At 36.4% G+C, this 72,089-nt stretch overlaps 3 protein-coding genes and 1 pseudogene across 4 annotated transcripts; 3 read left to right on the top strand and 1 right to left on the bottom strand.

The window, feature by feature from the left end:
• Positions 1–16,442: 16,442 nt before the first annotated feature.
• LOC138305479 (uncharacterized) lies at positions 16,443–26,157 on the top strand. Of its 2 annotated transcripts, none has more exons than XM_069245716.1 (5): positions 16,443–16,619; positions 17,961–18,611; positions 19,966–19,998; positions 23,747–23,776; positions 24,455–26,157. In XM_069245716.1, exons 2-5 carry the CDS (start codon positions 17,996–17,998, stop codon positions 25,993–25,995), a joined length of 2,220 nt encoding a protein of 739 aa, XP_069101817.1. In that variant the 5' UTR covers positions 16,443–16,619; positions 17,961–17,995; the 3' UTR covers positions 25,996–26,157. The 2 variants fall into 2 exon arrangements, with proteins under 2 accessions (XP_069101817.1, XP_069101816.1); XM_069245715.1 differs by having other exon boundaries at positions 16,444–16,619; positions 19,957–19,998; positions 24,455–26,155.
• Positions 26,158–26,439: 282 nt separating this feature from the next.
• LOC138305824 (uncharacterized) lies at positions 26,440–33,543 on the top strand (annotated as a pseudogene).
• Positions 33,544–38,133: 4,590 nt separating this feature from the next.
• On the top strand, positions 38,134–55,095 carry LOC138306772 (uncharacterized). The gene is made up of 4 exons (XM_069247249.1): positions 38,134–38,254; positions 41,640–41,790; positions 52,281–52,386; positions 54,878–55,095. Exons 1-4 carry the CDS (start codon positions 38,235–38,237, stop codon positions 54,979–54,981), a joined length of 381 nt encoding a protein of 126 aa, XP_069103350.1. The 5' UTR covers positions 38,134–38,234; the 3' UTR covers positions 54,982–55,095.
• LOC138306545 (E3 SUMO-protein ligase ZBED1-like) lies at positions 42,984–46,033 on the bottom strand. Its single transcript, XM_069246994.1, has 3 exons — positions 45,645–46,033; positions 45,006–45,276; positions 42,984–44,637 (listed from the first exon to the last, which is right to left on the bottom strand). The coding sequence occupies exons 1-3, from the start codon at positions 45,844–45,846 to the stop codon at positions 42,984–42,986; spliced, it is 2,127 nt and encodes a 708-aa protein (XP_069103095.1). The 5' UTR covers positions 45,847–46,033.
• Positions 55,096–72,089: the final 16,994 nt, after the last annotated feature.

Below are 72,089 nucleotides of genomic sequence, written 5' to 3'. Positions count from 1 at the left end.
GGTAACAGGCCTATACTTGGGACGAAATAGTTTGAAAAAAGCTGCCCCGAATCATTTCGTTTATCGTCGTTGCATCACGGTCCACATGTGCCATACAAAAACCCCTTAAAAAAAATCTTGAATGTGTTACTGTGACGAAATGGCTCACCAATTGAAAAACTAGTCAATGTGTAGAAAATAGTATTTTGAGCTGACGGACTTCGTGGTCACAGTTCATCCGGGACGATGACCCCTTATGGGAAAGTTGTCAGAAACCTTTATTGAACGGAGTGGTTATAAGGATCTGTAATTTTAATCAGATTAGGTCCATGCCAATGTGTTAGAGCATGATGTTAAAGCATCCTCAATACTCCAGGGGTTCGGATCACTATTACCTGTACGATCTCTATAACCCTGGACTATATCTCGTAGTAAAAACTGAAGGCGAACAGAACAGAACAGGTAATATTGTCATTTAGATTCAAAACAGCCCGGGTTTTATAACAGTACAGTGTGGTTGACTGCGTGGCTTTGAAGTTTGTGCGTCGTTCTCTCTGTAGTCTTCAAAGGAAATATTTGCTGGCCTGTGATTGGTTCATATTTTTTTCCTCTAAGCTGCCTTCAGTTTTACTATGAGATACTCTATTGGTGTAGGGAACGTAAGTGGTCGGAACCCCGGAGTATCGAGGATGGTTGTAAAGAGTTACCTGGCAAGTTCAATCGGATGAGACTACTTGTGTCAAAAGTGAACACAAAAACCATTTCACATGGTTTTTACGTGGGGTACCCACGCACTAACACACTAACACGCATCAAATCGAGGTGATTGGACGGGAATAGGAAGCTAAGCTTTCGAACTCATTGGGACCTGTTGTTTTCAATAACGACGTAGACATTATTGAAATTTACACACAATTCTACTCAATTTTTTTGTTATTGATGCAGATATACAAATAATTGGAAGGTGTAGAAAACAAATCTTTCAACACATCAACACGTCGCGTAGTGAAACACACGCACACAGAACCAACACATAGTGTACTGAAACACACCGCACACAGAACCAACACGTCGCGTAGTGAAACACACGCACACAGAACCAACACATCGCGTAGTGAAACACACGCACACAGAACCAACACGTCGCGTAGTGAAACACACGCACACAGAACCAACACATCGCGTAGTGAAACACACACACCCTGAACCAACACGTCGCGTACGTAGTGAAACACACGCACACAGAACCAACACGTCGCGTAGTGAAACACACGCACACAGAACCAACACGTCGCGTAGTGAAACACACGCACACAGAACCAACACGTCGCGTAGTGAAACACACGCACACAGAACCAACACGTCGCGTAGTGAAACACACGCACACAGAACCAACACGTCGCGTAGTGAAACACACGCACACAGAACCAACACATCGCGTAGTGAAACACACACACCTGAACAAACACGTCGCGTACGTAGTGAAACACACGCACACAGAACCAACACGTCGCGTAGTGAAACACACGCACACAGAACCAACACATCGCGTAGTGAAACACACGCACACAGAACCAACACGTCGCGTAGTGAAACACACGAACAGCACGCAGAAACCCACGAACCAACACGTCGCGTAGTGAAACATTCGAGGGAATTCGTTATATACCCACCGAGTTGATATCTGTAGTAGACAAGTCCAGCGCTTTTACATATATCCGATTTCACTTTGAAAACATGGCTACGTGAAAGTAGGAATGTCCTTAAATGTCTTAAATTTGAGGAAACAAGTGATTATATTTATAGCCCGCCTGTACGTTCAATATGAGCGAAATCAACTGAACATCAATAAGCTTCAAGCTGGTCTTATATATGTGAAAGTTTTTATGAGGTACATGTACTTCCAAGTTAAATTCAAAATGAATTTATTCAAGGATTGAAGTCAGTATTGTTTTTTTTTACTTTGATCGGGATATGAAAGAAATTTTGTCTGCAAACTGTTTGAATAAAAGATTCTCAAAAACATTTGCTAGAAAGCCAGATTTAGTATAAAAACAAACAAAAACTAATTAAAGAGGTATGAAAAAAGAATTGACCAATCAAAGAGCCAGATTTAGTATGAAAACAAAGAAAACAGAATTATTGTCCAATAAATATTCTTCAAACATCCCTTTAAAATATATTATTACCGAGAATGTAAAGATAATCTTAAGTTTTCCTGTTATATACAGTAAAAAGTAAAAACCATTTAACATGAACTGCAAGGGACCAGGTCGACAGTTCAAATTAGAAGTAGGCATATGTACAGGTCACAAGATTTGACAAACCTTGCATGTCAATAATGTTTTAATTATTGTTTTCAAACATTAAATATATATGAGGATGATGTTCATTCGTTTTGTTTAAATGTGTGTTCTACAAAATTGCACATCGTAAAAATTAATTGATTTAAATAGATTTTTATTTTAATTAGATATACTGAGTAATGATTACATATACACAACGGAGCCCGAAATGGATTTTTGAATATTGAAGAGATTGTATTTAGTGAATTGATAAGATAGTTGTTTTATGCTATGGAGATATAACAGAAGATTCTGAGTGTACTAAAATCACAAACTGTTTGACGGTTTATTTAGAATACATGTGTTATTTTTGTGTTTGTTTCTCCATATCATTGATAATATAATTTAAGTTAATCCTTAATTATTGTACAGAATCGGTTATAAACCGGAATGCGAAATGAGCACAACTAGACCGAGATTACCTGCCTTAGAACCATTTCTCTCCGCTAGGGTGAATTTATCAATTCGGAGCGAAGCCTAGCGGGGGAATAGAAAAACCTAGAAAAAAAAGCAGGCAATCCAGGGGATACGATAAGTTCCGCCAGTGCTAGATACTGAGTTTCGGAACAACATCTAGCAAGCAGAACGACCGGATTTAGGCTACATTGGACGAACAGAAATCAAAGTTAAAACAATCGCCCGTTTTGTCAAACTGAGAAAATGAAGGTAAATGAAGTTAATTTCACGATTCACTATTCATTTATATATGTTGAAAAGCAGTTATAGATGTGAGTTCAAGAAGCAATATTTCAAATCTAGAATGTCTTGAAATACGGTGAAGGTAAGGGTGCGCGCCTAGACTCACCAGAATAGTGCTCGGACTTGGACAGTGCTCGAACACTTCTTTTGTTTTTTACTTATCATTTCTAAAATTATTCTATTGTTTTGTTCATAATGCAAGATGATTGTGATTTGTATTGACACTTTTCTTCCGCCAATAAGAAAAATTCTCTAACCTGTTCCGTAATTTGAATATGAGCAGACGACATCTCTGACAGCAAATCACATTCACTTTGTTTTTGTCGAATATGGATAGGTTGTGGATTTAGAAAATATTGTTTTGAGAAATAGAATCTAAAAAGATCAAAATAGGAAGAAAACTTTTTAGAAATACAACATTTATTTTTTATTTGGAGTGTTCGAGGACTGGTCGCTTCTTACACAGTTTCCGTCATTTTGACAGTGGTCTTTGACTCGCTGTCGTAAACAAGCCAACACGTGAACTTGATTTTAATTTTGTTGAATATATTCGCCTTAAGTCTTTAAGTTAAAATAACGCAAACTTCAATCATTGCTTACTATTTTAATTAAACAGTATAAAGCCGTTTTTTAGTCTAAGAAATTGGCTGGTAGCCTGTAGTATCAATTCAGTAAAAAAAAACCTGGAGAATATGGTTACTAAATTAAACTGCTTAAAGGCACACTATACGTAACGTTTCAGTTTTTTTGTAATCACAAATATTTACAAGAAAATTACCACGTTCTCTCTGCATAAAATAATGACTAAAGCAAGGAAAAATGTTACTGAGACCAACTGTGAAGTTTTCGGGAAAAACAGAAACAAACATATTAGCGTTAAAATAAACTACGAATCTATCGACTATATTAACCTGATTTACTCTAAATATTTTAAAGTAGGCCGAAAGATTGCGAGAAATTCTTCTGGAGAAGTAAGTTACAATTAAAGATAAAATAATGTTAAAATAAGTGTTATTTGGCTTCACTATTATGTACATTTTGTAGTGGGATTGGACTGGGTCGATCATCGGTGACCAGCTTCATGTAGCTCAGCAGTAGAACATTCGGCTTGATTAGTTTATATATTAGAATTGACAAGGAAATGTAAATATTAAGCTTTAATTTCATCGGGGTATGAAAGAAACGAGATTTATTTCATAACCCGATGAAATTAAATAATAGTAATATGCATGCTGATACAATTTATTTTCCAGACAGCTTGATAAAATAAAATACTTTTAAACGTCGGATTTCTTTGATTTTCCAAGGGATCATCCCAGATGATTTGTTTTTCCAAATCAATACGCAACGTCAATGTTTCTATTGTGACGTCACGATTACGTCGGGTTTTCGTGCCATTCTCGGTTTTTTTCATTATGGTATGCAAAAAAGGTATTGGCCAATCGGAAAGCCAGATTTGGTATGAAAAGAAAAAAACATATTTTGTGGACCTAATAACGCTTCGGTAATTGTCGGTGCGGCAAAGACGACTGTTCGAAAGATGGCAGGTTTATTTACAAGACGATTTTCGACTGCTCAATATCAAAGGTTTATCTGCACGGACTAATGTTAAAATATACGTCTATCATATTTATTCTAGGTGATTGGTACAATGTTCGATCATTGTATATGTTTGTGATTACAAAAAAAAACTGAAAAGTTAGGTATAATGTGCCTTTAATGCCTTCATAAAAAGTAATTATAATTGGCACAGCATATCTTTCTAATTATCATAACAATATTCAATTTTGGGATGTCCTGAGATTATCCTTAGATAATGCCAAGAACATTTCAAGTAATGCTATTTTATTGGGAGATCTTAATGTAGATATGCTTAGTGTTCCTCAAAATCATGTATTTGTGGATATCATAAACACTCATGATATGAAAAATGTTATTAGTGAACCTACACGAATAGGTGAAACTAGATCAAGTTTGTTAGACCCTATTTTGTTATCAGATTCCTTACACTGCATAGATTCGTCTGTTATTGAATCGGACAAATTGTATACTGATCATGAAGCCTGTATTGCTTATGTCTCAATTCCGTTTAAAACAAAACCCGTATTCAAAAGAAAAGTGTGGTTATACAATAAAGGTAATTTTCAACTATTCAATAACTTGATTAGGGATTATGATTGGAACGCTCTTTTTGAAAACTGTAATTCAGTACATTTTGCTTGTGATAATTTTACAAAAGTTTTTCTTGAATTTGCAAATACATGTATACCCAGTAAAGAAGTAACTGTCAGGCCTTATGATAAACCTTGGATGAACTCTGAGTTAAGAAAAAACATGAGATTAAGAGACAGGTTAAGGAAATTAGCAATAGCGTCTAAGAGTCCTAGAGATATAGCAAATTTCAAAACTCAGCGAAACAAGGTAAATAATATGAAAAAGATATGCAAAAATGACAATTTACGATATTGTAGGTGAAGTAATTGATCACGATTATAAAGGAGACCCCGGAAATTATTGGAAATTGGTAAAGAAACTTCTAGGTAGTTCAGGAACTACTAAGTCTATCCCCACTCTTATAGATCCAAACACTGGTCAGTTATCTGCTGATGATAAAGATAAAGCAGATTTACTAAATAATTATTTCTGTAGTATTACCCATATAAATGATAATAATGCCGAACCTCCACTCTTAGAAACAAAAACTAATGGTAATTTTAATTCTTTGATTATAGATGCTAATGAGGTTTGTGATGTTTTAAAAAATCTAAAACTTGGTAAAGCATCAGGTGATGATGGAATCAGTCATCATATGCTTAAATACACTGCTGACACTGTTTGCAAACCTTTAGAAATTCTCTTTAATCTATCCCTATCGTCTTGTGTTTTCCCTGATATGTGGAAACTTGCTAAAGTAATGCCACTTTTTAAAAAGGGAGATAAACACTCCATTTCTAACTATCGACCTATATCTCTTCTTTCAACTGTTGGAAAAGTATTTGAAAGGGTAGTTTATAAGCATATTTATAATTATTTCCTTGAAAATTCGTTATTTTTCATGTTCCAATCGGGCTTTATGCAGGGACATTCAACAGTATACCAATTGATAGAAATTTTTCATAACATTTGTATGAATCTGGAAGAAAAAAAACACACTTGTATGGTTTTTTGTGATATCTCAAAAGCTTTTGACCGGGTATGGCACAAAGGTCTACTTATAAAATTACAATCATATGGTATTTCAGGAAATTTCTTGTTATGGTTAGAAAATTATCTTAGTAATCGACAACAAAAAGTATTTATTAATAATTCATTTTCCGAAATTGGTAGGATTATGGCTGGAGTCCCTCAAGGCTCAATACTTGGTCCACTTCTTTTTGTTATCTTCATAAACGATATTGCTGATGAGCTTGAATCTTCTACTCGTCTTTTTGCGGACGATACAGATTTATTAAAATCCTCATCATCATGTAGAGACATTGAACATGCACTTAACAGCGATTTAGAAAAGATAAATAGGTGGGCAAAAAGATGGCTGGTTTCTTTTAATCCCAATAAGACTGAAGTGCTCTTCATTTCAAACTTGAATGACATTGATGCAGATTTAGATTTGATTTTCGATGGTAACTTTCTAGATTTTAGTCAATTTCATAGACACCTTGGGGTAACTCTTAATTCAAATGCCAATTGGTCTGATCATGTCAATGAAATCTACAAATCTGTTATGAAGAAAATATGCTAAAGCGTGATACCCTTTTACAGATTTATAAGTCATTTATACTACCGATTTTAGAATATGGTTGTGAAGTTTGGGATGGTTGTTTCACAATTGATTCAGATAAGTTAGAAAGGGCACAAAGGGAAGCAGCAAGAATAATTACGGGTTTGCCATCATTTGCAAAAAACGAATCTCTTTATAGTGAATCAGGTTTGGAATTACTGAGTGATAGGAGAGCTAAAAGAAAACTTAAATTATTACATAAGATGAAAACTCATGATACTCCTAACTTTCTTTCGAATCTATTACCTCCCACAGTTGGTGAAAATAATCAATATGCTCTAAGAAACAATAACGACTTTTGTATTCCAAACTTGCGACCCTCCTCCACTCTCAGGTCTTTCTTACCTTCTACGTTAAGAAACTGGAATAATTTAGATAATGATATTAAGTCATTACCCATTTCTTCTTTTAAGATTGCACTTTCCCAACAAATAGTCTCTCATCGACCAATTTATTTTAGCCATGGTGACAGAAATTAAATATTTTTCACACCAGATTGAGGCACAAATGTAGCACTCTAAATGACGATCTTTTCCGTTCAAATATAGTCGAACATTCTCGTTGTACAAACTGTGGAAATCATTGTGAAAATGCTTATCATTATTTCTTAGAATGTCCAAATTATATAGATGCCCGTACAAAGTTAATTAGCGAAATTAATGAGCAAAATCTGGAAATACACCTTAATTTGCTGCTTTTTGGTGATGAAAATTTGGCTTTGGAGGTAAATTGTAAAATTTTTGAACATGTGCAATCGTATATTAGGTCCAGTGGAAGATTCTGAACATACATATAAGCTTTAAACATACAACAGCTTTTACTACACAATTATTATTAAATTTATTTAAAGTAATATTATTTGATTTGTTTAATCTGTATAAGATATCTAAGTCATCATGTATAATATGTTAATTGTGTTATAATGATAGGAGACGGCTGTTTAAGTTGGAATAACTTGTGCCTGATCCTTTTGTGTTTTACAATAAAATATGTTTAAAGTAAGTAAAGTATAAAAGTTCGTAGTATAACTTTCGCGCTACATCGGATCTCATGACGTCACGGAAAAAGAGCAATTTAAAATAGAGAACGTTTGCACCAAAATCCATCACTCGGTGCTTTACTTCAGTGTATCCACCTTTTACAGTATGCATTAGGTAACGTAAATACGGATATTCATTGAAAGTTACTTTTATATTTTATATATGTTTATTACAGAAATATGACGTTATATTCATAAGAAAATCTGTGAACGGTAATAACACGTGTTAGGATAATACGATTTTACACGTTTTAGATACTACATAAATGGGTTTTTAAAAACAACACTGAAAATACACACAGCAAATCCGTTTTATTACACTTATGATGGATCTGAGTTGTCTACAAAAAAAAGAGAGCAATTTCAAATGAGCGAGTACCTAAAAGCTGACAGTCGGAAGTGACCCGATTTGTTGATGCGCAGACTTACAGGGCGCACACAATTACATTTTTTGTACCGACACACGTTAAAGCCGCATAATCCGTATCTTTCAGGGTCCATAAAACAAAAAATGACAAGATATGGTGTAATAGCCCTAAAAAGTTATGAACTTTCCCCAAATTACAAGTCTAGAAAGTTAAGAGGTCCTAAGATATAAATGGGCGGTCCGACAGAAAATCAAAAGTTAACGCCTCCAAAGCTTAGAAATGCTACTTTGCGCATGTCCGGAAATAAAAGTTGTTTACCGCAATGGAGCGAGCTCTGCAGTGAAAGCTCACCGGCTTAGAATCAACTACTGATTCGAAGGGAATAAGGAGATTACTTAAACTAAACAATGTTGTGAATTGCTGAGAATATTATATGGAAACGAATTCGAGCTGTGACAACAACTATGATTTGTGAATGATCTACCGAAACCACATAAACTGACTTCTCTTCGTCTCTATAAGGTGAGTGGGGCCCCGAAGGGGTAACAGTTATATTCTATAAGTGTTTGGTCGCTTTTTTAAATTGGTACCATAGCAAAATAGAGATTAGAAATCAGGAAAAGTGTTGATAAATTGGGGAACATATAACAGATTTAATCTTGGATTACAACAGAAGCATACATAGAGTCGTATTATACGCGTTTCCTTAAAGATGATCACTTTCTTCAGCGTTATACTTCGATATACATGTAGCTACTGTTACAGCGTCAGGAGTGTGGTATCTTTTCCTATATCTATTTGTGTATTTAGATAGGATAACGAGTACGTGACTAAGTAACTGTAAGTCAAAAAATACAATCTTACACACACAGGCACTGGCGAAGTAAGTTTGAAAGTGGCTTCTTTAATACAGTAACATCCATAGCATCCTTTATGCTATGGATATTACTGTATTAAAGAAGCCACTTTCAAACTTACCTCGCCAGTGCTATCTGCTGGTCTTAATTATATAAAATTCACACCAATACATCAAAAGTGGTGTAAGTAAAGAATAGTAATTGACATTTTACAAGATATATTTTATGTCCAATACATTAAGGCTATTCTGGCACTAATTAGTACCATTATTCTTCACATGAAAATGCCTAGACCCCTGTAATTCAAGAAATGACTAACTTAGTATCTAGTGAGGTTTGATTTTGATAAACCTGTGTTCAAAAGATGTGTAATTGTTATAAATTTGTGTTTGACAGAAAACAATTGGAACTACATGTAGTTTGTTTAACGTATAGGCTTACACTGAAAGATTATGTACATGCATGTATACAGTATTTATCTCTGTACATAACTGAAATTTACTCCATATTTTCTTTATAGAATGTATGGGACATTCAACCAGATGACAGAAGTGCAAGATGTGATGGCAGCTCGGCCACGTTAAAGCCGCATAATCCGTATCTTTCAGGGTCCATAAAACAAAAAATGACAAGATATGGTGTAATAGCCCTAAAAAGTTATGAACTTTCCCCAAATTACAAGTCTAGAAAGTTAAGAGGTCCTAAGATATAAATGGGCGGTCCGACAGAAAATCAAAAGTTAACGCCTCCAAAGCTTAGAAATGCTACTTTGCGCATGTCCGGAAATAAAAGTTGTTTACCGCAATGGCGCGAGCTCTGCAGTGAAAGCTCACCGGCTTAGAATCAACTACTGATTCGAAGGGAATAAGGAGATTACTTAAACTAAACAATGTTGTGAATTGCTGAGAATATTATATGGAAACGAATTCGAGCTGTGACAACAACTATGATTTGTGAATGATCTACCGAAACCACATAAACTGACTTCTCTTCGTCTCTATAAGGTGAGTGGGGCCCCGAAGGGGTAACAGTTATATTCTATAAGTGTTTGGTCGCTTTTTTAAATTGGTACCATAGCAAAATAGAGATTAGAAATCAGGAAAAGTGTTGATAAATTGGGGAACATATAACAGATTTAATCTTGGATTACAACAGAAGCATACATAGAGTCGTATTATACGCGTTTCCTTAAAGATGATCACTTTCTTCAGCGTTATACTTCGATATACATGTAGCTACTGTTACAGCGTCAGGAGTGTGGTGTCTTTTCCTATATCTATTTGTGTATTTAGATAGGATAACGAGTACGTGACTAAGTAACTGTAAGTCAAAAAATACAATCTTACACACACAGGCACTGGCGAAGTAAGTTTGAAAGTGGCTTCTTTAATACAGTAACATCCATAGCATCCTTTATGCTATGGATATTACTGTATTAAAGAAGCCACTTTCAAACTTACCTCGCCAGTGCTATCTGCTGGTCTTAATTATATAAAATTCACACCAATACATCAAAAGTGGTGTAAGTAAAGAATAGTAATTGACATTTTACAAGATATTTTATGTCCAATACATTAAGGCTATTCTGGCACTAATTAGTACCATTATTCTTCACATGAAAATGCCTAGACCCCTGTAATTCAAGAAATGACTAACTTAGTATCTAGTGAGGTTTGATTTTGATAAACCTGTGTTCAAAAGATGTGTAATTGTTATAAATTTGTGTTTGACAGAAAACAATTGGAACTACATGTAGTTTGTTTAACGTATAGGCTTACACTGAAAGATTATGTACATGCATGTATACAGTATTTATCTCTGTACATAACTGAAATTTACTCCATATTTTCTTTATAGAATGTATGGGACATTCAACCAGATGACAGAAGTGCAAGATGTGATGGCAGCTCGGCCAGAAATAAAAGGGCAAAACAACTACATGCATCTATGAGATCAAAACTGACAGTAAAAAAATAAAGTCTGTTTGTAATGTACCCATTATGAACCAGAAAGAAATTATTTTCAAGAAGGAAGGACAGATTCAGACTTGAAGTACAGACCTCGAATAATTCTTTACTATTATCACCAGGATATTTTTAAATAATTTATTTCTTCTTCAATCTTCACACAAACGAAAAAAGGAATAATAATGATTATTGCATGTTTACATACTTAGTATGTATAACTTTTGAATAATTTATGAACAATAAACCAATTAAAATAATATATGTCATTTGTCTGAGTTGTTTAATTATGTAGTGTTCATTTTAGAAATGTTCAAATACAGAAAATAAATAGCAAACAAGACTGGAGCTAGATCAAAGGTTATTTGGGTGAAAAGTCAGTGTCAAATCTTAAGATTTAGGCTCCATAGATATACATATAAATATTGTCTATTTCATTATTTATCAATACCATTATTTATATATCTGGTATATTTTGTACAATTTATTATCTTATCTAGTACGATGTATGGTATCACAACACTTATTTTATACGAAGTTTAAATACCGTTTCCACAAAAATCCCTCCGGTGGCCCCCGGAAATTAGGCAAAGCATACAATGTAGTCAACCGATCGCCGTATTGTAAATACTCAAAATGAGCGAATGGAAGTATTGTGTACACGACGATAATGTATATATATTGTTCTGAGGGACTCTTTAACTTCATCACATAACAAAACATTCACTTGTTCATGATAAGTAACAAGCTCTTCCGTAGAAGTTTCTGCTAACATGAACGACACACTTTTGACTGGGCACGCCATTTCGTTTGGTCTGGAAAGTCATGTGATCGTCTACGCATTGAAAATGCATATTCAAACACTCTGGATATCGAATTTTTAATCATTAATTTCTTTTGAACTCGGGACTTTTTGGGTGTGTAATTAGGGGAAAGTTGATAACTTTTTGTAATATATGTACCCTAATTTTCTTTTGCTTATTTACGGACCCTGAAAGATACGGATTATGCGGCTTTAAAGTTGAACTGTAACTTAACTGCCTAAATTGTGGAACAACTATACATAAGTATAACTGCTTATGTTAGCAGTTCACTTTGACATGGAAGACTTTTTATGAGGTTTAGTATTAAGGATGTACTCCTCTGAGAAGTCAAAATTTTCTTGTATTAAACTTTTTTTCTCATATAAATTTTTGGAAAGAGGAGTTCATACCATGAAAGAAAATGGAAGAAAAAACATATGTCCGTGTGCTCGTTTTTGAGTTATTGTCACTCAAAGATACCAAAATGACAAAATAGTGGATTTTATTGGAATTTCGCCGTTTTGACCACATACACTAGAATTTAAAGCCATAATTTCCTAATGAGGTGTTTGATATGTATGGATGTTTGTAGAATTTATTTTCCAATAGTCTTCATTAAAAATATATCAGTTATGATTAATAAGAGTCATATTTTTTCTCAAAATAACAACATATGCTACCCCTACCCCTTAATTTTGAGCTCCAAAATGCACCATTTTCAGCCATTTTTGTCAAATTTAATACTTTATAGAAAAAGTTCTAGTATTAAACTTTTGTCAATAGTTTGCATATCAATAGGGAAAGGGTTGTTTTTTTTTTAAATCAGGCAGAAAAATGGGGGGTCCGTGTGCTTACTTTTTTGCCCCATTTAAATATATGTTATTTTTCAATATTTTTGACTAAAAAATAAAAGTGCTCAAATTACCATTAAATGTAAAAATAAAGTGACAAAAGTGTATCATTTCACACATTAATGTTCAATATTTTAATTAACATGAACCCAGTGAAGATTTACAGCAAAAATTAACTCGATACAACTGAAAATGCTGACGCGGTGATGATTTAAGTAAAAACAATTTAAGTAAAAAATGGGAAAACAATGGCTCTTCTCAAAGCCAAAAAAGACACAATTTCAAAATGGCCGCCAAATGAGCCATTTCTAAAAATCGCTGTGTAAAAAAATCTACTAAAAATAGAAATGTAATTTTTTGACAAAATTTGCTACAGACCAAATGCTACAGATATTGATAAATCGTATTTGAAAATCTCATAACGTTTATGATCTATGTCGAAACGAGACTTTAACGGGACTGAAACCACAGAGGAATACATCCTTAAATCCTTTAACAACAGGCGTTTGACTCTATATATTTTTTTTTCTATAGAGCCAAACGCCTGTGCTTGAACAATGTATTTCTGCCAGTCACTGCTGCCTTGATGTTCTGTATCTGACGTTACGTACATTGTATGGAATACCTTTTGCTTGATTTCCGCGACCATTCGCTCATAAAAACGAGGAGTCTGATTAGAAACATTCTCTAATTCAGCTGTAATCTTATTGATAACAGAAAGCTTTGTCCGGAAAAACAGTTTTGTTTGCTGGTTAGGCTGTTTCCGTGCGAGACTTGTAGCCTGTAATTTTCAACTGGATTTTTTTTTCTTCCGTTTATGAACTTCTTCTCTTCTAACTTTGCATATAACGGATTCAATTCCTTCCGTGATGCCTATGCATCGATGTCCATCTGCCTTCCATTTTTTTTTTCTTCTAAAGGACACTCTGGACTAAACACAGATAGAATAAACGATGTTTTGTTATCGATCTGTAATGAAGCCAATACTTAGTTAGCCAAAAGAGTCGTTTTTACTGTTCTATCTCCTACATTACCAACCATTACCTACGCCAATTTTGGTAATATATATATACACAATTAACTATGACGTCATATTTGACCACCAATCGTGAACTTTCGGTATTATAAACGTTCATGTCCCGATGCCGGTGTGATATGAGAGTTTTTTTTAGTTACCCGCAGATGTACACCTTTATAAATGTGCAATGCATATTTCTTCTCAAAAATTAAATCCCGTTTTCTTTTCGATTTAATTGGTGTATATCCAATTCCGGATATTTTGTTGATATGATGTAATTTAGTGCCATTAAAAGTTTGAAATGGAAGGAAACTACTGGTTTTATGTACGTGTGGATAACTAACAATTTAAATGATTACAATATTTTATTACTGATTTACAAATGTATCTTTATCAGGAAATCATACTGTATTTATAGGCGAAGGGAGATAAATAGTAAGTTGTTGTAGATCAAAGAAAATGAAATACTTGGAAATTGTAGATTTCAGATATTTCACCTATATAAGACCTTGAAAGATAGCTTAATCAATGTTCTAGACCAAGTATCTGAATACCGGTAATTTAGGCCTTAATAACTTACATGTTCTTGAGAAGTTATTTGAAGGGCTTCATCTATTTGACCTTGTATGAAAGTCAAGGTCATTTATATAAACAATTTAGTAGCCCTTTATCCCAACGAAGTCTCCAGTACTTTGGTTATTTAGCAAGTCTTGTTTACATACGTGCACTTTAACCTTTTTGACGTCTGTGACCTTGAATTACGGTCAAGGTCATTTAACTCAAAACACTTGGAAGGCATTTATCTCAGCATGCTACACACTCAACATTAGGTCTCTAGGCCTTTTAGTTATTGACAAGAAATTGTTTATAGATTTTAGCCTTTTGACCTCTGTGACCTTGAATTCGTTTATTTGAACAAAATTTATACATTGTAGTTCTCTATTCCAATATGCTGCAATCAAATCATTACCCTCGATACTCCAGGGGTTCTGATCATTAAATATCTCTACACCCATGGGCTATCTCACAGTAAAACTTGAGGCGACAGAACAAGTAATTTATTCCTTTGATGTACATCAAAAAAGTCTTTTAACAGTACACTGTGTTTGACAAACTGTGATTGACTATGTGGCTTTGAGGTTGGGCTTCGCTCTCTCTGTGGTCTTCAAGAGGAAATTTAAATTAAGATTTTTTCTTCTGAGCTGCCTTCTTTTTTACTATGAGATAGTCCAGGGGTGTAGAGATCGTAAGTGATTGGGACCCCTAGAGTATCGAGGATGTCAAATCATTGGGTCTCTACGCATCATAGTTATTGACAAGAAGTTGTTTATAGAGTTATAGAGTTAAGCCTTTTGACCCGTGTGATCTTGAAAGATAAAAATGGACTATGGTGTCAATTTTTCTTGTATATATTTCTAATGGTTTGATCGTACAATAATGCTTAGTAGAGTATATATGATATCTGGAAAGGACCGTGAAAGATTACATTTAAACCAAATCCTATCAAAAGTCGGTTTATAAAGCTTGTATTTATAAAACTTGTAAAGTGACAGATTATTTTTATATTCTATAAAAATACAAGCAGGCAATGACAAACATTATGCATTATACAATGTTGGGTTTTACAATCTTACAACGCTAAGCGCCAATATCTTATATTACTGAGTGTCAATATCTTATATTGTTGAGTTTGAAGACCTCACAATGTTGAATGCCAAGATTTTGCCATAGTGAGTGTCAAGATCTAATAATGCCAAGTATCAAGATATTATAGTGTTGAATGTGAGATCTCACAATGTTGTGTGTTAAAATCTCACAATGCTGTGTGTTAAAATCTCACAATGCTGTGTGTTAAAATCTCACAATGCTGTGTATTAAAATCTCACAATGCTGTGTGTTAAAATCTCACAATGTTGTGTGTTAAATTCTCACAATGTTGTGTGTTAAAATCTCACAATGTTGTGTGTTAAAATCTCACAATGTTGTGTGTTAAAATCTCACAATGCTGTGTGTTAAAATCTCACAATGCTGTGTGTTAAAATCTCACTATGCTGTGTGTTAAAATCTCACAATGCTGTGTGTTAAAATCTCACAATGTTGTGTGTTAAAATCTCACAATGCTGTGTGTTAAAATCTCACAATGCTGTGTGTTAAAATCTCACAATGCTGTGTGTTAAAATCTCACAATGCTGTGTGTTAAAATCTCACAATGCTGTGTGTTAAAATCTCACAATGCTGTGTGTTAAAATCTCACAATGCTGTGTGTTAAAATCTCACAATGCTGTGTGTTAAAATCTCACAATGCTGTGTGTTAAAATCTCACAATGCTGTGTGTTAAAATCTCACAATGCTGTGTGTTAAAATCTCACAATGCTGTGTGTTAAAATCTCACAATGTTGTGTGTTAAAATCTCACAATGCCGTGTGTTAAAATCTCACAATGTTGTGTGTTAAAATCTCACAATGTTGTGTGTTAAAATCTCACAATGTTGTGTGTTAAAATCTCACAATGCTGTGTGTTAAAATCTCACAATGCTGTGTGTTAAAATTTCACAATGCTGTGTGTTAAAATCTCACAATGTTGTGTGTTAAATCTCACAATGTTGTGTGTTAAATCTCACAATGTTGTGTATTAGGGTTCTAGTTTTTAAGGTTCTTAGATTTTAGTTTATGCTCATTACAAGATCCGTATACGTTCTTGTGTTTGCTAATGTAATTTACTCTAATCGTTTCAGGTGTTGATGGAGTAAATACTACATGTATGAAGTGCATTATGATGGAGAATACGGGCCATATCTGGTCGATCATCTGTTAGACGACTATTTTTCTCCTCCGACTGTTTCCCTCCTCCGTGGTGTTTGTTGATTTAGAGTTCCTCCTATGTTACCTCCTGTACTACTGAGGTTATAAAAATAACAGGTATGTAAAACCACTGATAGCATAAATAATACGTTTTAGTTACAGAACGTGATAGCTAATAAAGCAACACAATTATCGTTATGTATGAACTTACTGAAAATAAACGCAAACAGTAATTGCATGCTCAATCACTACAGTTCTAGGTCATTACCAAAGCTCGGTCAATGCCAATGTTTGGTCAGTACAAAAACTTGGTTAAAACCACTGATAGCATCAATAATACATCTTTAGTTACGTATACGGCTAATGAAGCAACACAATTATGTATTAACTGACATAGCCGATTCTCAGTTAATTTACCAATGTGTGGTCACTACCAATGCGTGGTCACTATATTGTCACTACAAATGCGGGGTCACAACCAACGCATGGTCAATACCAATACTTGGACACTACTAATGCTTGGACACTACCAGTGCTCAGTCACTACTAATGCTTGGTCACTACCAATGCTCGGTCACTACTTATGCTTGCCCACTACCAATAATCGTTCACTACCAATGATCGGTCACTACCAATTCTTGGTCACTACCAATGCTTTGTCACTACCAATGCTCGGTCAATACTAATGCTTGGTCACTACCAATGCTCGGTCAATACTAATGCTTGGTCACTACCAATGCTCGGTCAATACTAATGCTTGGTCACTACCAATGCTCGGTCAATACTAATGCTCGGACACTACTAATGTTCAATCACTACCTCATATTTGTAACTGACATAAAACAGTTTGGATGAAGGGCTTTGTTGAATGTCACATTATTCAAACAATTATACTTCAGTATCTTCCGATATTCCGTAAGTTGATATTTAGTTTTGGTATAATAAAGTGCTTCGGTCAAAATAAAAGAGTTGAACGTAATTCAAATCTACAGAATCCAATAAAATGTATAAGCAATAAACGGAGGCCTGATACACGAGTTTGATCTTGTGCAAATAAATGAACTTAACCTTCAATGAAGGTCACGGATATCAACATATTAAAACTTTGAAAATAAATATTTATCCGGCATTTAAGAGACCTACGGACACGATACCTTGACTGACATGCTGGCAATGTATTTATTTTGTTTTAGTTTTGCTGATATAGGCTATTTTGTATGCTAGGTTATCAAATAAGGCAAAATGTCAAATATACCTGATGATATGTATTAATGTAACATGTAATAATTAGATATATCGGCATTCTTGGTTCAATTTTACTTGCATGTAAATATTTACAGACAACAAGGGCAGTTTCGTCTCAATATTCTGCAACTATTCAAAACTTATTTTATCGGAAATGAAAAGACATGTCTCCTAACAATCTCTAATCTAAAATGTTCTTCTTAATTTTTTCAGCTATGTGATATTGAAAGGCTGCACAGCTTTACAAAATGGCTAGCAGATACCCATCTCAAACCGAGACCACCAATTTTGCCCGTCTGTCTCGACTTGTGCTGGATGTCTGTAGCGATATCCTGCGAGATGTTCTGGACACCCACATTCCTCAGCCCGGACTCCATGCCATTCTCAATAGCCAAAAACATAATCTTAGACAGAAGCTTGTAAGCCGCCAGCTGTCGATTCTGTACCCACCTGGCAATGTGTTTCCTGGTACCCTTGAGGACCTTGACTTCAGTCTCCTTTACAGCCTTGTCCGTAACATACAGGGTATCAACATTTCACCTCATATAAAGGGGTGGGGTAGGGAACCAGACGCTGCAGACCGGTCACTGGCAGCCAATATTGACAGGTTGAGGGTCCAAAGGAATGAGGCTCATGGGCACCTAAAAAGAGCCTCTCTGTCCGATACAGACTTCCGTCGTATCTGGGGCATCATCCGTCAGTGTATCTCCGAAATAGAACAAGGCACACTGACAGGACATACATATGTCAGAGAAGTAGACAACCTGCTGAATGTGACTATGGACCCAGATACAGAGAAGGAGTTAATACAGAGACTTCAGGAGCAACAAGTGGAATTTGAGACAATTGTTGAGGGCCTGAAAGGTGAGTTTGTGTAGTAAGATATAATACTATAAAACGAGTACAGGTCTACTGTGCATATTTTGAATAGAATTTTATGAAACTTGGTGCTAATGTTTGATCAATTTCATCATTCAAGGGAAATTAATTAATGCATTTGATATAAACTTTCAAGGCCAGTGCTCTTGATTACATATGAATTACATTGATTGCTGTATATAACATAACCATTATGTGATAACTTAATTACAGTTACACTGGAAACAATGCATTTTCTGATTTATGTGATAATTACTTTTTTGTATGTAAATGGTTATGCAAAAGCTATGTATACAGGAAAGTTAAATGAGACTATGAAGCCATTTTATTTCATTTAAAAAAACTTGTTTGCTTTGTAAAAAATGAAGCGTGGATTCCTGATATCACTATATCCTTTTGATGGCCGTAGCGTATCTATCTATTAACCCCCTTTGCAGACATTGTGAGCTTCATTTTCAAGTTAGAAATATGCAAATGGACTCAAATCATAATGATGATTGCATTTTGTACAGAGAACAGGATATCTACTAAATTCTCTTTATTCAGTTTATCATTGTAGATGTATATATTGTAGCGGTAGTCATATTGTTGCTCATTTAGACTTATTCAAAATCAGTTGTACGCTAATATATAATTGTGCAAAATGAATGTTTTTGTAGAATTAAAGTAAGTTGATGACATGGTGCGGAGTCGGTTATCCAGCAGTCAACTTTTCCATTTAACCATCAGAAACTCAATAATTCTAATAAGGGAAGATATATAAATGAATTCCCTTCACCTACATCCAAGATTACAGGGGTCAAAAAGACTAAAATCTTTGAATGACTTCTTAGCCCTGAGACCTTATCATAGAATAGTTTTTTGCTTGTATTTAGGCCTACTTAGCATGTTCAAACGAATGACCCTGGCCAAGGTCACATGGTATTAACGACTTGTCAATATATTAGAGACCTAGATACCTGATAACGGGCCTGTACATTGTGGCATGCTGACGTCTAATGCTAGCACTTTATTAAATGAATGACCTCGACCTTTAATCAAGATCGAAGAGGGCAAATATGAATTACTTGCCTAAAGTACTAACCTTAGATAGTGGGCATGTACATGCTAGATGAAGCATTTCCAATTCACTCGAATGACTCGGGCCTACTTTCAAGGTTTTGGTTGTTAGATAGATGTCTTCTACTGAAGGATAAAATGACTTAATTGTGGTCAAAGAAATGGTGAGCTTTTTAGCTCATTTGGTCTTTTGTATGTTAAATTAGTATTGTGTTGATACTGTAAACATGATTTAATGTACAATTTCTTTATTTTGTTCTTTTCCTGGCAGCAAATCAAGAATCAATGGCGAGGGACATGAAAGAAATGAAAGGTAAAACATATTGTCAGTGAAGATATCCATAACAGGTTACAATCAAATGATGAAAATGGAGATTACAGGGATTCAAAGTTTGCTACTTTGCTAGTACTGTTTTAGCGGTATTTTTTATTTTACCGCTTTTCTCTACTTTAACGTACATATAGTAATAAATGTATACGTTGACCATTTGTGTAGGTTCCTCTAGGGCCTTTTGTTGTGCATATTGCATTTTGGAACCGATCAGTGAACAAGATGGCCGACAGACCGCCATCTTGGATTTTGATAGTTAAAGTTTGTTACTACTATTTCTCAGAAAGTACTTAAGCTATCTGTCTCAAATTCAATATTCATGCTCTTCTAGGGCCTTAGTTTTGCATATTGCATTTTTGTTTTTGGGACCAACCGGTGAACAAGATGGCCGATAGGTTGCCATCTTGGATTTTGATAATTGAAGTTTGTTACTGCTATTTCTCAGAAAGTAATGAAGGGATCTGTCTCACGTTTCATGTGCAGGTTTCCCTAGGTCCTTAGTTTTGCATTTGCATTTTTGGACAGATAGGTGAACAAGATGGCCGACAGGCCGCCATTTTTTATTAGGTCACCTGAGACGAAGTCTCAAGTGACCTATTCTAATCTCCTTTTGTCCGTCGTGCGTCGTCCGTCGTGCGTCGTGCGTCGTATGTCCGTAAACAATTTACATTTTCGACTTCTTCTCCAAAACCGCTGAAGCAATTTCAATGAAATTTTGCACAAACCTTCTAAGGCATAAGGCCAATCAAAATTGTGAATTATATGGTCCCCAACCCCCAGGGAGCTATGGGAGGGGCCAAAAGGGGTAAAATTGACTAAAATTTCAAAAATCTTCTTCTCCACTCACAGATGTGATGGAATTAAATACTCTTCATAGATAGAAAGGTCCTAAGGTCCTTTACAAAAATTGTGAATTATATGACCCTGGGGTCTCAGGTTTCCCCCTGGGGAGGGGGTTAAGTTTACTATAGTTTATATAGGGAAAACACATTTTTGAGTATTATTTGATCATTTGTAATAGGAAATGAGTCAAATATTGTCAGAATTATCAGTATGAGATGGCCATTGAATCCTATTAACCAATTTTCCATGACTGATCCCCAGGGGCCTTAGGGGCGGGGTCAAAAGGGGTCAAATAGGCTATAATTTCAAAAATCTTCTTCTGAAATTTTGGAACTGATAGAATCACATACTCTTCATAGATGGAAAGGTCTTAAGGTGTTTTATGAAAATTGTGAATTATATGACCCTGGGGTCTCACGTTTCCCCCTGGGAGGGGGTCAAGTTTACTATAGCTTATATAGAGAAAACACATTTATGAGCATTTTTTGCTCAATTTTCATAGGAAATGAGTCAAACTTGTTTAGAATTATTAGCCTGAGATGACATTTTAATATTATATCTATGTTGGTCCTAGTCAACCCCCTCGGGGCAGAGGTGTGGGGCCAAAAGGGGCAAATAGGCTAAAACTTTAAAAATCTTCTTAAATACTGGAAATGGTAGAATCAAATACTCTTCATAGATGGACAGGTCTTAAGGTGTTTTATGAAAATTGTGAATTACATCACCCTTGGGTCTCGGGTTTCCCCCGGGGAGGGGGTTAAGTTTACTGTAGTTTATGTAGGGAAAACACATTTTTGAGCATTATTTAGTCATTATAATAGGAAATTTATAGTCAATTGTTGTCAGAATTATCCCTATGTGATGGCCATTGAATCTTATTACCAAATTTTCCATGACTGATCCCCAGGGGCCTTAGCTATAGGGGCGGGGCCAAAACGGGTCAAATAGGCTAAAACTTCAAAAATCTTCTTCTGAAATTCTGGAACTGGTGGAATCAAATACTCTGCATAGATGGAAAGGTCTTTACAGTCCTTTACAAAAATTGTGAATAATATTACCCTGGGGTCTCATGTTTCCCTTCTGGGGAGGGGGTCAAGTTTACTATAGTTTATATAGGAAAAACACATTTAGGAACATTATTTGCTTAGTTTTCATAGGAAATTAGTCAATCTGGGTTAGAATTATTAGCCTGAGATAGCATTTTAACATCATATCCAAATTGGTCCTGGCTGACCCCCAGGGGCCAGAGGGATGGGGCCAAAAGGGGTCAAAATGGATAACATTTCAAAAATCTTACTTCTGAATTCACAGATTTGATGTAACCAAATAATCTTCATAGATTAAAAAGTCAAATTTATAAAATCACTGACTGACTTCAAGGGCCTGATGGGCAAATATATAGTGTTTATATGCATGTCTTTGTTTCATTCTGTATCTGATATCAGGTGACCGCTAAGGCCCATGGGCCTCTTGTTTTGATAGTTGAAATATGTTACTGCTATTTCTTAGAAAGTACTGAAAGGATCTGTCTCATATTTTTTATATGTAGGTTAATTCCCCTAAACACTAGTTGTGCATATTGCATTTTGGGACCGATCTGTGAACAAGATGGCCGACAGGCTGCCATCTTGGATTTTGTTAGTTGAAGTTTGTTACCGCTATTTCGCAGAAACAACTGAAGCGATCTGTCTCAAATTTTATCAGTATTCAGTATGTAGTCAAAGTTTGAAAAGCAGAGAAAAGATTCCTCTTTCCAATGTCAGGCATAGAAAATTCTTTGGTGTGGGCGTCAAGATCCCTCTGGGATCTCTTGTTAGTTTAGGAATCTGGTATGTTGACAAATATAGTTTATCTTACACAAAGTATTAGGTCAGTTGAGATGAAACATGGCTACCAAAGGACAATCATGAATTAATTAAGGCAAAATAGCATTGTTATTATTTATTGTACCTGTGGGTGTTTAGCTTACATGGGCCGAAGGACAACGGTTTGTTCAATGTCATGGTGTCTGGCCTCGACCAATGCCATCAGTCCTTCCGTCCATCAACCCTCCCCTCAATCTGAGGGGTAGGGGCCATGAGGGTCAATTTGGCTGTTTTCATATAAACAACTTCTTGGGCACTTGTTGTGCATATTAGAACAAGTGCATATTCATTTTATTGACAAGTTGGACAAGTCACAAGCAGCTATGTTGAATTTTGATAGTTGAAGTTTGTTGACGCAATTTCTCACACAATAGTCAATGAATATTTATCAAATGTCAAGCATTGGTTTCCTAGGACCATAGTTGTGCATTTTGAGAGAGATTGGTCATAGGGATGGCGGACAGGCAGCCATCTTGGATTTAGGTAGTTCAAGTTTGTTACAACGTTTTCACAGATAGTACTAAAGTCTCCGTCTCAAATTGCAATCATCTTGGGCACCTAGTTATGTAAATTACATTTTAATAGAACCGGTTAGACAATAAACATGGCTGACAGACAGTCATCTCTGATTTCTGATAGTTTTATATTGCATTTTCATTTAAATTGCATTAATAACACTTCCACAAAATGTACTTAAGAGAGAATCATCAAATAAAACTTGTAGGACCCGTTTGGTCCTTCAGTTTTGAGCAAATCCAATTCACATCATGACGGACAGAGGCCATATTGAATTTAACAATGGAAGTGTCTTGTTGTTATGCAGAATTTATTTCGAGCTTTAGTTTATGTAGATTTATATTTGTTCAATGAAAAGGGACAAGAAGGGAAAATCAGAGATCGTTCTTTACATTGACTGACACAGATCATTCTATGGTGGGTGCTAGGATTCTTCTGGGATCTTTTGTTTCATTGTATTGTCTCTGTTGTGCAACTATAATATATTATTTTTTTTTATTTTGTAGAAATCCCTCCTGAACTTAAACCAATGATAGGTAAGTCATCTCAACATGATTATATCCACTACCTAGACTTCTACACACCCTTGACACAACAATAAGGTCTTTATGATGTATGTCAATCTGATCAACAGTGATGAGGTGGTGTAATGGTCACTCGTCTATCACCAAGCCGGCGGGGTTCCAGCCTGCATGGAGTGAAAATCCGTATTACCTGTCTGATCGGGTGATCATACTGTCCCTCAATCCTCTCACTCTTACACGCCTTGCACACTTGGTCGTAGGTTTTCATTATCAATCGATGTAAATAAGCAAATTTCATAGTTAATATAATCAAAACTAAAACCATGCTCGATATTCCAGGGGTTGCTATCAGTATCGATATATCCACCCCTGGACTTTGTCAAAGAAAAACTGAAGACTGTGTGTTACAACAGATGCGCTGGTAGTTTGGTCCTTTAATGTACAAAATGTGCGTCAAAAGAATCAAATAACGGTACACTGTGAAGTTAGGCATTGTTCTCTGCAAATTCTGCAAAGGAAATATATACAAACATGTAATTGGTCAGGTTTTGTTCCTAGGCCGTCTTCTCAGTTCTTGACATAGTCCATGGGGGAGGTCATTACGACAGTGGTAGTAATAATATTATATATAATGGAATATTGAAAATACACATATAATAAACAAAAGCAACTGTTTTCTATTTTATACAGAAACAACTATTAACAGGATCAAAACCGAAAAAGAAAAGAAATTTCTAAAAACCAAAGCCTTCTACGATGCTGAAGAGAAGCTCCGAATGAACAGAGTTTTAGTGATCCAGGGAAACACTGGGGACGGAAAAACGTCTACAGCATTCCAACTGCTACACTCGTTAACAGAGGAGCAGCAGAGCAGAAAACCACTTCAGCTTCATAAAATTAAGAAATTGGATTTACTGGCTCCAAATTCTAATCTTGTTTGTATTATTGATGACATATTCGGACAGAAAGATATTAGTAAATCAGATGAGGGAGAGTGGAACAAAAGGCTGAAGCATGTAGAAACACTTTTTGTTGATAAACAAAACCAGACAAATATCTTACTTATTACTATTCGAAATGAAATATTTAATGCTTTGACAGAACAGTCTCTAGGGACAGTTTTTACAGAAGAAAATATTGTTGACCTGAGCTCAGACACGTACAAAATCAAAGAAGAAAAACAAGAACTATTAGCAATGTATACACCCAAAAACGTTTCATGGACAGAGAAAGAAATGACAAAAATTCTAGGTTGTGAATTGCATATTGGATTCCCACAATGTTGCCACCTTTTCTCCAAGTCTGATGAATTGCAGAAAAAAGGGGCTGAATTTTTTGAAAACCCTTTTCAATTTTTCAAAGATGCTCTGTCAAAATTACCAGAATGTTCTGCCATTTTGTTTCTCTTCCTCAATGATGGGGAAATAAAAGTAAATGATTTAGACCCAAATGGGGACAAAGTAGACAAAACATTGTTAGAACAAGCATTTAGGATTAAACTGGTTAATAGTGAGGATAGGACAAAAAGGGAGTATGAGGAGAAAGTAGATTTTGTAAGAGAGAGTTTAGATAAGCTATTAGGATTTTTGGTAAGGAAGGAGAAACATTGGTTGTCTGGTGAGGAAGTGTACAGATTTGATCATGATTCTATATATGTCACAGTAGCTCTGTTGTATGGAAATAAAACACCTGTCGGCTACATAAAACATTGTCCAAGAAAAGCACTCAGTTATCTAACAACTGTAAAAACATCTACAGACATGGTTGTCATATCACCTGGCCATTACAATGATTTGTGTGAACGTTTGCTCCGAGAGTTTGAGAGTGTGAAGAGGTATATGTATTGGTATGATACTGTGATTGGCTCTCTAGATGTGTGGAAAGAATTTGTTGAGATATTTGATAAGTATTTGAATGAGAAAAAGGTTAATAAACTCAACATATTGAATAAAGCATGTTTGTCTGGATCAGCTGAATTAGCTTTGTATCTATTGAAAAATGGTGTGAAACCTGACGAGGACACAGATTGGTGGAGATTGATTGCAGGAGGTCGATGGTCTGGTGAGAGAGATCTAGATATACTCAAGGAAATTGTTGTTTACTTGAATGATGAGATGAAACAGGAATTGTTAAATAAAGCATGTGAGTATGAATCATCAGAGTGGGGTATGTATCTGCTCAGTGTCGGGGCCAAACCTGACGAGGACACAATGTTTTTTCATATTTTATAACGTTAAGTAAAATAAGAAGCTCAAACTTTTCAATGGTGTTAATGGTGTAAAGTAAGTAACTTTTGTAACTAAAGAAAAATACTAAATCGTCTACTCCTGTTTTTGATAGTGAAAAAATACCATTTGTCAGCGGTGGAGCATCTTTAAAGAAATAAAGTATTTTTTGGAAGATAGGACAAAAAAAAGTTAAATATTATTTTCGACGTTATAGTTAATTCATTTGTTAACTAATTCACTTGAACAACTTTTCTCGCCTCAATGAATTTCAGATAACCAACCGTATGATTTCTCGATCAGATCGACGAATCAAAACAAGGGGGCGTTGCCGAATAACTAATGCACATTACATGACGCTGTGTGGGCGGGATTACTGTATGGATAAATACGGATGTATTTCGTAAATTGTCATTTCCAAGTGACTTGAAGAAGAAAGAAGATAACAAGATGCCTGTTGCTGTCATATTTGGAAGTAGCTATGTGGAGCGCCTTAGACAATACTGCGGCGGAAACTTGAGAGTACCTTTCCCTACCGTTTTTTCCGGCAAAGGAGGATTGAGAACGGACAAGATCAATCCAAGATTTCTGCAGAGGGCCCTTGATCTACAGGCAGATGTTGTTTTCCTTAACGTCGGCGGGAACGACATTACAGCTGAGTCAAGGCCAAGGGATATTTTCAACCGCATCGTTGAATTGGTTGAAGCTTTCAAGAGCCAAGGCGCAACCCGTGTTTTCATTGCCAAGATATTACCAAGAGGTTCATTTAGACCAGCAGGCCTCACCAAAGTCATATTTGAAAGGCAGAGAAACAAACTCAATAAGCTGCTGCATAAGAAGTTCCAGGGAGACTTTGTTCAGTTCCGGGATGTGAAGTTCCCAAAGGACTTCCTTCCAGACCTGGTTCATTTGAATCCAGCCAGCGGGAATTCCGGAATGAAGAAATATGCTGCCCGCATTAGGAACTGCTTATGTAGCTGCCAGTAGCTTTATAGCTCTTGTAAGCTATCAAAACGGCCCCTTTTTAGGGCCACCAAACTTCTCAAGAAGTATCCTTTAACGCTCGAAATACGCAAAACGTCCATCTCATTACACAATGTAATCCCTGTAACAATGCTCGAAATACGCACACAATATATTCCAAAACCCGTCTAAACAATGCTCCAAATTAATTTCCAAAAGTTGTGTTATAAAATTTTAATTATTATAATTCAATCTACTTTCAATAATATTTTTGTAACCTTTTTTTTCTCTATGAATTCAAACGTTAAAAACGCCGACGTATTTTTTCGTTTAGGACTGATACAGCCGAGTTATTATTATACTGCAAACTTTATGAAATATAATCGATGGTTCCTAAATGTATATGTATATATCAAAACATGTATATTCATACATAATTATCAGACTTGCTAAAATAGCCTCTACTTACCTTGTATTCAACGTCGGGTTGAATACAAGGTAAACGTCGGGTTTCCACGCCATTCTCAATTTTTTTTCATCGTGGAATGAAAAAAATGAATAGGCCAATCAGAAAGCCAGAAACAAAGAGAAAATTAATTATAAAAAGATAGATACAAATTTATATTCATGAAACTCAATGTGTTTCCCTACTTTGGAAATGAAACCACAATCCGCGAGGGTTTTCACCCAAAAAAGTACAAAACACGTTCTTTTGTAGTAAACTCCTAGTAAAACAAATCACGTGCTTATACATCATTCGTGTCATTGGCTAAAAATGGAATTGTGTTTATGGGTTACTAGTGATCACGTGATTATGTCTTTATTTCCAAATATAGTGATTTCGCTGACCTCTTGCGTGTATAGTACTATGTAAAATAGAAATTTTACCGATTTCTTATCTTGGCCCTAAAACGTCTACAAATCGACACTCTGATGGGTCCATAATAATATAAACTGTATCTAAATCTCAGATCCCTGTGTTTCGCAACAGAATATTTGCGGCATTGTAGATAATGGAACGGCAAATGAAAATTGACTGACAACACGAAAATAACTTTATGGTGACAATTATCTACATATTTATCCTAATTTAGATTGTGTATTATATACCTATATTTCAAATATGCGGATCACACCCATTTATTATTTTCATGCGATTTCGGTCAATATATTCAAATTATATAGATAACGCATATATCAGACTAAAAAGGGCCAAAACCAGAAAGCTATTCTTTAATAGCTATTAATTTCAAAAAGAAAATTTACACAAAAATAGATGCGTGCAAATGATATGCACACTGACATTCACAGTTTCAATGAGTTTATTTGTTCATGTGTGAAGAATAAACGAACGTATCTTGAAGGAAAATATTAGTCTACAAAATATATTACAGTAGTAAATGTGTCAATGCGAAAGTTGCAAATCCCCTCCTCCTTTCTCAACACGGGCTTGGGACCGGCTATGGCGGAGTTAGATATTTATCGCAATCTTAAATATAAGTAATGGAAGCATTATGTTAACACGTGCTTAGTTAAATACAATATAAAATAAAAAATGTGGAAATATGTTCGTAAATAATTTTGGCTTGACATCAATAAAAAATACTCTCGACAAAACAATATTTCCACTGTAAATGGTGAGTTCTGATTGATCAATAGTGAGTGATAATATCAAAACTTGATAATTTAACTCGGGTCGAAAAAAACGTATATTTTCACAACTAAGCCTTCCGTTTCAAAGCAAAAAATGTAATAAGCCGTCACATTGTGGACTGCTGTGTCTATAGGTTCATATTCTTTATTTTGCTTAAGTTTTACAACTTACCGCAACATATAAACAAATATATACATAATAATAATGCATAATAATTCAATTTTGCATTTTCATTAGATTAAACAATTACTTTATCAGCCCATAAAGAAACAAATCGTTGCTTCTGATTGGCTGTGATGACGGCGTAATATTACATAGACAAGAGTCCAAAAATAAATTTTGAATATTGAAGAGAAAGTAGTATATTGTGTTGTATATAGACTTGTTGTGTTACGTGATATCAGGTATTAATTGGTTTACGATATCAATGCAATCATTTATTTTACATTTACAGATTACTTAAAGTAGGCGAAATATAACTAAAATAATAATGTGAACTAGAAATTTGGCTCAAAGGAATGATGCATGATTTGTATTAAAACAAGACTGATTTTTTTTATAAAGCACTATTAAATAGAAATGTTTCATAAAATGTTTGGCGGTTTATGGGTGTTTATGGGCGATACATAAAACTCATTATTCTTAAAGACAAACTTTATTTTGTTTTAACATAAATAATTAGATTATGTCACAAAAGAATCGGAATGGTTACTAAATTATTTACATGTAAGTTGCTTCATTAGCTAGTAATGGGTAATTGCTGTGCGATATTTGGCTTTAAAACACACCTTTTTACACAAAACTCATTTTATAAGACAGACTATATTTTAATTCAACATAAATAAATCGATTATGTCATAAAAGCGTGGTTAATAAGTTATTTACATATAGTATTGGGTAGTATTGGGTATTTAGTCGTTTCGTTGGCCAGTATTGGGCGATATTTGGCTTTAAAACACACATTTTTCCACAAAATTAATTTTTAAAGACAAAATATAGTTTAATTTAATAGTATTAATTAGATTAAGTCCCAAAACAGTGGTTTATTAGATATTTACATGTAGCATTGGGTAGTATTGGGTATTTTGTCGTTTCATTAGCTAGTATTGGGTAATTTCCGGGCGTTATTTGGCTTTAAAACACACATTTTTACACAAAACTCATTTCATAAGACAAACTATATTTTAATTCAACATAAATAATTAGATTATGTCATAAAAGCGTGGTTAATAAGTTATTTACATATAGTATTGGGTAGTATTGGGTATTTAGTCGTTTCGTTGGCCAGTATTGGGCGATATTTGGCTTTAAAACACACATTTTTACACAAAAGTCATTTTATAAGACAAAATTTATTTTAATTAAACATAAATAAATAGATTATGTCATAAAAGCGTGGTTAATAAGTTATTTACATCTAGTATTGGGTAGTATTGGGTATTTAGTCGTTTCGTTGGCCAGTATTTGGCGATATTTGGCTTTAAAACATACATTTTTGCACAAAATTAATTTTTAAAGACAAAATATAGTTTAATTTAATAGTATTAATTAGATTAAGTCCCAAAACAGTGGTTTATTAGATATTTACATGTAGTATTGGGTAGTATTGGGTATTTTGTCGTTTCATTAGCTAGTATTGGGTAATTTCCGGGCGTTATTTGGCTTTAAAACACACATTTTTACACAAAAGTCATTTTATAAGACAAAATTTATTTTAATTAAACATAAATAAATAGATTATGTCATAAAAGCGTGGTTAATACGTTATTTACATCTAGTATTGGGTAGTATTGGGTATTTAGGTCGTTTCGTTGGCCAGTACTTGGCGATATTTAGCTTTAAAACACACATTTTTGCACATAAATAATTTTTAAAAGCAAAATACAGTTTAATTTTAATAGTATTAATTACGTTAAGTCCCAAAACAGTGGTTTATTAGATATTTACATGTAGTATTGGGTAGTATTGGGTAGTATTGGGTGGTATTGGGTAGTATTGGGTAGTATTGGGTATTTAGCCGCGCCCGTACGGGTACGACAGTATGGTGTCACTCCTACAGGGAGGGGTGAGTTCGGTACGAATGTCCTACATGTGGCGTGTTTGTTACAGAGAGAATCTATAGTAGCAGACTTGTGTAAAGATTACCCTGACCTCGTACATGGTACTGATGTGTTCGGACAAACACCGCTCCATGTGGCGGCGATGATAGGAAACTGTTCTATGTTCCAGACAGTAGAAAAAACTGTACTTAAATATTTGTGTAGACACCAATGTCTGAGAGTAGACGGTTCTTTGGTACATATAGATTGTGTGTGTGTAGTCAGTACATGTGTCAGTTAGTGGACGTGTGACGTGGGGAGGACTGTGTTACATCGGAGTTGTGTGAGGGGACAAAAGGATTTGTGTTTGTATATCTGTAGGTCTTACCCCGCCATGACGGCGTGTAGAGATAGTGACGGCCGTCATTGTCTACATTATATAGCTGATAATACAACAGATGTAGACTTATTTATTGAGGTGGAGAATGTTGTGAGTAAACACTTAGAATCATTACATCAACATCACAATATTAAAACGTTACTGGACGGGAGGGGAAATCTGTTTTAGACTTGGCGAAGGGAAAGACGGAGAGACTGAGACCGGGAGAGAGGAACCCTTTGTATGAGCATCTTTCTGGAGTGTTTTCTAAATAAATATGACATCATTCACACTTGTAAGTATACACAAATAATCATCACAAATCATATTAAACAATCATACATCAATTCCAGGATAAAATTAAGTATTTTCAAGAGGACAATCGATCCATTGCCGAGTTTATAATCCCGATTTCACCGAACGAATTCGAGCTGCGCCTCTAGGGGTGTCCTCGACGACGTCCGAGTACGGGTCACAAACTAGGACGTTAAGTCAGATCAATCAATCAAATAAACAGCAACAGAGTATTATGTAATATATATACATTAAAAATAATGAGTAACATTGAATGATATTTTTTTTCCTTCTTTGTACAATATTTGATATGTTACGTATAAACCAGTCATTAAAACAAAATAAAATACAATGTTTTGATAATTCAGCAGCTTGTTTTAGGGTTTTATATTTTCGATCGTTTCTTTTAAGAGCTAAACACATATATTTCACATTGGTTCAATAAAAAACTTTTTTTTTAAATTGCGAATACAAAATGAAAGACGATGTGTAAGCTATTCAGATTTTTATTTATTTATTTAGTTTTTATTATTTTTTTTTTTTATTGAATTTTTTTTTTTTTTTTTTTTTTTTGCTTTGGTTGTATGAAAAAAAAGAGTAAAAAATCCAAGATGGCGGACGTCATTTCATTAAGCATCGCTGACGGAAAACGTTATATAAACAACATTAAAATAATTGCACTTACCTAGTATTTTGTGAGGTGACCTTTGGACTTGATAACTGCCAACAAACGGCGAGGTATTGAATTATATAAAGATTTGACGTATTGCAGAGTGAATGACACCCATATATCTAATATCGCTAGAAACAACTGGTCTGCAGATCCGATGTTCCGGGAGTTGTTTTGCAAAGTTCTTTTGATTCTAAGCCACAAATTTTCAATAATATTAATGTCTGGTGATTGTGCAGGCCATATAATGGTTGGTATATTATTTTGCAGCTTAAATTCGTTTAAAAGGTGAAATCGATTATAATTCGAAGTATCAATGGATTTAATTATTTAATGACTCACCAAGGATTAAAATAAATAACTGAACACATAACACGTGCTTATCGCATAGTAAATACTTAGTAAAGGTGATCACGTGACGACATTTCATTTACTCGATTGGACGAGTTTCGCAATGCATTAATTTGAAAATATTTAGACTCCAAAATGTTATTACTATTGCATGCATATCATTTTGACTTGCACATATGTACTGTTTTACTATAAATAATGAACTAAAATGAGCTATACAACTGTCATTTCCACGTTTTGTAATTAAATGATATAATGCGATTTGACCAATTCAATAGGTCTAACCGGCTAATCTAGAATTCACCTCACAAAATACTAGGTAAGTGCAATTATATTAATGTTGTTTATATAACGTTTCCCGTCAGCGATGCTTAATGAAATTACGTTCGCCATCTTGGAAAATCGCGAATACTTTTGTCACGGCGCTGTAGCTTATAATCACAGGGACCTGGCACGAATTTTTTAACTAACAGTATATATATATATATATATTATAGTATCGATACTATAATATGTATATATGTATACTGTTGGTTAACAAAGTTTGACTAGAAGCCCTCCTTACGGGGTACTGACTGAAAATTATACACATGGTGGGGCTGATCCCCTGGGTACCTGCTATATTAACGACTTCACTGAAACTAAGCATGGAATTGCACTCATATTGCATTGGTATCAAACTTATGGGGCGAGGAATCAAAATTGTGCAAGTGTGCGATTGACCTCCAGAGACATGAAAAAGGTAGTATCCTTATGGAGAGAGAATTTAAAAGTGTTTAAATTATGGGGCTGACCCATCGGGAGTATGTGTGTGTGGGTTAAAGAGTTAATTTTGTGGATAAAAAAAGTTTGAAAATTGGCTTGGACGAGTTTGAAAATGGGCTTGGACGAGTTTAAGAATTGGGTTGGACGAGTTGAAAATTGGCTTGAGTTGGTTGTAACTGATGCAGTTTAATGCCTTTTGCATTAAGAATACTTATTATTTCATACACGATTTTCTTGTCTTGTGAACTATGTTTTGTTGACATTTTGCGTTCACAAATATTGTTTCCTTTTTCGTGAAACCTTTGTCAAAAGGAACCAAAAACATCAACTTGTTAGTAAATATATAAGTAATTTGTATCTAATGTCAGGGGCTCTTAAGCCCCTGGGTCTATAGCAGTCATTTTAGCATACAATAAAAGACGATGTTTTGACGATTCAACATATAGTTTGGGTTTTCATTTGGCCGAAGCTATTTGCCCGGCAGTTGGTCACAGAAATACAATTTGACTATTCGCCCAGCAGTCAGGTACAGAAAATACAAATTGACTTTTCGCCCGGCAGCCAGGTGAAACGATTCAATGATTTTATTTTGCATCCAGACACGTGATAATGCCTAACATACGGGATATAACAAATACAAATGTATAGGCATGAAAGAAAGAGGAAAAGTCCATTTAGAACACTCTTAATGCATACTGATAGTAAACCTTTCATCTTGTTTTCATTTGGGCTAATTAGGAAGTAGTTTGGTCTATACAACAGCATTATTAAAAAAAACAAATAATGAAACTCATTTTCAACATGTTCTGAGCTCATATTACAAAGTCGATCTTTCTTTAGGAATATTTTGCCATTTGCCTGTCTCAATGGGAAGCTTTAAGTTACATGTACAAGTACGTATTTTGTTTACTTATAATTAGTTATTTTCGGACGTCACAATATTGTCAAATATTTCTCAAATTTAAATTCAGTTTTAAAAATCAAATAGAATTGTCCTACCGATGAGTTCTCGACATCAGAAAACCAGTTTGTGGATGAACTATCCATGGCTCCTTTGTTTTAAATAGTGTTTGAAAAACTTGGGCATGGTAATTTTATTTTCAACTATATATGAAAAACCAGTTTCATCAAATATACTTTAAATTGTGCTTATCTACTTGTAGAAATTGGTTCCATTATCATGTAGACAGAGAGCTAATCTCATTAAAATGCTACTTAATTTATCGTCATAACATAACAATTTATTCCAAAAACGAGCCATTCGAAGTTTGATATTTAATTCCAACGAAAACCGACCAAGTAATCCATACACTATAAAAGTAGGATCTCACTCTCAATATCCTTTTACAGAATTTCAAATACATTTGTTCTAGTTTCTTTAGATTTTCAAACCCCCAGACTTCCGAGCTGTACAAGTGAACTGGCTCCACTTCCGAATCGAAAATATTTAATTGTAAGTCAATTAGAGAAATACAGTTTGACAATTCGCCCGTCAGCCGAGTGCAGAATACAGTTTGACTATTTTCCCGCCAGTCGAGTACAGAAATACTGTCTGAATATTCGCCCAGCAACCTGCTAGTATTTGATCATTTGTTACTCTAACAACACATTTACAACGGCACCACGATATTCGAAGTGTCTATCAAAATATCGTGATACGTATCGCATCGTGAGCCCTACATCGTGATACGTACCGTATCGTCACATATACCTCGCGATACACAGCACTATCCAATTTACTAGCAATGTTATATGCATACTGACTTTCAGGAACAGAACCATCAGGGTTCGGTCTCCCGAACATCAGATCCACTGGTAATGCGATCTCTCTGCCGAACATCATAGAACAAGGCAATTTTCCCGATGAGTCGTGAACTGATGACCTGTAGGTCACCTTGAGAAGAGCATCTGGAATATCCAGTCACGCTGATTATCATGTACGAACATCGACAGCATGATCTCCAATGTGTTTGTTTAAGGCACTCGACAATGGCGTCGCTCTGAGGATGTAGCGGTGTCGTCCTAGTTTTGTCATTCCCCTTGATGTTACAAACGTCTCTGAAAGATCCACTCTCAAAATCCCTACCCTGATCTGAGTGTCTAGGTACAACAAACTGTGTGATAAAATATCTGCAACGATAACCGCCTCCTGGTCCGGCACTGTGTATGCGCCAACATCACTTCGTGAAGTAGTCACCTACGACAAGCAAGTATCGGTTTCAAACTGGTGGCCGGCACTGGACCCATAACAGGCAACACGCATGGAGCCCATAATATTGTTTCAAGAGAGCTTTGTGAGATCTCTAAGAACGTTTTCTGCGCGCAACATCATAATTACGGCACCACTGCTCAACATTCCTTAAACCGTACCAGAAATACATTGTCCTTACTTTACCAAGAGTTATCAGGAGTCTTTTGCTATGCCAAAATGACCAGCAGTCTTGTAATCATGAAGCTCCGCAAGAACAACTTCACGGAGGACCTCGGGCAACTCAACAGAAAGGCCATGGTCGCTTTCAAACTTCCTGTAGAGAACCCCAGACTTGAGATACAACACATCCCAGCATGACCAGTAATGTTTCACCCCTGGAGACTGACCCGATATGTCCTTCCACGAAGGTTTTTGTCTTGTCACCATCCAACCTACAGCCACACGTATGACTCTATCATCAACTTACAACTGTTGTAACCTCGAATGACACCCCTTCATCGACTGGTCGCAGAAGCTCAAGAGTATGAACCATTCCCCAAACTTTTAGTGGATACATCTGGCTCAAACGCTACACATATTATCGTGAACATCATATTTTGCATCAGTTTTCTCACGATGTGAACATGATATCATTACACGAGACCTCATGGAAAGATCATCAGCATTATATGACGCTTCCCCCACGTGGGTGAAATGGTGACCAAAGAGGTAGCAATGGAATTGCTTTACGGCCTTTATAAGAGCGAGTAATTCTCGTCGGGTCAAACAGTAGGACGTTTCATGCCTGCTCAGGGATTTGATGTAATAATCGATAACCCTTTCCTGGTTGTCTCGAGAAATGCCAAGATCGGCGCGGAAACAATTCTGTTCTTGAGCTCAAATGAAGATTCATATGCATTAGTCTATTCAAAGACGTGATTACAATCCAATAATTAATTTTTCTTTGTTTTCATACCAAATCTGGCTTTCTGATTGGCCAATATTTTTTTTTTTTTGCATACCACTATGAAAAAAAAAAATCCGAGAATGGCGCGAAACCCCGACGTTATCGTGACATCACAATAGAGACATTGACGTTGCGTATTGATTCGGAAAAAAGAGTCCCTTGAAGAACCACTGTAATGTTACATTTAAACATACTTCATTTTATCAAATAGAGTATAAAATCAATTATAAGTATTGGTGTCACTATTTTTTAATTTTATCGGGGTATGAAAAGAAAAATTGTTTGCAAACTTTTGTGAGAATCCGCTACGCGGATTCACACAGTTTGCAAACATTTTTTTTTCATACCCCGATAAAATTAAAAAATAGTGACATCAATGCTTAATTAATTGATGCAGTGGCCTGACGATAGTTGAGAAGTTTTGGATGAAGATAGTCTATATTTAATTGTTAGTTAATAAACTATCATAAAACACACATATATATACATTGTAAACTAGTATCTTATAATTATTTTTCTTTCTTTTAAACTAAATCTGGCATTCTGATTGGCCAATTGTTTTTTTTCTTCTTTTTATACCAATAAAATTATTTTTCTTTGTTTTTATACTAAATCCGACATTCTTATTGGTAGATTAATTTTCTTTAAACTACTATAATTATTTTTATTTGTTTTCATACTTTTCGACTTTCTGATTAGTATATTCTTTTTCTTCATAGAAGAAAAGATCCGAGAATGGCGCGAAAACCCGACGTTATCATGACGTCACAATAGAGACGTCGACGTTGCATATTGATTTAGAAAAAAGAATCCTTTGGAAAATCAATAGAATCGTATGTTTAAACGTATCTTGTGTTATCAAGTAGTCTGAAAAATTAATTATAAACATAATTAATGTAACTATTTTTTAACTTCATCGGGTTATGAAATAATTTTTGTTTGCGATTTTTTGTGATAATCTGCTACGCGGATTCACACAGTTTGCAAAAAAAAATCATGACGTCACAATAGAGATGACGACGTTGCGTATTGATTTAGGAAGAAAATGATCCACTGGAAAAGCAGTGAAATCGTATTTATGTTATCAAGTACAAAAAACATGTAGTCTGAAAAATCAATAATGAGCATTTTTGTCACTATTTCTTAACTTCATCGGGTTATGAAATACATTTTGTTTGCAAACTTTTGTGTGAATCATAGCCCTATGAAGTTAAAAAATAGTGACATAAATGCTTAAATGAAGAAAAAGAATCTACCAATCAGAAAATAGGATTTAGTATGAAAACAAATAAAAATTAATCATTTGTCATATTATATCACACAGTCAATGGTTTTAATAATCAAGTTTTTTTATTTGTGAAATTTCGTTTGATGAAAATTTTTGAAAAATAAGAATGAAAAAAATTAACAGAAAGAGAAACATAAGAGAATGCAAGTTTATCACACTAACGCTAACCGTTCATGTTTTAAAGAACAACACTTACCTTTTTCTGTAAAAAAGAAATACGAGGAAAATTTCACGTGAAGTTGAAAAAGAAAGAAAAATGAATGAGACAGGGGAATGAGGTAAAGGGAGTAAGGAGATGAAGAGGGGTGGCGGAAAACCCATACCATTCTCGAACTACTTTTTAAGATATTTGAGCTTGAAATATACCATTTACGCAAATTTCCCGACAAAAAAAAGGTAATAAAAAATTGATAAAATTATGTTTTCTGTAACATTTGGATGAATGTAGTTAAATGACCCTGTTGATTTTTGTCCTAAATTTCTAACAATGGAAAAGAATCCTGGGAAATCATTTTCTCCAAATCATGTCATAATACGAATTTAAACATATTACCACTCTATCCGTAATCCTGATCCGGGACCGAGAACGCCATTATACCACTCATATATTCGTTAGAGTTGTTTCCCTTCAACGGAAGTTGATCATTGTTTTACCTTTCGGAGCTTGACTTTCGCTGATTCGTGATGGCAATGCTTGTAAAATAGTAAGTAAACGTAGACATGTATTTATGTTCACATTTTTTTGTAGATCGATCCATTACACCAAGTTTTTGAAAGCTTGGCACTATTTTGTTTTGGATTGAACAAGAAGTTGAAGTACGCAGATCATTGTTTTTTTTTTAAATAGTTTCTGCGTTTGAATGAATGCGTACGTATTTGATTGTTTGAGTGAAAAAAAAAAAAAAAGATTACTATCTTAATATTTAGGGAAATGTGTATTTCTGTCAAAATGAATGTACTATTTGTTGCCAAATGTAAGATTAGTACTGTGTTAAATATGTAACCCTCGTGACATTAAGTTTTATTATTGCATCAGACATGTAGACAGTTTGGGCACATGGAAATGTATTGCTATTATAGCGATATATAGCTATAATAGCTATTTATAGCAGAAACATATATACATAGAGATTGGAAACTCCTTCTTTGTCTTTGTTGACAGGCAGCGGGACCTCCGGTTTATAGGCATTTTCCGTTGGCTAACTACTTTCAAGTGTATTCTTTTAAACATGATATTTTTGCATCAGTACAAAGTTTTAACATTATATCATGGTTTGATGTGACCAGTTTTTCCAATTGATGTTATTTAATATGTTTTTTTGAAAGCATGAAAATCGGCAATTTTACCTGGTTTTTCGAAAATCAGACATTCAAAACCGGAAGTGCATTTTGTTTTATTAATATATAGTTAAAATATTATTTTTTCTTTCCAAAATCGTCCTCAAACCATCTGAAAATTACTGAACTTTTATAACATTTCAAAGTTATTCTGCTGTATTTAACTATTTAAAAGTTTATCTAAAAACCCCTAAGCACATACAGAGGTACATCTGCCGATCGTAAAAATGGCGGAGTTGCCAATCTCTATGTATATATGTTTCTGTTTATAGCTATAAAAAACTGACGGAAAACAACATTTCTGGAGATAAAAATGCTTGCGCTCAAAACCTTATGAAACTTTCAGTGGCTGTTTATAACGCTCATTTAAACATATTGTGAGAATATAGGTCATTAGCCTCATCTATTTAAGGTTCATTATATGTTAACTAAGTCCATTATCGCTGTGTATCCCTTTACTCATACCAATCCGTTTAATGTGACACCTGTGGGATGGGGCTATACACACATATCGCGTATACTTCCGGTTGTGTGTTGGCTGCTGTCATATGTATCCTTGTGCAGTCTAGGGTAACTTGGTGTTTACCTTTGAGACGACAGGATATTGGTGAGTTGCCGGAAGACGTTCCGCGCTCACTGCGCATATGCCATGGATCTGGCCAATCGGAATGGGTGTGCGACGTCGACGTAGGACCAGGGGGCTGGGGTATAAAAAGGGCTGCACAGCGAAAATGGCTGACTTGCATGGCCGGATAACTGGCCAACACCCAGGGAGAGATACCTTTCCCACCTCAGGAGCTGATAACAGCTACCACACAGTGCTGACAACAGCACACGCACATTAGTACGTAAACGTTGGGGCACGTGGGGGTGTGTACACGTTAGTTAGGGAGTGAGGCTGTTGCTAGTGTTTACCAGGAAGTGAGGGTGTAGGGTATAAGTTTATAGGTATAGGAGGGGGGTAGATGTACCGTTATCAATAGGTCCTATATAATCCTATAGGGGTGTCCGTATACTGAAACCGTTTATCTTTGTGTATTACTTTTACTTACTTTGTTACCGTTTATATGTATCACTGTTTAATTGATCTAGTTAATTAATATGAATAAATCTCCATTTATCTTTATGTAAGTGTTTGTTGATGTGTAGTGAATTGCTCCGCCACATCCTTATGAACTTGGGATTGAGCTGTCTGTAATCAGCTCAGCGTGTGTGCGTGTCTCTACTCTCGGGATTCGTCTGCTGGCCGGTGTCGTGGGGATTGTAAATCAAAACTATACGATCACGCCTTTTGGGAACTGACGTCCCCTCGACGCTGGTCCCGGGAGTGGGGACGCGCTATTACAATATTGAACAGGTCGGGGAGAAGTCCTGATTTGGCTATAATAGCCAAATACGACTATAATAGCCAAATATAGCTATATAAACAGTGGCAAAACACATGGAATCTGCTGAAAAATGTATTTAAAGCAAAAAGTTTTACAGTAAATTGAAATATGATCAATGTTCTTAGTTATTACAAAAACGATGTTGAAACCAAAAACTCACCTGTGCAATTTGAACAAACTAAACTGACATTACACGTGTGGTAGTCCCTACTGGAATTTCTCCTCTAGAGCCTTATATTCAGACATTTGATAGATGTGTAACAGGAGAGCAGAAAATGTAGTGGTCAAACCGGGATTTGAATCCGGGACCTCCGAACACTAACCGAATGTTCTACTCCAGAGCTACTTGTTTACCGATGATCTATCGATAATCCAATTCTGCCACAGATGTCTTTTGTCAGAATCCCTACTCAAGCCCTCTAAACTCCAGTCTGGAAAATAAAGTCAGGTTGACCTACCTCTTTTAAAGGTCTGTTACAGAAATAATCCAACTGAAGTGGTTCCCATACTGGCACACATCGCTAATGGAGATAGTTTTCTTTCCATATGCACATATGTTATTTATTGACATTTGACAGTATGTATCAAGAACAAATAAAACAATATATATAATTGTCGAACTTCTAATTCTGTGGTACCCCGAAATCCGTGGCATTTTGATTCCGGTATTGCCAAAATCTCTTATTTTTATGCTATTATGATAGCGCATTTGCAGCAGAATAAGAAATGTTAGTGTTGAGTCACTAACTATCAAAAACAGATGCGGATGGGGATCTACTGTAAACTGACTTTTATGGAGATTATTAGTTTAAAGATGCTCCACCGCTGACAAACATTATTTTTTCACTATCAAAAACAGGAGCAGACGATTTAGTATTTTTCTTCAGTTAAAAAAGTTATTTACTATACACAATTACCACCAATGAAAAGTTTGAGCTTCAAATTTTACTTTAATTTAAAAATGAAAAAAAAAAAAATTAATTGCATCCCGAAAAAATTTCATGTCACTATATCCTATATGGAATGAAATACTGATTGCTTCTGCACCAAAGGCAAAATGAATTATTTTATTACATTTTTTGTGCTAATTATGCATATAACATGATTAAACACCAATTACTGTTCAAGTGATGAATATCATTTATGCTCTGTGGTCGGTGGAGCATCTTTAAGTTTCTCGAATTTAAAATTGAATTTAGATATCTTTGAATTTTACTGTGCTAGAATGATCTAATTAAAATATTATTTCATGGAGATAAACATTCACAAATTTACCTTGATCAAGAAAATAAATTGCACTCAAAAATTTTTTCTTTACATTAATCATGAGGGTTTGATGATCAATGAATTCCGTATGTTTTAGTGGAGCTTCCTTGGGGAAGGTTTGTCTGGTTGGTGGAGCGGTCGGCGTGACATCTCACTACGGTGTATGGGGAAACACAGAACAGGGTGTGAAGGCATATAAACAACTACAGGAAGCTGTGGAGCCCTATACTCCAGAAGAACTCACACAGGTACAGTGTAGTGGTTTGTGATCGTTCTACACAGGTACAGTGTAGTGGTTTGTGATCGTTCTACACAGGTACAGTGTAGTGGTTTGTGATCGTTTTACACAGGTACAGTGTAGCGTTTGTGATAGTTCTACACAGGTACAGTGTAGTGGTTTGTGATCGTTCTACACAGGTACAGTGTTGCGGTTTGTGATCGTTCTACACAGGTACAGTGTAGTGGTTTGTGATAGTTTTACACAGGTACAGTGTAGCGTTTGTGATAGTTCTACACAGGTACAGTGTAGTGGTTTGTGATCATTCTACAAAGGTACAGTGTAGTGGTTTGTGATCGTTTTACACAGGTACAGTGTAGCGTTTGTGATCGTTCTACACAGGTCCAGTGTAGCGTTTGTGATCGTTCTACACAGGTACAGTTAGTGTTGTATAATCGACAAAATTTCATAATCGATCATCGGTTGGAATCGGATAGGCTAACCGATCCGATAATCGGTGAAAATAATCGGTTAATGTGAATTTCAGAATTGAGACTTGTATAAGACTGAAATTAGGTTATTTCAACCATGTTTTCCCATTGTATGTTGCCAGACTCTTCTCTTTTACTGTATACTTTGATAAGTGATAGTTTTATTCTTTTACTTACGAATATATTTTTGATTTGTTTGACTTATCAATGTTGTATTAGTTTGTTTTCTTTTCGTTTAAAGTCCAATTAATGGTTGTACATGCATGTACTATGTAGCATTGTCTGATTGTCAATTATATATTATTATTGTGGGCAAAAATGTTTTGGTATTTATCATTTTAGACAATAAGATACTTTTCATAAATGTCAAAATGAATTTATTTTTTATTGTCAACAACTCATAAACTGTTACATTACAAACAAAAATAAAGCTGGAAACAAAACAAACTTTTGTGTTATATTACTTCCTGTAAAGGTGAAATAAAAAGACTAGACTAAATCATTAAGCTGTATGTCACTAAGTGACAACAAAACACTTCAACTGACTAGAAATAATTGAAAACAGTTCAATTATCAAGTATCACTGGAATGTGACTGACTGACTGTTCAGACCTTGTGGAATTATAAAACGTCAATGTCATTATTAAAAACTCATTATTTCAACAAACACTTCCAACTGACTAGAAACAATTCAAAGATGTCCAATGTTCCAAACTATCAAATGTAACAACAGTCACCAGAAGTTTTTCATGTTCTTGTTCAGGAAAATGAACAGGTCCACATTACTGGGACTTAACCTGCTCCTTTTCTTCGATACAAGTTCTCCAGCAAGACTAAAGACCCGTTCTGACGACACGGAACTCGCTTGTACACACAGAAACTTCCTGGCCATGACCGACAGGCGGGGGTAGAAGACAGAATTTGTTTTCCACCATTCTAGAAGTGTTAGTTTTGTGTCCTTTTTTTGCATAACTGCTGACAGGTAGCGGGTTATTTCAGCTTGGATGGCATCTTCTGCCTCCATTTGGCTGACACCAGTGAACAAAATATCGCTGAACCAATCCTCCGTGTCAACCGACTTTAGAATCTCAACTTTCTGTTTTTTGTTTGGTGTTGTAGCATGACTAGCATCTATGTCTTCCATTTCATGTTCACTGTTTGATGTTGTAGTTTCTGCGTCCATGTTTTGTTGTGTTTGATTGTCCGACTCTGACTGGAGTGAGTTAACGGATTCCACAGGATTGTCCGGAAGAGTTGGAAAATCTGGAAGAGTTGGTAAATCTGGAAGAGTTGGTAAATCTGGAAGAGTTGGTAAATCTGGAAGAGGTGCAGGTTCATCTGTAGTTTTCTCCTGTTTCACAACAACTTTGATTCCACTCGCTAGTCTCCTGAGGATAGTCTCGGCTTCAAATTTCTTTTCTGGCAGAAATTCAAACCCTTTAGTGAAAGGGTTCAGAATTGTCCCTAGAAGAGCAATGTCCTCTGCCTCTGTTCTTTGTTCAAGTTCTTCACACATTTTTGCTTTTATTGCACGAACAGCTGGTGGGTCGTTTGCTGAAGGTTGTACACTACGTTTCAGTTTGACAACAGTTGGGAGTACTTTGCTGATGGTCGGAATTTTTTCCGAACACATGATGTCTGTTGCATCCTTGAAAGGCTGTAGCACATCAATTACCTTCTCTATAACAGAACTCTCCTCGAACGAGTATATGCTAGCTTTCATGGTGTCTTTGGATTTTTTGTTCGGGCGAGGGTCTGCTAACACGGCCATGATAGTGGGTGCTTGTTCATTAAGTCTACTGATCATTGCAAGGCTAGAATTCCATCTTGTAACTACATCGTTTATAAGTTTGTGTCCGTTCGTGTCCGGTAGAAGAAGTCTCTGCTTCTCATGCAGATAATCGTGGAGACTGCTGGACGCATGAAATAATGTTACCAAACGGCGTCCTTTTGCGAGGAGACGATGAATTTCCTTTTCTTCCATGGACTTTTTTACAACCATGTTGATTCTATGGCCGTAACAGCCAAAACGTGTCATTGATAATAACTTGAATGCCTTTACTTCATTAGCAGCATTGTCACTCGTTGCGATAACTTCTGGTAAGTTCCATTTTACTTTAGTCTCCATGATTGACTCAGCCAATGCCTCGGATGTGTGAGAACCCTCCATTTTTTTGGTTTCCAGCGTTGCTGTCTTCATCTCCCAGTCCTGGGTAATATAATGAACTGTTGTTGTGTTGTAAGACTCGGTGTTATTACTCGTCCAGCCATCATGGGTTATTCCAACTCCATCCACATTTCTGAGGTCTGCTGTTATTTTGTGAGAGATTTCTTCGCGTTTCCCGAGCAAAGAGGACAACAGCTTCTGCCTTGTTGGTAATTTGTATCTGAAAAATATAAAAGATAACGACTGCATGAAAAAACTGATGAAAAAACTGTATAAATGGCATTAGCACAGAAAATTTTAAAAAAATATATTTTTATCATGAATTGATTTTAATTTTTATTGATACATGTCTATTTTTATTTAATAATACCATCTATTAAATATGTATACATTTAATTTATATTTAATTTTTATTAATATTGATGAAATCTAAATGCTATTGCATTTTTGTAAAAATAAAATTTAATTGAATAATCTATTTTGTATCGATTTACTGCTTTTCTGATTTTAAGTCTCTTTTACTGTTTTATATTGAATAATTTAGCTGAATAACTTGTGGTTTATATTTTTTTATTCTCAATTTCTTACCTTGGATCCAATTCTTTGACAAATGATCTGAAGAATTCATTTTCCACTAAGCTGATAGGCAGGACTTTCCCGACAATGAGCTTTTGCAAAGCAACATCAATCTTTTCCGCCCTGTCTTTACTCAGGGGACCCTGGATTGAGTGGATTCCCATCGTATTTCTGTCAAAATTTAGCTTTGTTTGATGTGCTGGCGGCTTGATTGTCTTGGTCTCCGGCTGTCCCGCCAACTTGTGTTCTGACTCGATATGGACTCTGAAGTTTGTTGTATTTCCTGAAAATGAAAAAGGAATTTTCAAATTTTCACAAAGTACTAACATTACAAAGTGGTGAACTCAATATCTGGGTAATGAGACTTGCAACATGTTTGGATCACTAGTAAAAACTAAGAGTGAGATAATTAATTATATCTGAGAATAACCGACACTGAAAAAAAAATCTGAGTCAGTGATCATGAAATCATTTTGAACATTATGTAGAAAAAAAATCACGTTATCATACAAAATATAATTTATAAAGACACATCAAAACAAAATAAGATGCCGGTCTCTGAATATTGCCGTTACATTTCGACGGGAAATCGTCAATTTGAGATTTGCGGTTACACAAACGCAACAACACTGTCAACAGTAAACAACCTACCTGTGTTCGTATAACTTTTTCTGCAAAGTTTGCAGAATGCCTTCGACATATCCAAATTGTTCTTATAAGGGGGCTCGCCTTTGTCTTTCTTTTGAAAACCAAAGTATTTCCATACGTCTGATTTTAATTTTGTCCCCGGATGGGGGTACAGTTCGTCGTTGCGAGTTGAATTCGCCGCCTCGGGCATGTCAGGATCCGCCATTTTAGCTTGCGTAACATGGTTATGAATGCAGAGTGACTTCCCTTGGGGTGCGTTCGGTTGGTAAACTGGAGGCGCGTTCGACGATGTTTTCCTTCCGATGATCGATTATCTCATAATACAATCGATCATCGTAATCGTGAGACCTCTAACCGTCGTTGATCGATCCCTGCCGATCATCAATACAACACTAGGTACAGTGTAGTGGTTTGTGATCGTTCTACACAGGTACAGTGTTCGGTTTGTGATCGTTCTACACAGGTACAGTGTAGTGGTTTGTGATCGTTCTACACAGGTACAGTGTAGTGGTTTGTGATCGTTCTACACAGGTACAGTGTAGTGGTTTGTGATCGTTCTACACAGGTACAGTGTTCGGTTTCTGATCGTTCTACACAGGTACAGTGTTCGGTTTGTGATCGTTCTACACAGGTACAGTGTAGTGGTTTGTGATCGTTCTACACAGGTACAGTGTTTGGTTTGTGATCGTTCTACACAGGTACAGTGTAGCGTTTGTGATCGTTCTACACAGGTACAGTGTAGTGGTTTGTGATCGTTCTACACAGGTACAGTGTTCGGTTTGTGATCGTTCTACACAAGTACTGTGTAGTGGTTTGTGATCGTTCTACACAGGTACAGTGTAGTGGTTTGTGATCGTTCTACACAGGTACAGTGTAGTGGTTTGTGATCGTTCTACACAGGTACAGTGTTCGGTTTCTGATCGTTCTACACAGGTACAGTGTAGTGGTTTGTGATCGTTCTACACAGGTACAGTGTAGTGGTTTGTGATCGTTCTACACAGGTACAGTGTTTGGTTTGTGATCGTTCTACACAGGTCCAGTGTAGCGTTTGTGATAGTTCTACACAGGTACAGTGTAGTGGTTTGTGATCGTTCTACACAGGTACAGTGTAGTGGTTTGTTATCATTCTACACAGGAACAGTGTCATTCTACACAGGTACAGTGTTTGGTTTGTGATCGTTCTACACAGGTACAGTGTAGTGGTTTGTGATCGTTCTACACAGGTACAGTGTTCGGTTTGTGATCGTTCTACACAGGTACAGTGTAGTGGTTTGTGATCGTTCTACACAGGTACATTGTAGCATTTGTGATCGTTCTACACAGGTACAGTTTAGTGGTTTGTGATCGTTCTATACAGGTACAGTGTAGCGTTTGTGATCGTTCTACACAGGTACAGTGTAGCGGTTTGTGATCGTTCTACACATGTACAGTGTTGCGGTTTGTGATCGTTCTACACAGGTCCTGTGTAGAGGTTTGTGATTGTTCTACACAGGTACAGTGTTCGGTTTGTGATCGTTCTACACAGGTACAGTGTAGTGGTTTGTGATCGTTCTACACAGGTACAGTGTTCGGTTTGTGATCGTTCTACACAGGTACAGTGTAGTGGTTTGTGATCGTTCTACACAGGTACAGTGTTTGGTTTGTGATTGTTCTACACAGGTACAGTGTTCGGTTTGTGATCGTTCTACACAGGTACAGTGTAATGGTTTGTGATCGTTCTACACAGGTACAGTGTAGCGGTTTGTGATCCTTCTACACAGGTCTAGTGTAGCGTTTGTGATCGTTCTACACAGGTACAGTGTAGCGATTTGTGATCGTTCTACACAGGTTCAGTGTAGTGGTTTGTGATCGTTCTACACAGGTACAGTGTTGTGGTTTGTGATCGTTCTACACAGGTCCTGTGTAGAGGTTTGTGATTGTTCTACACAGGTACAGTGTTCGGTTTGTGATTGTTCTACACAGGTCCAGTGTAGCGTTTGTGATCGTTTTACACAGGTACAGTGTAGTGATTTGTGATCGTTCTACACAGGTACAGTGTAGTGGTTTGTGATCGTTCTACACAGGTACAGTGTAGTGGTTTGTGATCGTTCTACACATGTACAGTGTTGCGGTTTGTGATCGTTCTACACAGGTCCTGTGTAGAGGTTTGTGATTGTTCTACACAGGTACAGTGTAGCGTTTGTGATCGTTCTACACAGGTACAGTGTAGCGTTTGTGATCGTTCTACACAGGTACAGTGTAGCGTTTGTGATCGTTCTACACAGGTACAGTGTAGCGTTTGTGATCGTTCTACACAGGTACAGTGTAGTGATTTGTGATTGTTCTACACAGATACATTGAGTGGTTTGTGATCGTTCTACATAGGTCCAGTGTAGAGGTTTGTGATCGTTCTACACAGGTACAGTGTAGTGGTTTGTGATCGTTTTACACAGGTACAGTGTTTGGTTTGTGATCGTTCTACACAGGTACAGTGTAGTGGTTTGTGATCTTTCTACAGAGGTACAGTGTAGTGGTTTGTGATCGTTCTACACAGGTGCAGTGTAGTGATTTGTGATAGTTCTACACAGGTCCAGTGTAGCGATTTGTGATCATTCTACACAGGTACAGTGTAGTGGTTTGTGATCGTTCTACACATGTACAGTGTTGCGGTTTGTGATCGTTCTACACAGGTCCTGTGTAGCGTTTTGTGATAGTTCTACAACGGTACAGTGTAGTGGTTTGTGATCGTTTTACACAGGTACAGTGTAGCGTTTGTGATCGTTCTACACAGGTACAGTGTAGTGGTTTGTGATCGTTCTACACAGGTACAGTGTAGTGGTTTGTGATCACTCTACACAGGTACAGTGTAGTGGTTTGTGATAGTTCTACACAGGTACAGTGTAGTGGTTTGTGATCGTTCTACAAAGGTACAGTGTAGCGTTTGTGATCGTTCTACACAGGTACAGTGTAGCGTTTGTGATCGTTCTACACAGGTACAGTGTAGCGTTTGTGATCGTTCTACACAGGTCCAGTGTAGTGGTTTGTGATCGTTCTACACAGGTAAAGTGTTGCGTTTGTGATCGTTCTACACAGGTACAGTGTAGTGGTTTTTGATCGTTCTACACAGGTACAGTGTAGTGGTTTGTGATCATTCTACACAGGTTCAGTGTAGTGGTTTGTGATAGTTCTACAAAGGTACAGTGTAGCGTTTGTGATCGTTCTACACAGGTACAGTGTAGCGTTTGTGATCGTTCTACACAGGTCCAGTGTAGCGATTTGTGATCATTCTACACAGGTACAGTGTAGTGGTTTGTGATAGTTCTACACAGGTCCAGTGTAGCGATTTGTAATCATTCTACACAGGTACAGTGTAGTGGTTTGTGATCGTTCTACACATGTACAGTGATGCGGTTTGTGATCGTTCTACACAGGTCCTATGTAGAGGTTTGTGATCATTCTACACAGGTACAGTGTTCGGTTTGTGATCATTCTACACAGGTACAGTGTAGTGGTTTGTGATAGTTCTACACAGGTACAGTGTTCGGTTTGTGATCGTTCTACACAGGTACAGTGTAGTGGTTTGTGATAGTTCTACACAGGTACAATGTTCGGTTTGTGATCGTTCTACATAGGTACAGTGTTCGGTTTGTGATCATTCTACACAGGTACAGTGTAGTGGTTTGTGATCGTTCTACACATGTACAGTGTTGCGGTTTGTGATCGTTCTACACAGGTCCTGTGTAGCGTTTTGTGATCGTTCTACACAGGTACAGTGTAGCGTTTGTGATCGTTCTACACAGGTACAGTGTAGTGGTTTGTGATCGTTCTACACAGGTACAGTGTTCGGTTTGTGATCGTTCTACACAGGTACAGTGTAGTGGTTTGTGATTGTTCTACACAGGTACAGTGTTTCGTTTGTGATTGTTCTACACAGGTACAGTGTTCGGTTTGTGATCGTTCTACACAGGTACAGTGTAGTGGTTTGTGATCGTTCTACACAGGTTCAGTGTAGCGGTTTGTGATCCTTCTACACAGGTCTAGTGTAGCGTTTGTGATCGTTCTACACAGGTACAGTGTAGCAATTTGTGATCGTTCTACACAGGTCCAGTGTAGTGTGTGTGTGATCGTTCTACACAGGTTCAGTGTAGTGGTTTGTGATCGTTCTACACAGGTACAGTGTTGCGGTTTGTGATCGTTCTACACAGGTCCTGTGTAGAGGTTTGTGATTGTTCTACACAGGTACAGTGTTCGGTTTGTGATTGTTCTACACAGGTCCAGTGTAGCGTTTGTGATCGTTCTACACAGGTACAGTGTAGTGATTTGTGATCGTTCTACACAGGTACAGTGTAGTGGTTTGTGATCGTTCTACACAGGTACAGTGTAGTGGTTTGTGATCGTTCTACACATGTACAGTGTTGCGGTTTGTGATCGTTCTACACACAGGTCCTGTGTAGAGGTTTGTGATTGTTCTACACAGGTACAGTGTTCGGTTTGTGATCGTTCTACACAGGTACAATGTAGTGGTTTGTGATCGTTCTACACAGGTACAGTGTTCGGTTTGTGATCGTTCTACACAGGTACAGTGTAGTGGTTTGTGATCGTTTTACACAGGTACAGTGTAGCGTTTGTGATCGTTCTACACAGGTACAGTGTAGTGGTTTGTGATCGTTCTACACAGGTACAGTGTAGTGGTTTGTGATCACTCTACACAGGTACAGTGTAGTGGTTTGTGATAGTTCTACACAGGTACAGTGTAGTGGTTTGTTATCGTTCTACAAAGGTACAGTGTAGCGTTTGTGATCGTTCTACACAGGTACAGTGTAGCGTTTGTGATCGTTCTACACAGGTACAGTGTAGCGTTTGTGATCGTTCTACACAGGTCCAGTGTAGTGGTTTGTGATCGTTCTACACAGGTACAGTGTTGCGTTTGTGATCGTTCTACACAGGTACAGTGAAGTGGTTTGTGATCGTTCTACACAGGTACAGTGTAGTGGTTTGTGATCATTCTACACAGGTTCAGTGTAGTGGTTTGTGATAGTTCTACAAAGGTACAGTGTAGCGTTTGTGATCGTTCTACACAGGTACAGTGTAGCGTTTGTGATCGTTCTACACAGGTCCAGTGTAGCGATTTGTGATCATTCTACACAGGTACAGTGTAGTGGTTTGTGATAGTTCTACACAGGTCCAGTGTAGCGATTTGTAATCATTCTACACAGGTACAGTGTAGTGGTTTGTGATCGTTCTACACATGTACAGTGATGCGGTTTGTGATCGTTCTACACAGGTCCTATGTAGAGGTTTGTGATCGTTCTACACAGGTACAGTGTTCGGTTTGTGATCATTCTACACAGGTACAGTGTAGTGGTTTGTGATAGTTCTACACAGGTACAGTGTTCGGTTTGTGATCGTTCTACACAGGTACAGTGTAGTGGTTTGTGATAGTTCTACACAGGTACAATGTTCGGTTTGTGATCGTTCTACATAGGTACAGTGTTCGGTTTGTGATCATTCTACACAGGTACAGTGTAGTGGTTTGTGATCGTTCTACACATGTACAGTGTTGCGGTTTGTGATCGTTCTACACAGGTCCTGTGTAGAGGTTTGTGATTGTTCTACACAGGTACAGTGTTCGGTTTGTGATCGTTCTACACAGGTACAGTGTAGTGGTTTGTGATCGTTCTACACAGGTACAGTGTTCGGTTTGTGATCGTTCTACACAGGTACAGTGTAGTGGTTTGTGATCGTTCTACACAGGTACAGTGTTTGGTTTGTGATTGTTCTACACAGGTACAGTGTTCGGTTTGTGATCGTTCTACACAGGTACAGTGTAGTGGTTTGTGATCGTTCTACACAGGTACAGTGTAGCGGTTTGTGATCCTTCTACACAGGTACAGTGTAGCGTTTGTGATCGTTCTACACAGGTACAGTGTAGCGATTTGTGATCGTTCTACACAGGTCCAGTGTAGTGTTTGTGATCGTTCTACACAGGTACAGTGTAGTGGTTTGTGATCGTTCTACACAGGTACAGTGTAGCGTTTGTGATCGTTCTACACAAGTCCAGTGTAGCGTTTGTGATCGTTCTACACAGGTACAGTGTTTGGTTTGTGATCGTTCTACACAGGTCCAGTGTAGCGTTTGTGATCGTTCTACACAGGTACAGTGTAGTGATTTGTGATCGTTCTACACAGGTACAGTGTAGTGGTTTGTGATCGTTCTACACAGGTACAGTGTAGTGGTTTGTGATCGTTCTACACAGGTACAGTGTTCGGTTTGTGATCACTCTTATTACATATTTGAATATTACAGAGTTATCTGCCCTTGCGGGTAGGTGTTGATTGATGTGATGTCACATGTTTGCAATCGTAACATCATACTTTTCTGAGAAAACAAGGTGAATTACACTCACAAAAAAATGATATCACAATGGATACCTACCAGTAGGCCTAGGGGAGCTAACTCTATAATATTTAAAGACGGAATCAATCAATCAATTTCATCTGAGATTTTTTCCACATCTTACTATTTGATTTCCTAATAAACGCCCCATTTGTTACAATTTCAAGCATCCTGGGCACTAATTATGGTAAATAATACCTATACAAGGAGGAAATGTTTACTGGGAAAATCTTGATCAAAACATTCTTGTTTACTTATTTATAGGTCAGGACGATGACAACTTCAGCATTCAACAGTGGTATCGAGAGTACGACTCGTACAGTTGTCGGGAAGTCTTCCTCCACTCCTTTCACAGATGTATACAACAAAGGTAGGTTATGTCACCCCTGAAATGTCATCATGGACTGGTCTAGTCCTTGATTTAGAAGAGTCTAAATGTGTCTTCAGGGGAGAGTAAGTAAAAGGTTTTCTCTAATCTGGATTTCAGTTCTCAGGTCAATAATAAATTGTCAAAAGTATTTATCCCTGTAGTAACAAGCGACGTCCCTGTATATAGTAATTAGAAGTCAGTTAAAAGTTATATATGTCATAGTTTTCACACTCACGAATCAACAAGAGCTTTTCATATTTTATTCACCACCTCAAAATATGATCATATTGAGAATTGCAATACTTACAATTGAATAGGTTTTGATTTAATATTTACAAGTAATACTAAGAGATAGAAATAAAATTTCCCCTCTGTTACAGCATTTGTAACCACAGACAACCACACACTAATCCAGCACTTTTCATGACCTAGCTGCAATATTGTAGCTAAAAAGACTTTAAGACAGATAATGGTGTCGTCTTTAGAGCTACAATTGGTTCCTATTACAGTTCCTGTACTGCTAATGGAGCAAAGACATGTTTGTGCAACCCATTATTAAAACGTCTGTATGCATTGTATCGTACTTGTTTTATATAACTTACCTAAAAAACAATAAAACTGAACCTTATAAAATATCAAATTCACAGCGAGGCATTATTTTTCACATATAGATATGATGGTCTTTTCAAATGAAAATTATACGGGAAGTCTACAAATTGTAAATTTGACGTCTTAATAGTGGTAAAGTAGATATTTAGAATGGTCGCTATGTTTCTTTTGCACAAAAATTATATGTAAATTACAATAATTGAAAACCTAAAACAAAGTATAGAAAACTGTGCTCCACTACGATATATAGGGACCATTTCGTACCCGGCCGAAAGGTACAGTAGGCCGGGTACGTAAATTCGTTCTATTCATGACCATGTAATCCTGATTGGCCATGAAAGAGGGGATTCAGTTATTTCCATGCCCATGTAATCTTGATTGTGCATGAAAGAGAGATTCAGCTATTTTCATGGCCATGTAATCTTGATTGGCCATGAAAGAGAGATTCAGCTATTTCCATGACTATGTAATCTGATTGGCCATGAAAAAGATATTCAGTTTTTTTTCATGACCATGTAATCTTGATTGGCCATGAAAGAGAGATTCAGTTTTTTTTCATGACCATGTAATTCTGATTGGCCATGAAAGAGAGATTCATCTATTTTCATGACCATGTAATCTTGATTGGCCATTAAAAAGAGAGATTCAGCTATTTTCATGACCATGTAATTCTGATTGGCCATGAAAGAGAGATTCATCTATTTTCATGACCATGTAATCTTGATTGGCCATGAAAGAGAGATTCAGCTATTTTCATGACCATGTAATCTTGATTGGCCATGAAAGAGAGATTCAGCTATTTTCATGACCATGTAGTCATGATTGGCCATGAAAGAGAGATTCAGTTATTTTTCATGACCATGTAGTCCTGATTGGCCATGAAAGAGAGATTCAGTTATTTTTCATGGCCATGTAGTCCTGATTGGCCATGAAAGAGAGATTCAGTTTTTTTTCATGGCCATGTAGTCCTGATTGGCCATGAAAGAGAGATTCAGCTATTTTTCATGACCATGTAGTCTTGATTGGCCATGAAAGAGAGATTCAGCTATTTTCATGACCATGTAGTCCTGATTGGCCATGAAAGAGAGATTCAGCTATTTTCATGACCATGTAGTCCTGATTGGCCATGAAAGAGAGATTCAGCTATTTTCATGACCATGTAGTCCTGATTGGCCATGAAAGAGAGGATTCAGCTGTTTTCATGTTAATGACCATGTAATCCTGATTGGCCATGAAAGGGGGGAGTCAGCTCTTTTTATTGATATGTAATCCATGAAAGGAGAATATGTGTGGACTCAAAGGTGGTAACAAGTGATTTATTTGCCACACTTTTACTTCGTGAGAGGTTAGAAGAATTACATGTACAGTAAATAAACTTTTTGTTGTTTGTTTTCATCCTCCTTACTCCAGGGATTACTATCACCATCATTATATCCTCCTCTGGAATGTTTTATAGCAAAACTGAAAGTAGAATCACAAGCCTACAGAGATTTCCTTTGAAGACTACAGAGAAAGTGACACCCAACTGAATAGTGAATAGCCACACAGTCAACCACAGTGTACCGTTATTCAATTCTTTTGATTTACATAAAATACCTTCACATCTTATGCACACAGAGCCTTCACAGAGCTATGAAATATTCCAGGGGTGGATATGACGGCAGTGAGAGTAGCCCCTGGAATATCATGGATAATTTAATGTTTGTTGCATGCAACATTCCATGTGAGAGTTTTATTGCTATATAACCTATGAAAATCTCACACACTTGCGTTATCAAAATAGCACAGTTTTGATTGGTTTTTAGTCAAAAGGTCAAATGTCAATATTTCTCAATACAAGTGATACTTCACTAAGTAATTTTGATTGTTGTTTTCCGCACAGGTGTACAGAAGACGTTTGAATTTCTCGTCAGTGCTCCAAGTCGTGTTGGTGAAGGTGTGAACAGTCTGACCGATACAGTTAAGGAACAGTTCAAAGAAAAGTAAAGTGGTCATTGGTGACAGTGGAACGTGTCAAAAGACAGAAAAATAAGGAATAATTTCAAATCTGTGATTATAATGCACATTTATTACTTGACAGTCAAACTTGACAAGCAAAGGGGGGAAAAACCAAGAAAAATGAGGAATACTTTCAAATCTTTGATTAATGCGCAATTATTTCTTGACAGTCAAGCTTGTCAATCATGGATAAAAAAAAAACATATTTTCAAATCTATGATTAATGCACATTTTAACATTTGCGGAATAAGAAATTATTTAAGAAAATGTTGTGAAGTGAGAATTTTCAGAGACATATTAAATATATCTTGTTACAAGTCATTAAGACTTTCTCTGTGATAAAAAAGTAATTCATGAAAATATTTATTTGTTCAATTGTACTGAAAGTTATACTACACTTTTAATGAAGACATTTATGTATTTTTGGCAGTTTGTACGTGAAATATGTGAAAGAAAATATTATTTGTGTCCTGGATTCTCTTTCACAAACAACCGGCATCATTCAGTGCCAAATCATATAATTATGAGATTGGAACTCGACCAACATAGCATCCTCGATACTCCAGGGGTTCTAATTACTGACGTTATATCCACCCCATCCTCGATACTCCAGGGGTTCCAATCACTGACGTTATATCCACCCCATCCTCGATACTCCAGGGTTCCGATCACATACAATCTCTACACCCCTGGACTATCTTAGTAAAACTGAAGGCAGCTGAGAGGAACAAATCTGAACCAATCACAGGCCTGCAAAGATTTCTTTTGAAAACTACAGAGAGAGCGACGCCCTACTTCAAAGCCACACAGTCAACCACAGTGTACCATTAAATGGCTCTTTTGATGTACGACTAAATTATCTGTTCTGTTCTGTTCTGTTTCCTCAGTTTTTAGCCCACCATCATCAGATGGTGGGCTATTCAAATCGCCTTTCGTCCGTGGTCCGTCGTCCGTCCGTCCGTTAACAATTCTTGTTACCGCTATTTCTCAGAAAGTACTGAAGGGATCTTTCTCCAATTTCATATGTAGGTTTCCCTAGGAACCTAGTTGTGCATATTGCAGGCGGCCATCTTGGATTTTGATAGTTAAAGTTTGTTACCGCTATTTCTCAAAAAGTGCTGAAGGGATCTTTCTCATATTTCATATATAGGTCCCCCTAGGGCCCTAGTTGTGCATATTGCATTTTGAGACCGATCAGTAAACAAGATGGCCGACAGGCGGCCATCTTGGATTTTGATAGTTAAAGTTTGTTACCGCTATTTCTCAAAAAGTGCTGAAGGGATCTTTCTCAAATTTCATATATAGGTCCCCCTAGGGCCCTAGTTGTGCATATTGCATTTTGAGACCAATCAGTAAACAAGATGGCCGACAGGCGGCCATCTTGGATTTTGATAGTTAAAGTTTGTTACCGCTATTTCTCAGAAAGTACTGAAGGGATCTTTCTCAAATTTCATATGAAGGTTCCCCTAGGACCCTTGTTGTGCATATTGCATTTTGGGACCGATCGGTTAACAAAATGGCCGACAGGCGGCCATCTTGGATTTTGGTAGTTAAAGTTTGTTACCACTATTTCTCAGAAAGTACTGAAGGGATCCTTCTCAAATTTCATAGTTAGGTTCCCCTAGGACCCTTGTTGTGCATGTTGCATTTTGGGACGATCAGTCAACAAGATGGCCGACAGGCGGCCATCTTGGATTTTGATAGTTAAAGTTTGTTACCGCTATTTCTCAGAAAGTACTGAAGGGATCTTTCTCAAATTTCATATACAGGTTCCCCTAGGACCCTTGTTGTGCATATTGCATTTTGGGACCGATCGGTTAACAAAATGGCCGACAGGCGGCCATCTTGGATTTTGGTAGTTAAAGTTTGTTACCACTATTTCTCAGAAAGTACTGAAGGGATCCTTCTCAAATTTCATAGTTAGGTTCCCCTAGGACCCTTGTTGTGCATGTTGCATTTTGGGACGATCGGTCAACAAGATGGCCGACAGGCGGCCATCTTGGATTTTGATAGTTAAAGTTTGTTACCGCTATTTCTCAAAAAGTGCTGAAGGGATCTTTCTTAAATTTCATATATAGGTTCCCCTAGGGCCCTAGTTGTGCATATTGCATTTTGAGACCGATCAGTAAACAAGATGGCCGACAGGCGGCCATCTTGGATTTTGATAGTTAAAGTTTGTTACCGCTATTTCTCAGAAAGTACTGAAGGGATCTTTCTCAAATTTCATATACAGGTTCCCCTAGGACCCTTGTTGTGCATATTGCATTTTGGGACCGATCGGTCTACAAGATGGCCGACCGACAGCCATATTGGATTTTGATAGTTAAAGTTTGTTACCGCTATTTCTCAGAAAGTACTGAAGGGATCTTTCTCAAATTTTATATGTAGGTTCCCCTTGTATCCTAGTTGTGCATTGTACCTTTTAGGACTGATGAATAATGCCTTTCGGGACTGATCGGTAAACAAGATGGCCAACCGGCCGCTATCTTAGATTTCATTGTTGAAGTTTGTTACCACTATTTCTTAGAAAGTACTATAGCGATCTGTCTCAAATTTTATATGTCATGTGTTTGAAAAAGTTTGAAAAGCAGGGAAAAGATCCCTCTTTCCATTGTCAGACATAGATCTTTCTTTGGTGGGCGCCAAGATCCCTCTGGGATCTCTTGTTCTATATGATAGTCCAGGGGTGTAGAAATTTTTAAGTGATCAGAACCCCTGGAGTATCAAGGATGCCAACATAGAAGAAAATAGACTAAATGTTATTATAGTGCATTTCTTTTGCTTTACAACATATTTTGATGTTACCGGGTAAATAATATATAAAATACATCAAAAATATTGTTTAAATCAGGAAAATGTTAAAGTTATCATCCTGTATTTAATTCTTTCCTATTAGAACATGTATATCTAAACCTCCTAAGCACATACAACGGTACATCTTTCGATCGTAAAAATTGTGAAATTGCCAATCTCTCTATTGTATGTTTCTGTTCAAACATTCAGAAATATTATTTATATTAAGCAAGTTTTTTCTATGATGAGTGCATCTGTCCTGTGTGCTAAATGTTATGTTTTTATTTGAATATTTGTAAATAAATATATTATCAAAACGTTTTGAAGTTGAAATGGTAATTTGTGTTGTGTAAGAAGTTAAGGTGGAGTATACGTCTAGAATCAGGATGTTTGTCTGTCTGTCTGTCTGTCTGTCTGTAGATGCAACTTTGTCTGGTGAACTCCTCCTAAACTACTTGACAGATTTTGATAAAATTTGGTACACAGAACCCTGACATAAAGGAGAGTTGGGTAAATTATATCGGATTCTGCTATGTCCCCTATTCAAGAAGTTATTACTAAATTTGTGCAGATGGGGTATTAGTTGTCCACTGTGTTTTTCCTGCCTATATATTTGGGGCCGAACCCATTCTCAATTGTATTTCTTGTTATTTTTTCCCAAATCTATGTCTGAATTTTGCCAATCAGTGAGTTGACACAATTTTTTTGTGACGAAAAACCAAGCCAGAACATCTTATTTTAGTATACAATTCTTTCACTGATTCTTATAGAAGCATACATGCAACAGTTTATTTCTACCTTTTCCAAAATTTTCATAGATGCTGTTCAAATTTTTCATTTCCTACTTTAGTTGCACAAAATTTCTCTATTTTCACCAGGTGGCAATTTTCCAAAATACCCAGGAAAAACACTGCACTCTGGCGCCTGTTCTAGTTCCCATTGCTTTGAGGTAGCCATGTAAAGTAATATATATTCATATGTGTTCTCAAGCTATTAAATTTCTTGTATCAGGCCCCGCTTGCACAAAACTTCTCAAACTAAGATTAATCTCAATCTCAAATTAATCCCTGAGCGATTGGAAGTCAGGAAACTCACTCATTTAAACAAAGTAAAATTACATGACTCGGATCGAAATCACAAGGTAAATTCACTATTAAAAAGTCATAGGCATAAAAACACAATTTTTTTGTCTTGAAAATCAGTTGGTTACATCAATACAGTATATCGATATACTTTTAATGGTCAGAACCAAAAGAAAGCTTCCACTTTTATGCGGGTATTTGAGTCATATGAGTTCATGTTTAACAAGGATTCTCCGATACGATTTAGGATATACATAGTACATATTCCGAATTTGCATATTACAGAGTTATCTGCCCTTGCAGGTAGGTATTGATTGTGACGTCATGTGTTTGCGAGCGTAACATCATACTTTTCGGAGAAAACGGCGTGTATAGCGCACATAAAATAATGACGATCGTAACAATGGATACCTACCCGCAAGGGAGCTAACTTTGTAATATGCAAAGACGGAATATGTACATTGTACATCCTTGGTCATAATTAAATAATTTTGACTTAATTGTCCCACAGTATCATGTATTAAAACATACTAGTGATAGTTTCCAATGTCATATTTGACAGGAGCTACCCTTCTACACCCACTCCCTCACCTTACAAACATTATTCATGACATTGTCATTGTGTGTGTAGAGTGAAATACCCGAGATACAAATTTCCTTCATCAAGAGTTACTTCCCTTTCTTTCAGTCCATCAACTTTTAACATATACTGACCAACTGATAACTAAGGGAAGTAACTCTTGATAGACATGAATGGTAATCACAATGCACATATATACTAATTAAAATTAGACTTGTAATTCAGTTCCACTACGATGCTCTTCGTTGCGTTCCAATACAAGTTCTAACAATGTCCGTTCCGGGTCACTCCGCATGACCCCTGTGGTGAGCAAATCAGCGTCTCGCCTACGGAATCTTCAGTGTGATTGATTCATTTGGAAATATAAACGGCTAACAGTATGTCCCGAGATGTTCTGTTTCTAGGCTAGATGTCATGCTGAGGTGACCCCAAACGAGATATTGTTAGACCTTGTATTGGAATGTAAGGTAGAGCATCGTAGTGGAGCGTAATTCCAAGTCTAATTTCAATTAGATTGAATGCACACATTGATTATCAAAGGGTTGCTTTATTAGTTTACCACCCTATATTAACTGCCAGGGTCATGTAAGGACGTGTTAGGTTTGTTGCTGATCAAGGAAAGCCGGAGTACCGGGAGAGAAAAACCACCAACCAGTGGTCAGTACCCGGCAACTGTCCAACATGGGATTCAAACTCGCGAACCAGAGGTGGAGGGGTGATGGTAATATATATATGTCGAGACATCTTAACCACTTGTCCACCGTGGCCCCCGATTATCAAAGATTCAGTTGAAAATGTTGTTGGATTAAATATTACGGAATTACATTGGGAAACATTTTGTTAGACTCAAAAATGTGTAATTAAAGCTGTTCAGTCAGAATCAAAATTTATTAAAGAAATTACACAGAAAAATAACAACAGCAATACATGTATTAAGTGCACCAACCTGGATACTCACGGGATTACTACATGTATAACTGTTGTCATATCCACCTCTGGACGATCTCATTGTAAAACTGGAGGCAGCTCAGGGGAACAAATCTGAACCAATCGCAGACCTACAAAGATTTTCTTTGAAGACTACAGAGAGAGTGACTCCCAACTTCAAAGCCACACATGTACAGTCAACTACAATGTACCGTTATACGTCTCTTTTGGTGTACATCAAAGGACTAAATTACTTAAGGATTATCTTGAATATGATGAGAATACAGTCAGAGTTTTGTTATATCTTCATAATATAAAAAAATGTATTCAAATTAATCCTTATAATTCAAATTACGAAAGATAATCTCTTCAATACTCAAAATTCATTTTGGGACTCTTTTGTCTATGAAATCTTTACGCCGTCATCTCAGCCAATCAGAAGCAACGTCACAAACGGCGACGCCGTTTTTTCCTTTATGGTCTGATAAAGTAAATTTCTAAGCCAATGAAAATGCTCGTAACAAGCAAAATTGAATTATATGGTAATAGTCCAGGAGTGGATAAAACGTCAGTTATAATAAACTCTGGAGTATTTGTATAAGGACATTCGATATACAGCTGGATTATCAATAATTAACACATTTTGGCATATCATCTATAATCAGAACATTTGGAAATCAATTGATACTAACGTTTTACGTTATACAAATACGTAAACAGTACATAAAAACGTTATGTAGAAGATAATGAAAAAAAATCCATGCGCATACGTATAATGTAGCTACAAATATTATTCATATAGACTCCCGTGCATCCATATTATTTTCCTGTAAATACTGTGATGTAGCTTTTACAAAAAAATCTATGAGAACTATACTTTACCAGAATTACAAATAGTACCGCTTAGAATTCTTAGATATTTCAAAGCAAAGGTGGTTGTACTGGAGATCACCCGCTAAAAGTTATACGAAGGTTAATTATCCGTGGATCTATTTCCTGTACCGCCGACAGAGCATAAATGATATTCATCACTTGAACAATAATTAGTGTTTTATCGTGTATATATATATGCCTAATTAACACAAAAATAACATAAAATGATTTATTTTGCCTTTAGTGCATGAGCAATCATTACTTCATTCTATATAAGATATAGTGCCACGGAATTTTTTCGGGATGGAACTAATTATTTTTCATATAACTTTTCAATGCTGGTAATGGTGTTAGGTAAGTAACTTTTGTAACTGGAGAAAAAACACTATTTGTCAGCGGTAAAGCATCTTTAAAAATGGGAATGTAAAACGAGATCGATAATTCTGAAGAGTCGCAAAAGTTATTAACTTATCGTTCATACAACACTTAGCAACATCTCCAGAAAAAAATTAATTGAAATAAATAAGATGTTAATTTTCAAAACGCGGGTCGTCTTATGTTTCCCGCCGTCGTCCTAAATACCGCATGCTAGTTGAATACCACTGCGTCAGAAGGCAAAACAGCGAAATTAATCTCGACACTTATCATATATATTACGCAAGAAGTCTTGCATATGTTTGTTGTTGTAACCTCATCTTAGGCCATCGATATGTATTTTCTGAATGTGTCTGAAAATACTTTGGTTTATATGATCAGCATATATGTAGATCGCTGCTATATAGTAAAACTTTTAATTTTACATTAACATTCAAGTTTCTTAAGTTATCTAGTAAAATAATTCTACCATTCACATACCTAGGAAATAGCTTTATTAGCACGTGTAGAAACATTTCCGTTTCGCGCGCGACCGGAATAACCTGTAAGCTGTTGATATCGGGGTTATAGTAGGGTTAGGACATTGTATTTTTCCAAAACCAAATGCAGACGCCTGTGGTCATATTTTCTAGCCCTAAATCGGAAGTGACGTAATAATAGTCCGTGGCTTATACATTTTGTAGCTGTATTATAACCAGAGATTTAAATAATTACTATTTAAATCTCTGTTATAACTGATGTCCTATCACTTATATCGATGGTCACAGGAAAAGCCGATCAACTATTTTTTATGATTACTTTTGAGTAGAGTCATTCGTACAATAACTTTGGCTCGAATGTAAATAGCTAAAAGTGTGAAATTCGATGTTTTGTGCTCTAATTGCAGGTATTCTCGTGTAACTATGAAAACAAAAATCACACAGAAAGTTTCGGATTTTTTTTGTCAAGGAACTCGAGTTCAGCAACGAATAAGTTTTAGTAAGATAATATTTTCCTCTAGTCTATATTTTTGATACATTGTGAACTGCAAAGTCTGTGACTGTAAAATGAAATTCTACGTAAATTAAAGAAATCCATGATTAAAGCATCAAGGACGTATGTGTGATGCTTCACGTACATGTACGTACACACCGATGATTGATCATTACAAACATTGTACTGTGTGTTGCTAACCGAATTAATTGAGATACATTTTTTACGGTACCGTAATACATTTCAACATGTACGGATATACTCCAACAATGATAGAGGTTAACACGACGAGATACTTTTTAACATTGCATCGTTTGACCTCTAACCCAATGTAATCAGGTGGAAAAAGACCTCATACACGTGTAGGAGTAGTGCGGATAGAAAGAATTTATTTTCGATATTATAAAAGATTCAAAATAATGAGATATTAAGCAAAACAAACAAACTATGTTTTCAGACCTTGCGGTCGCTTTCAAAGTTTAATCGCTATACGAGGATAACTGATATAGATGTTTTACGTTATATGTTTCATAAGAAATTTAGAACAATACATTTATGCTATATTTTGCTTCTTGGTTATGTAAAAGAATTAGCCTGAGTGAATTGTCTCTTTAACGTTGCTGAACTCGAGTTCCTTGACAAAAAAAAAATCCGAAACTTTCTGTGTGATTTTTGTTTTCATAATTACACGAGAATACCTGCAAGAGAACAAAACATCGAATTTCACAAGTTATTAACCTTCCCAGCCTTAATTCTTATTGACTTAGAGTTATCTCCCTTACTTCACGAGACTATCGTGTGACTGTTGAAGACGAGGAATTCTTTATGTCGAGTTTCGAGTCAACATTTTCGGGTTTCGAGTTAAATTTTCAAGATTTCGAGTTAAATTTTCCGGACTTTGAGTAACAGGGTAGGACTTAAATTTGGATTAGGCGTATTTTTTTTGTAAATTTGAATTGACTGTTGCACAGCCTTCCACTTCACATACACGTCAATATATATAACCAAGAAAAGGAAAGACACAGGTGTTTGTAGATCATACCAGAAACATATATACATAGAGATTGGAAACTCCTTCTTTGTCTTTGTTGACAGGCAGAGGGACCTCCGGTTTATAGGCATTTTGCCTTGGCTAACTACTTTTAAGTGTAATCTTTTAAAGATGCTCCACCGCCGACAGAGCATAAATGATATTCATCATTTGAACAATAATCGGTGTTTAATCGTGTATATATATGTCTAATTAACACAAAAAAATATTTTTAAATAATTTATTTTGCCTTTGTTGCATGCGCAATTAGTACTTCATTCTATATAGAATATAGTGCCACGGAATTTTTTCGGGATGCAATTAATTATTTTTTATATTATTAACTACGAAGTAAAATTAGAAGCTCAAACTTTTCAATGGTGGTAATGGTGTAAAGTAACTAACTTTTGTAACTGAAGGAAAATACCAAATCGTCTGCTCCTGTTTTTGATAGTGAAAAAATACCATTTGTCAGCATCTTTAAATACGATATTTTTGCATCAACACAAAGTTTAAACATTATATCATGGTTAATGTGATCAGTTTTCCCGATTGATGTTATTTAATATTATTTTTGAAAGCATGAAAATAAGTTTGTTAAATTTTGTTTTACTAATATATAAGTTAAAAAAAAAACCTATTTTTTCTTTCCAAAATTGTACTCAAACCAACTGAGAATTACTGAACTTTTATAACATATCAAAGTTATTCTTCTTAACTATATAAGAGTATCTAAAACCCCCCTAAGCACCATCCTCGATACTCCAGGGGTTCCGATCACTGACGATCTCTACACTGTGATGTAGCGCCTACTTCTGAGCAGTGATACAACCATAAAACGTAATGATGGATCCAGAGGAATGGAAGTGCGTGTTCCTTGTCAAATTCTCTCAAAATCTAGCCATGCTATGGAAAAATCGGCTCCTTATTTCTGCAGAAACCTCACTTTGTAATCGACACCTACCTTTTTCGTTCTGAACCGGCCGCCATCTTGAAGTGTCCACTCCAGATCGGGTACACTACAGGGCTCTACACCCCTAGACTATCTCAAAGTGGAATTGAAGGCAGCTCAGCGGAAAACATTTGACCAATCACAGGCTAGCAAAGATTTCCTTTGAAGACTACAGAGAGAGAGCGACGCCTAACATCAAAGCCACACAGTCAACCACAGTGTACCGTTATACAGCTCTTTTGATGAACATCAGAGAGATAGTCCAGGGGTGTAGGGATCGTAAGTGATCGGAACCCCTGGAATATCGAGGATGCCTAAGCACATACAGAGGTAGATGTATCTGCCTATCGTACAAATGGTGGAGTTGCCGATCTCTATGTATATATGTTTCTGATCATACATATAAAATTTGCTATAAAAATATAATGGAATAGGACTACTGCATGGTTAACTCGACTCATGCATAGTCACAAATATTTAAGTTATGCATATATATTTTTTATTATGGTACTAGTTATGTGATAAATAGAATCTTACACTCGTGGCTATGCAATCTGCTGTTTAGCTTACTTTTAAGCCTAAATCGTATATCATATTTAAATCGGCCTATATCATACTAAATTATTGAACTCGTTTAAAGGCCCACTACCTTTCCGAATTAAAAAAACCCCAAAACGGCTGTAATTTTTTTTTAAACTGGAAATGCAAAACGAGATCCATAATTTTTTAGAGTCGCTAAAGTTATTAACTTACTGTTAATACTATACTTATCATCGCCTTATGAACAATTTCATTAAAATACATTAAGTGTTAATTTTCATAACGCGGGTCGTCTTATGTTTCCCCGCAGTCATCCTACTTACCGTCTGTAGTTGACTATCACTGCGCCAGACGGCAAAACAGCAAAATGCATCTTCTCTATTAACACTGATTTTGGAGAGACTCTTGTACTTATTTGGTGTTGTAACCCCATCTTAGGCCATCAATATTTATTTCCTTCTATTACTACTGCTTTTAAAGGCCCACTACCTTTCCGAAACGGCTTTTAATTTTTAAAATGGGAATATAAAACGAGATCGGTAATTTTGTATAGAGTTGCAAAACTTATTAACTTACCGTTAATACTACACGTATCATCACCTTCTGAATAATTTGATTAAAAGAAATAAGATTTAAATTTTCATAACGCGGGTCGTCTTATGTTTCCCGTCGTCGTCCTAAATACCGCGCGGTAGATGATTATCACTACGTCAGACGGCAAAACAGCGAAATTACTCTCCACTGTTATCATATATTACGCAGGAAATCTTGCATATGTTTGGTGTTGTAACCTCATCTTAGGCCATCGGTATATATTTTCTTATGTTATTAAAGTTTTTAAGAAACCTTTATGTTTTGCTCCCGAAAGGTAGTGGGCCTTTAAGAAGCTTTAAATTTTAGCATCGGAAAGATAGTGGGCCCTTAAGAATTTTTTTTTTAATATAGATTACATGTAATATCTATATGATATATAGAATCTTACTCACATGGCTACGCGATATGAAGTTTAGCATACTCTTTAGCCTAAATCCTATATCATATCTAAACCTATATAAAATACAAAATTATTGAACTCGATTATAAAAAGTGATATTATAAAGTCACTCAGTGAAGAGTCTTTACAATGACTAATCAGTGATGCCGGGGTAGCGGAATACCTGGTCTTGCACGTGAGACTATTCCATTGTAATTACCTATCATAATAATGACATTGGAGTTGGCGGGCAGTGATGGTCCTCAATGGCTGTATTTAGGATGGCATTGGGGTTGCCGGGCAGCGACTGTCCACTCCAGGCGGTTTCAGTATGGCATTGGGGTTGCCGGGCAGTGGCGGTCCACCCAAGGCGATATTTAGTATGACATTGGAGTTGCCGGGTAGTGGCTGTCCACCCAAGGCGATATTTAGCATGACATTGAGTTGTCGGGCAGTGACGGTTCATACAGGCCTGAATGTTTTTGTAAAACTGTGCAAAGTTGGGCAGTCATATGGATATGGGCATAGCAAAGCAAATATGTCTAGTGTCTATAGGTTATGAATTATCCTCGATACTCCATGGGTTCCGATCACTTACGATCTCTACACCCTTGGACTTTCTCATAGTAAAACTGAAAGGAGTTCAGAGGAAAAAATCTGATTCAATCGCAAGCCTGCAAAGATTTCCATTGAAGACTACAGAGAGAGTGACGCCCAACTTCAAAGCCACACATATACAGCCAACCACAGTGTACCGTTATACGGCTCTTTTGATGTACATCAAATGACTAAATTGAAATAGTCCAGGGGAAAAGAACTCGTTAGTGATCGGAACCCCTGGGCTATCGAGGATGGCTATGAAACGACCCATAGGGTCCGATTGGTACCTCTTTGCTTCTTCTCTACCAGTTGGGATTTCCAGTCTCAGCAGACATTTTGTTTGTGCGTGGGACCGCCATGCACCTCAATCCACATGATCCCCGACAGTGTAATTGTCAGGGGCCTGTGGTTTTGGCCACACAGTCCCAAGTCGACCTCGAACTCCTGTCCCGGCACCGCCTGAGAGCATGGCACCTTTGTAATTGTCAGGGGCCTGTGGTCTTGGCCACCAGTCCAGACCATTGCTTGAGAGCATGACACACATCAGTGTAATTAAGAGACAAAATCCATTAATACAATGTATAGATAAACGATTTTTATGTTTTATTTTTCCAAGTCCAAGTTAATAAATCCAATGTCAATTTTGAAATGTTTCAAATGCGTGGAGCCGCCGAGATGGATTTGATGACGTAAGCTTATGCTATAAAAAGTGAAATTCTTATTGGTAAACGGGGTCTTCTCGGTGCGTTTTGAAAGATTTCGTCCCACAACGGCAGACAAAATTGATGTAATGTTCAGATAATGGGAACTATGGCAACAGTGGGATCTGAATTCCTCCTTTCATCTAAGGTCTTGGTCACAATGGTGCTTAAACATATTGCTGTCAAGCACTCTGTTGACCCTGCCGTAACACCAGTTAATTTTGGTGCTTTTTACACATCTTCAATCTTAATTGAGTTCTCTATACAACGTACTCTAAGATAATGGTTATTTTTCTAAACGACAGAATATATCCATCTTGTGTTTCATTTTAATGTTCTCGGCTTATAACAGATATTAGCTCGGATTGGTCGCTAGGGAACTGACAGCACGAAGGCGATAGGGGCAGATAACTCGTGAATCTTTGTGACGGAGTGCATTGCTCGAGCTTTTGCACGTCGGCCATCTTTCGACCATATGTCGCGTACACATGTACGGTGACCGTCCTTCTAACACCCGTCGACCGTCTGTCGTGTATCAGGTCTGTTCGAAAGAATAAAATTCATAACACATTTGACATCCATTCAAGGTTAAAGGGTCAAAGTCGCCAGTTTGAACAACTACTTTTTTATGCAAAAATCGGTAAAACTCGTCCTCTTCATTGTTCTATAGTTTATAGTATAATGTAGAGACGAGTTTTACCTATTTTTATATAGACCCATAAAACGTCTGAAAATGGTCTATGGGCACTGTGGTGAGTGGTGAGTCCATACATGTAATTATATAAACTGTAACTAATTCTCAGATCCCTGTGATCAGTGATAGCTACCCCTTGAGTATCGAGGATGAACTTGGCTTTGACCCGGAACTAATATTAGACGAGGAATTAAAGGCTCGCATGTGCATTTTTTGTGAAGAAATATATCAAGGTATATATAATTTTGTTAAGAACAATCGTAGGCAATCAGAAAAAAAACAATGCCTTGTTCCTTGAAGCCGCGACCAGTGGTCAGTATTAGTGTGACGTCATAAAGATGACAGATGACCCTAAACTCCGTTTTTCAAAAGATCAAAACTTAAAACTATTTTCTGGTTACCTAAATAAAAAATGAATACTGTATAGTTTTTAAATTTTGCGAGTGTTGCTTTTTTGGAAATCATTCGTGGGTGTTTTTTTCGCGAATTATTTTTGTAGGCTAATTGAATACGGCAGATTTTAGCCATTTCGCGAGGTATTAAATTTCGTGGCTTGGGATGAGTCCTCGAATTAGCGAAATTGAAACCCTGCTAATATTAGCAACAACAAAACCCTCGATCATTTCGACTTTAAATGAACTTGCATTAGAACATTAGTCTAGATAATTTAAATCCAAAGCAGATTCCAATATAACGTACGTGTACTTTGAAGACACGGGCAACGACTGTGGAATTTGAAATTGTTCGTTGAAATTATCCAGTCTTCAGCAGATGGAATTTATAATATTGGCATTACTTTCTTCCGATAAGACTTTTTCCTCGTCCATAATTTGAGATAAAACTATAAAAATCAGTCCGTGGGATATACGAAAATTGGCAGACGTGCATTCACGCGTTATCAGGCTGGTTAGCATCTTCGTCACGCGCTCACGCGACTTGAGGGGCGCAATATACGGTCTTCTACACTTTCTCTTGATCACGTGTGAAGTGTTGTGTTACATGAACCAGAAAATCCCAAACAGATAGAATAACTGAAGCTTAAAATATAAGCAATGGGGTGTCAAATCTCTAAGTACACACCGCTTTTACAATAGGTTTATATATATGCACAAGACAGCTGTACAATATCGCCATACTGTGCAGTTGTGGGTAATTTCATGTAGAGAAAAATTGACACTTTTCTCGTTTATTCTACGCGCAATTCGCGGGATTTTGTATTTTTATTTATTTACTTTTTGAATAATTTTCAATTTCTGATATATACAAAATTCACAAGTCATTATTTCTCCATTATTAGCGGATATTTAAAGGCCCACTACCTTTCCGAAACGGCTTATAACATAGATTATGTAAAATAAGAAATAGTGCATTTCTTCGGCGTTGTAACAATAGGTATTTAGCGCGCGGATAAGTCAAAGACCCACTATAGACTAATACATGTATATAGAGATATTAGTCTACATTTTAGTCTTTGACTTATCCGCGTGCTAAATACCTATGTTGAAACCTCATCTTTCAATTAGGCCATCAATATGTATATATTTCCGTCTGTTATAGTTGTTTTTAAGAAACTTGAAATTTTTATTTCGGAAAGATTTACTAGACTGCGAATATCGCAAAAATTTACCTCTCACGACTAAATACGAACACCTGATCTGTACAGGTAAATTTTTATTCGAATCATCGAGTGGCAGTTACCTATGATTCTATTACAAATGGTCCATGAAAAAAAGTTCGATACATCGAGAACTTCGATTCATAAAACTTCGATTCATACATGGGTTTGTTAGTAATGTTATATAGTGAAGAAATTCGGGACCAGACAAAAAGTTCGATACAGCGAGAAATTCGATTAATCGGAGTTCGAATCATCGAGGTTTGACTGTATTCGTATCCAGTAACAGATTGAGAACCTTGAATCCATTCTATACGAACACTTTCTCTCGTGCATATAGGATGATTGATTTACAGTTGCAGTTTTCTTCGAACTTATTCCTCAAAATGGCGGGATGCATGTATCAGAATTGCAATATTGCGTACACTTCGTATGAACATCTAACCACATCCCTATAGGGGTCACGTCAGGGTGACCCTTGCTTCCATTTTTTGTTCATACGGAGTGACGGAGTGGATAATTAACATCGAATTTTAATTAGATTGAATATATTATATTGTCTCAGCCAATCAGAAGCAACGTCACAAACGGCGACGCCATTTTTTCCTTTATGGGCTGATAAAGTAAATTTTTAAACCAATGAAAATGCTCGTAACAAGCAAAATTGAATTATATTGTAAAAGAACGTCATGAGAGAAAATTACTCATCAAATATATGTGGATATGAAGGATAAGGATATTCTATCCTCGGGATCACAAGATGTTATAAAACCATCGTCAGCCAAGCCTCGAGTTTTATTACATTTTGTGACCCTCGTGTAGAATATCCCTATCCTTCATATCCACATATGAAATAGTCTATTACAGGGACAATTCAGTCTAAGAGTACAATGAAATTGCATATATATCGATAACTAACCAGTTGTAATGAAAACGAGATTAGCTTGTTTAATGTCTATAAGAATCCGTTGATATTGTCTGTTTCACGTTCTTAATAAATGGAGTGGGATGACTGGTTTTCCTTTTGTCAGTATAATGTGACAGGGCGGGGTGTGTTGTGCGGTGTCTTTGACGGTATGCTTCCGTGAGATAGCACTATCAAAAGGACAAGAGTTGCACTATTACTCATCCTCGATACTCGGGTTACTGTAATGACGTGGATATAACGTCAGTGATAGTAACCCCTGGATTATCGAGGATGACTATTATTATGAGGTATTATATAAAATTTATTTATTTTACAACATGTTATAGATACAGAAATCAGTTTCGATGACGGGATGTAAACGCGCGACAAGTTAACCACTGAGCCTTTGATCGCGATTGGCAATAAAATTGTAGCTCAAAAGATTTTTAGAAAATTATGATATTGTCTTTACAAAGGTATAGTAGGCCGGGTACGTATATTCGTTCTACATGCATGGGGACCATATCGTGGAACTAGTAGTACATTGTATAAACTGCACTACCATATACCTCGGCGGTATGCCTAATTATGTATTCTATTTTCTGCTTATAGTTTGAGAGCCTGAGAGACGGGCCCGATGCCTGCCAATACGGAAATGTTTATTCTGGTGTTCAGATTCTATATCTCCTAGATAATTGCACACTAGGATAAGAACCTAAAGCAATTTCCTTTTTTGAGGAAAAATCTATCGCTTCTAAATGAGTGATGTGCCTTTGACTACGACCCGCTTAGTCCTGCACACCCCTATATTGTCATAGTGGTATCGCACCATCGCAAAAAAATGAACGATTCCATATTAAATTAGAGGGGTGTTGATGTAATTAGGAGGTGGTCCAAAGTAAAAGATTTCCTGTCCCGATGTGTGTCCACCTAATGACTATCGAATGCCTATTATTGTCCTAGACCAAAATCACGCGCCGCTGTTCCAAATTAGTGACCTGGCGCGAGTCGTAAAGCTGTTTTTTTTTTCTCCTGTAAAACATATGGTACCTAAATAATAGGTTCTCTGTGATCTTGTTTCCATTTTGTGCATTCAGTTGCTAGTGAAAGCGTTGAAAAAGACCCTATGTTTAATTTAACAATGGTTTAGGGCTTTGTGGTAAAATTCACTGTAAAATATCACGGTTTTACGTAAAGCCTCGACATTCCAAGTCACCCCTGGATTATATCATAGTAAAACTGAAGGCACTGTCTGCTACAACGGATGAGCAGTTAATTTGTTCCTTTGGTGTACATAAAAAATTCGATAACTGTACAACGGGATTTTGGAAACGTTCTTCGCTCTCCGTAATCTTTGAAGGAAGTTTATACTTGCCTGTGATTGGTCAGTTTAGTTCTCCTGAACTGCCTTCAGTTTTACTGTGGGAGAGTCCAGAGTTGATCGATCGGGGATATGTGACGACTATAGATATACTATACTGA

This window comes from Argopecten irradians, chromosome 13 (assembly GCF_041381155.1).
Source record: "Argopecten irradians isolate NY chromosome 13, Ai_NY, whole genome shotgun sequence".
NCBI classification, from domain to species: domain Eukaryota; kingdom Metazoa; phylum Mollusca; class Bivalvia; order Pectinida; family Pectinidae; genus Argopecten; species Argopecten irradians.
Note: the sequence above shows the minus strand (reverse complement) of the source record. Positions and strands in the feature narration are given on the sequence as shown.

Excerpts from the sequence above, each read along its gene's own strand:
- LOC138305479 (XM_069245715.1), top strand. The coding sequence starts at position 17,996 with ATGGCTAGCAGATACCCATCTCAAACCGAGACCACCAATTTTGCCCGT. Across the intron at positions 18,612-19,956 it reads AATTGTTGAGGGCCTGAAAG|CAAATCAAGAATCAATGGCG; the intron begins GTGAGTTTGTGT and ends TTTTCCTGGCAG. Across the intron at positions 19,999-23,746 it reads GGACATGAAAGAAATGAAAG|AAATCCCTCCTGAACTTAAA; the intron begins GTAAAACATATT and ends TTTATTTTGTAG.
- LOC138306772 (XM_069247249.1), top strand. The coding sequence starts at position 38,235 with ATGGCAATGCTTGTAAAATA. Across the intron at positions 38,255-41,639 it reads ATGGCAATGCTTGTAAAATA|TGGAGCTTCCTTGGGGAAGG; the intron begins GTAAGTAAACGT and ends CGTATGTTTTAG. Across the intron at positions 52,387-54,877 it reads CACAGATGTATACAACAAAG|GTGTACAGAAGACGTTTGAA; the intron begins GTAGGTTATGTC and ends TTTTCCGCACAG.
- LOC138306545 (XM_069246994.1), bottom strand. The coding sequence starts at position 45,846 with ATGGCGGATCCTGACATGCCCGAGGCGGCGAATTCAACTCGCAACGAC. Across the intron at positions 45,277-45,644 it reads AAAAAGTTATACGAACACAG|GAAATACAACAAACTTCAGA; the intron begins GTAGGTTGTTTA and ends TTTCATTTTCAG. Across the intron at positions 44,638-45,005 it reads GTCAAAGAATTGGATCCAAG|ATACAAATTACCAACAAGGC; the intron begins GTAAGAAATTGA and ends TATATTTTTCAG.